This window comes from Vombatus ursinus, unplaced genomic scaffold (assembly GCF_900497805.2).
Source record: "Vombatus ursinus unplaced genomic scaffold, bare-nosed wombat genome assembly UNPS02014818.1, whole genome shotgun sequence".
NCBI classification, from domain to species: Eukaryota; Metazoa; Chordata; class Mammalia; order Diprotodontia; family Vombatidae; genus Vombatus; species Vombatus ursinus.
The window spans coordinates 70470306-70542394 of record NW_020954596.1 but is presented as its reverse complement, the minus strand read 5'-3'; positions in this window follow the sequence as shown (position 1 = coordinate 70542394).

Sequence of the window (72089 nt, the reverse complement as noted above, 5' to 3'; positions counted from 1 at the left end):
CTGTGAACATAATTAAAAGGTTGCAAATCCTGTTTGTACACTAATAAGTTTAATTATGATAACGGAGAAATGACAGTGTTCTTCATTTTTTAAAAATTGGCATGTGTCTGTTTAAATACAGTGTATGTGGTATTTTTGTACATGCCAGAATAACAAGTTTTTTTTTAATGAGTGATATATTTCAAAAGAAATGGCTACTTAAAATATATGTATAATGTCATAATCCTTCAAAACCAGTATTACGGTGTTGTCAGTTATAATGATGGAAATCATGTTGTTAGTAGTTCCACATGAGATGCCTACAGTGAAATCCTCTTGCAGGGGATTTTATAGGTTTAGATGGAATGGGATGCTATAAAAGGGTTTTGTTATCTTCAAATACATGACTTGGAGCTTTTCAGAAAGGGCAGGAGTACTATGGAATATATTCAAAGAGTTTCAAGTTATCACTGTGATTTGAAATCTAAGACCTTCACATTTTTCTTATATTAGGGATACTTCATAGCATCAGAGATGGAGCACTGGACTTAGATGCAGGAATAATAGGCTTCAAATCTGCCTTTGGCAGATTGTGTGATGATGGGCAAGTTACTTAACCAGCATAAGCATCAATTTCTTCTTCTGAAATATATGCATGATAATATTACTTCCAAATATAAACAGAGTATTTTGTGAATTTTAGATGAGATGATGAATATAAAGTGCTTTGAAAATTTTTTTTGTTTTAAAAATGTATTTATTTATTTTTACTTTTCAACATTCACTTTTATAAGATTTTGAGTTCTAAATTTCCCCCACTCCCTCCCTTCCCCCCCTCCCCAAGACAGTATGCAATCTAATGCAGGCACGTACAATCATATTAAACATATTTCCACATTGATTGGTTGTTGTCTTTTGTTTTTGAAGAGGACCAAAATAACATCACTATGCTGGAGTCAAGTTTTAGTGTGTCCGAGTGTGACTGATCAGACCAATACAAGCGTGGAATGTTCTACTGCGGGTTGTGCACAAATAGTCCGTGTGAACCTTTGGGGTGGATTCTCTAAGTTTGCATATCTTGAGTTTTTCTTGAACTATTTTAATTCTGCTTTGCTCATAGAGCACAGCACCTTTTCTGATGTGGGCACACCATGCTGAGCAGTAGCACGCCAGTGTCTGTCATGTCACACAATCCCCAAATTCTTAAGAGAGACCTTGAGAGCGTCTTTGTATCTCTTCTTCTGAACACCGTGTGAACGCTTGTCCTGTGTGAGTTCTCCATAAAATAGTCTTTTTTCGCAAGTGCAAGTTTTACATTCGAATAACTTGGCTAGACAATTGGAGTTGCACTTTCTGAAGCAGAATTTGAATGCTTGGCAGTTTAGCTCGAGAAAGGACCTCAGTGTCTGGTATCTTATCCTGCCAGGTGATCTTCGGTATTGTCCTAAGACAATTCATATGGAAGCGATTCAGTTTCCTGGTATGGTGCTGGTATACTGTACAGGTTTCACAGGCATACAACAATGAAGTCAACACAATAGCTCTGCAGAACCTTCAATTTGGTAGTCAGTCTAATACCTCTTCTCTCTCATACTTTCCTTCGGATCCTCCCAAACACTGAGCTAACTCTAGCGATGTGTGTATCAACCTCATTATCAATGTGTACATCACTGGAAAGTACAATACCAAAGTAAGTGAACTTATCTACAGCATTCAAAACTTCTCCACTTGCTGTAACTGATGGTTCCACATATAGATGGTGTGGTGGTGGCTGATGGAGCACCTGTGTTTTCTTGGTGTTAATTATTAGGCAAAAATTAGCACAAGCAGCAGAGAATTGATGCATACTTTTTTGCATCTCAGTTTCAGAGGCTGCATTGAGTGCACAATCATCTGCAAATAGAAAATCATGCACCAATACTCCCTCCACTTCGGTCTTGGCTTGTAGTCTTTTCAAGTTGAAAAATTTATCATCAGTGCTATAGCTGACCTTGATGCTGTGCTCATCCATACTGAAAGCATTTGACGACATGGCTGAAAACATCATGCTAAAAAGCATGGGAGCAAGATTTTGAGTTCTAAATTTCTCCCACTCCCTCCTTTTTCTCTTCCCCAAGACAGCATGCAAACCAATATAGGCATGTATAATCATATTAAACAGATTTCCACATTAATCTTGTTGTGAAAGAAGAATCAGTGCAAAAGAGAAAAAAACATAAAAAAACAAAAAACAAAAAAAAAAGAGAGAGAGAGAGAAATTAGTATGCTTCAATCTGCATTCAGACTCCATAGTTCTTCCTCTGGATGTGGATAGCATTTTCCATTATGAGTCTTTTGGAATTGCCTTAGGTCATTGTATTGTTGAGAAGAATTATATCTAACAAAGTCAGTCATCATGCAATGTTGTTACTATGTACAACATTCTCCTGGTTCTGCTCACTTCATTAAGCACCAGTTCATCCAAATCTTTCCAGGTTTTTCTGGAATCTGCCTGCTCACCATTTCCTATGGAACAATAGTGTTGAGGTTTAGAGGTTCTGGGGTACTGGGACCCCAATATCACAACACACAGGTCATACCCAAAAGAATTCAACCCAAGCCTTCTTTCAGCCAAAGACAAGGTTTATTAGAACATCCATCATATTGGGCAGACTTTTAAAGAGTCTGAACATTAGTAAGCTATTGGGTAAATTTTAAGAATCTAAGCAATGGCTAGATTATAAGAATCTAAGCACCTTAATGAAGACAAGATGAAACTTACATACAGAAAGACTATGGGAGGAATCTAGGAACAGCCAAGTAGTCTATGAGGTAATAGAACTCCAGGGACCTGGACCACTAGGCCAAAGGAGAATGGAGCTTAGATAGGATAAAGGGTGGGAAGTGACCTGGGGCCATAGGGAGATAGGGCTAGGCTAGGTTAAGGGTAACAGAGAATTAGGAGATTGGGTTTAGCCACAATGAAAGGCCAGTTGATGGGATTATATCTTTAGAGGAATACCACAGATTTGGCCATGTGGGAAAGTCCAGGATTTTTCCTTTTTTGAGGTCTAGATTCCATCCTCACCATTCCTCCCTCAAACAAATGGGAACCAAATTCTTTTGGGGTAAGGGGCAAAGTTCTCAGCTTCTGAAACTGCTTCCTGCTGGCGAGGGTCATAGAACTATCCCTGCCTCAAGGGTGTCCCAAAAAGGAGGTTGACTGAAACTGAGCACAGGCTGCATCCAGGGAAGAATGGGGGGACATTGGCTGGCACCTGCTGTTTGCTACCAACTGTAGGTGAATGACCTATAGTCTGGGAGACACAAATCTGACAGAAAAAAACTGCAGGGCCCATATATAAATCAGGGTCCAGATTTAGGGCCCAACTTTGACAGGATAAAACATCCTTAGTTCTGTTTGGATTCAGATAATTCAGTTTTCCAACCATGCAGTGTCAAATCCACATCATAGCCAGACTCAGGAATAGCCAGGTGGGTAACATTCCCTTTCAAAGAAACATAATGGGGAAACTGAGCCAGGAGGCTCCCATCTTAGACTGAGGGTAAAATTGTCCTCTCAGCTTTTCCCAATGCAAACTTCCCACCAGTATCCCCTTCTCTGAGTAGCTTGTGGCATTTCCCTCAGATGGTGGATTGTTGATTATCAATGGATTATGATCCATCAGACAACTCAAAATAAAATCCAACAAGCTTTTAACTCAAACAGCAAATTTCACTAATCACAGTTTAGGAAAAATTTTTCCAGGATTTACATCTCAAATTTAAATTTGTCCTGGTGTAAAAAGCCAATCATTAGAGATTTCTTTACACTTGCAAATCCTCAGCAAGCCATAACTCAAATGAGCTTACACAGTTTACCTATTAAAAAAATAACCAATGGCCAAATTATTTTAGAGGTAACCAAATTACGAAAAGTTGCTTGACATAATTGATACAAAAAGTTCACCAATCTGAAACGTGAAACAAACCCATTAGCAATCAGGTGACTTCAGTTTTGTTAAGTTCATTTCCAAATTATTTTACACAGAGAATTGACATCTCATTATTAACAGTTAAAAGTAAAAATTTAAAAGAGCATACTTACCCAAGTTCAGAGGCTAGCTTCTTTACCTTGAGCAGGATGTGCTGAACCTGGGTGATGCTTCCAGGCAAAGGTTGCCCTAGGGCCCATGGCCATTGCCAAGGGAGCCCATGCTGTAGCTGCTGACCCTCCTCCCTCCTTCCTTTCCCAGGTGGGGGAGGGGAAAATCAAAAGTGAGGGGGAAAGAGTGAAACTCTCTTCTCCTATGAGAGGGGTTAACAGATATCCTCTTGACTCAAGGGAAGGTAGTGAGAGGAAGAGTGACCAGGGTTGTAAGAAGGAGTTTCAAAACTCTTAATGATCAATCATAAAACCTCCAAAATCTGCCAAGATAGTTTTAGCTGTTCTAACTTTTCCCTCTAACCTCCATGAAGGAGGATTCAGGGGTGTAGAGGGAAGGGAGTAAATAAGCCTCAGGGAACCAGAAAGCAACTGCAGTTTTCCCCAATTCCCTAGCTCTGAGAGAACTGACAGAATTGGATATACTCATCCAGATAGAGAGTCTGTCCTTGTCCTCTATGCTATAGAAGATGTACCCAGGTCCATGACCTCCAACTGACCCAGTGGACCAAGAGCTTGAGAGTGTCAGGCCGAGTGTGAGACAGCCTCATAACTGTCTGCCTGAAAATTACCTCCAAAGCCTTGGCGCTTGGAGAGCAATTCCAACTGCAGAGTAAGAAAGGGGCGGGGAGAGGGTGACACACCTTCCAGTCTTGGCTAGAGAAGGACTTGGGTTTAGGCAGTTTTCTCATACAGGCCAGAAAGCCTAGCCCTGGTGGGTGGAGTATGGATCTTACTATTTAAAAGTTGATTCTACCACTGAACCAGTGCCCACATGCTACTAAAGTGTGGTGTGCATGCTTCTCAAGAGAAGCATAATAAAGGCTGTCCTTCACTCAAAAAAGAAAAAGAAAAAGAAAAAAAGGAAAAAAAGAAAAAAATATAAAAAAACCTGAAACTTGAGACAGAGTACCTCTCCTTTCCCCCCCCCCCCCCCCCAACTGCTGGGAACAGAGTCCAATGTAAACATAAAATTCCAAATCAAGAAATAGAGTGGGAAAATTTGCAAACAATCAAAAAAGAACTTGACCATAAAAAAAAAAAAAACTACTATGGTGACAGGGAAGATCAAGATGCAAACTCAGAAAAAGAGAATGAAGTCAAAACAGCTATAAGCAAAGCATCAAAGAAAAATGTGATTTGGACACAAGAATATAAAGAATTCCTGGAAAAGTTAAAAGATGATTTTTGAAACAAATAAAAGTGGTAGAGGAAAAATTAAATGAAGAAATGAAACAAAGGGAAAGAAAAGTATGAAAAGACAATAAATAGCTTGATAAAAAGAGGCACAAAAATACCTTAAAAACCAGAATTGTTCAAATTGGATGGAGGGAAAGAAAGTACAAAAAGTCACTGATGAAAAAAATCCTCAAAAGTTAGAATTAGGCAAGTGGAAGCCAATGACTTCATGAGACATCAAAAAACAAAACAGTGTCAAAAGAATGAAAAAAAATAAGAAAATGTGAAATATCTCTTTGAAAAACAACAGGCCTGTAAAATAGATTAAGGATAGATAAGAATTATTGGATTACCTGAAAACTATGATCAAAGAAAGAGTCTAGACATAATATTTCAAGAATTTACTAAGTAAAACTAAACCAATGTCCTAATGCCAGAGGGTAAAATAAAACAAAATAATTAAATCAAAATAATTCACTAATCACAACCTAAAAGAGATCCCAAAACAAAAACTCTCATAAATATCATAGCAAAATTCCAAAACTCCCAGGTCAAAGAGAAAATTATTCAAGCAGCAAGAAAGAAACCATTTAAATACTGTATAACAACAGTTGGGATCACACAAGATAGAGCAGCTACCACATTAAAAAAGGGGAAGAGCACTTGGAAATTTAATATTCTAGAATGCAAAAGAGATAAGATTGCAGTCAAGAATAACCTATCCAACAAAAAGGAGTACAATCCTTTAAGGGAAATTAGATATTTAATGAAATAGAGGACTTTTAAGCATTCCTAATGAGAAGACCAGAATTGAATAGAAAATTACTTTCAAATACAAGACTCAAAAGGATCATAAAAAGGTGAATATGAATGAGAAATCGCAAGGGATTCAGTAAAGTTAAACTGTGTACCTTTCTATGTGGAAGATGAAAAGTATCTTTTAAGAACTTTATCATTATTAATTTTATCATTAAATAACTTTTCTAGATAGAAAGAGGATATATAACTGAGTTAATTATGCTGAGATATTATAAAAAAAAATGAATAGGCAAGAAAGAGATGCCTTGGGAGAAGGAGGAAGATAGAAGAGGAATGGGGAAAAAATATGTCACATAAAAGAGACTCACAAGGAAGAACTTTTACAATGCAGGGGAAATATTGGGGGAAGGGTGCAATGTTTGAACCTCACTCACATCAACATTGGCTCAAAAAGGGAATAGCTATCAATCTATCTATCTAGATGTATGTGTGTGTGTGTGTGTATGTGTGTGTTTCCTGAGGAGAAAGTAAGGCTGATGACTTTTCACAGCCTTCCCTCACTTAAATCCAATTCATTTGCATGTCATGGCATCATCTCCCTGATGTCGTGGTCCTCTTCAAGAATGAAAGACAAAGAACAACCTCTGTGAGGTGTAGTAGGAACTGTCCCACTGGGGACCCAATAGGAACTGACCATTTCAACAATACAGTTCCTTCCTTCCTTCCTTCCTTCTTTCCTTCCTTCCTTCCTTCCTTCCTTCCTTCCTTCCTTCCTTCCTTCCTTCTTTCCTTCCTTCCTTCTTTCCTTCCTTCCTTCCTTCCTTTCTTCCTTCCTTCCTTTCTTTCTTTCTTAGTTCCATCCACATAGTGTATCTTACTCTTATCTTAGGGTGCTCTGCCCAAAGCAATGTAAATTTTGATTGCTGAAACCTAGCAAGGTATCTTAAGGTTTACAGGCTAGATTTTTTTTTCTTAAGGGCCATGCCTTAAACCCATATCACTCTGACTCTCATTGATTGACCAACAATACATCCTAAGGAAAGCCCCACTTGTTCATTGTTTGGGCCATGATTGGCTTAGAGTGAATGTAAATAGCAATTCTTTCTGTTTTGGTCAGAAACCTTGAGGGTCTTCCCCTCCCAGATTGATTTTTTTTTGACTAAGTAGAAGGAGGCCATTCTCTGTCTCATTTCTCATCTAGCCTTAATTACTGAATGGGGGGGGGGGGGGGTTGCTTCAGTAAAATTGAAACCTCTTACAGACCTTAGCTTAATAGAGCCAAGGTCTACCACTGCATCCAGGACCATCTCCAGTCATCCTGATCTATATCTTGCCACTGGACCCAGATGGCTTTGGGGGAGAAAATAAGGCTGGAGACTTTGCACAGTCCTCCCTCACTTAAATCCAATTCACTTGTATGTCATTACATCACCTCCCTGATTTCATGGTCCTCCTGGAGAACAAAGGATAAACAACAACTTCTTTTTAAATGACTCATAAGGCTCCTAAAATACTACTTTGCCAGTAAGATACTCTGAATTAATCTATCAGATAAGAGAGCTTTCATGCTATATCATTAAAAGAATGCTAAGAAAATTCATTTGGAGTTATTTTTCTCTTCCTTGTTACAATTTTAAGAAGCATCAACTTCAACATTGAAGTCCTAGTTTCAAGGTGAAAGCCCTTTAAAATGTAAAAACTAGAAGGCAATTTAAACTATACTCAGAGATTTTGTGAAGCTCAAGTGAGATAGTAGATTTAAAAACTTATTGCAAACTTCACAATGCTATGTACATTATTTTCATTTATTGTTATAATCATCATCATCATCATCATCATCATCATCATCATAATTATTATTAGCCTCCAATAACCAGGCTTCACATCTGTTGATGAATTCATTCCCTGAGCATTCTATTGCACTCTTGGTGAGTTCAAGTTTAGAGAACTTTACAAGGATGTTCCCATAAATGTTTACCATCTAGACTCTCTGAAAGAAAGAAATACGCATAAATTTAAGAGGTTAGGTCCAAGGAAATGCAGATATTTTTTTTAGCCATAAAGTAGAGTTTATTTTTTGTTTCATATGTACTTCAGTTCGGTCATTGCAGTTGACAGAGGTGACTTTGACTATGATCATTCTTATAGCTTCTATAATATTGAAATTTTGGAATCTATTTAAATATTTAAATATGTTTTTGTACTATTTCTTACACTGTGACAATTTTAGACCCATAAGGATCCTCAAAATAGTAATTTATCCATAAAATACCTTGAATATATTTATATCAGGTAACAGTGCTTTCACACCATAACCTCCAAAGAATATTAAGAACATTCATTGGAAGACCTTTTCTCTTCTATACAGCAAAAATAATAATTCAGAGAGAATTTATGGTTATTTTATGTAAAATGATTGATTTTATTAGCTTTAGCTGTTTCATTTAGGAAAATTAATAATTTGTCTTTCTAAGCAGCTCATTGACTGTCTTCCCTGGAACTATTCATTTTCTGAACAAGAAGAGTTTAGGATGTTAGAATGTTGAAGTGTTGAAATAGATGGTGCTAAAAAAAAACAGTAGGAACAGCAATTTATGACTATGATTTTAAATATCAATAAATTCCCATTATTTTAATAAAACACATATATTCTATCATTCAAAAAAATCTAAACCTCATTTAAAAAAAAGACACATAACTATAAAGCTGTTTGATTATTCCAAGTTATTCTTTATCAAGAATTTATTGCCCACATTATTGGGTGTTTTAGTGGCCCACAGACTCATTAAGAGTCAGTAGAGTTATGTGGCAGCCCAGTATTTTGATATAATCATAGATTGCATTAATAGAACTGCCACATTAAAATAAGACAATAGACTTTTTGTATCTTGCATTTATTAAATTAGATCTGAATCATATGTATCATTTTTGGATCATATTTTTATTTCTTGATTCAGTTCTGAAGACAAGCTGGGATGAGTTTGTAGAAGGATGATCAGGGTAATGAAGAAGACATAAAATCTATCCATGTGAAGTGCTATTGAAGAGTTAGAGATGTTCAATCTGGATAAGAGAAAACTTAGAGACCCTGATAAATGTCTCAAAATATCTCAAAATATTCATATAAAAGAAATATATCTTTGTTATTACAGAGAGCAGAACTAAATAGAAAGGGTTAGAAGTTAAAAGGATAAAGATTCACCTGAACATAAGGAAGAATCTCCTAAAATCAGAGCTGTCTGAAAAATGGAATGAGATACTTTATTAGGGTAGTTAGCTCCCTTTCACATTAAGTCTTTAGATAGGCTTTATGACACATATTAGGCATTTTGTAGGGTATTTGGGAGTTCTTAATTCTTGTAGGGACAAAAGGCCTCAGGCATCTTATGCCTTTAAGAGAAAATGAGTCCGTATTTTAAGTAAATTTCAAAGATTTTAGTACTGCTCTTTCAATGTTAAAAATAAGCTTCAGTAATTAGGGCAATTTAATTTTCTAATTTTTCCCACCAGAAGTTTAAGCACTTTCCTTTTGTGACCAGGAGGCAGTCACCATATATGAAACAAATGTTCTTCGGAGAAGTAAACACCCATTCATTTTCCATTTTTTTATCCTGATTATAGTGTTTATGTACTACTTACATGAAAATCCCCCCAGCCTTGCAATGTCAACTCTGGCAACAAAGGACAAATAGAGTCATAGGCTGTATAGAATATGTTGCAAATACCAATGGTTATAGCAATTGAGTTTAGGAATGACAGAACCAGTTAGATTTCTTAAAAGTGTGTTTTCAATTGTTATGCAAATCAAGAATAATAAAATGAAATCATTCTAACAGCATGTTGTCTCTTCCTGTTCTCAAAATCATCAAGGGTTTTGTCCTTTAACATGTCATTACTCTCCTAATTTTTGTTGTATGTATTGTTTGCACAACTTGGTAGTGCGTTATTGAAAGCAACCCCTTGCAGAGTTTGTGTGCCTTCAAACCAAGGGGGTCCATCTGCTGAGTTAAGGCCAGTTATCATGCTGATTGCCTCTCTGGATATATACAGGCAATTCTAGGTTCTCTTACATTTCTAGAAATATTGTCTTTTACAAAGTGACTTTTTTTAGGCTGCGTCTTTCTGCTTCCAAAAATTGTGATTGACTGAAAAGATATCAAATATGATCTTGAAATTGATGTATAGGACTAGTCTCTGGCAAAACCAAGGAGCTGCAACATTTATATTCAGAAGTTGTAGGCTCTGTTTTGTGAATCCTTTCTCTCTCTCCCCTCCAAACCTTGCCCCACAACTCAGAAGTTTTATGTGCTTTCCCTATCCCTTCTATTTTATTAAAATTTGTTTTTGAGAAAATACATTGAATTTTACTTCATTCTGAATTTGTCCATATTACTCATTTCTGGATTATTCATAATTTGCCTTTTGTCTCCAACTGTGAAAATGTTATGAAAAGATAATATGGAGGAGAGTATAGATGAGTTAGTCCCTTAAAGCAGGGAGGGGATTTCTGCTGTGTTTGAGTCAAAAGGATCTACTGACTTCAGAAGCCATGTTGTTAAACCCATACTTGAAAATCAATCTCTTTTACAGAATCCCTGATAAGTGTCCATTTAACTTCCACTTGAAGCCCTACAGTGAGAAAGAACTCACTACCTTTGAAGGAAAACATATACACTATTGGAAAATTCTTAATACATTTGAGCATTTTTTTCTTTCTTTTGAGCAGAAAACTGCCTCTTTGCTTCTTCAATCTGTTACTACTAGTCCAGCCCATTAGATCAAAAGAAAAGAAGTCCATTTTACACATAATATCCCTCTGAATATTTGAAGATCACTGCAATACCACTGCCTTTCCTTTCTCCTTCTTCTCTTATTCAGATTTATTATGTTATTTCTTTCAACACATTCTTAAATGACAGGTTTTCCAGTTACTTCACCATTACCCATACCCTCCTTTGGACATTCTGTAACTTGTCAATATCCTCCCAAAAATAAAGTTTTCTAATAGAATAAAATACTTTGGATGTGAACTCACTGGGACACAATATTATTATTGCACAGTTATGGCCCTTATCCTGAATTCTATGTTTCTGTTAATGCAATCTAAGCAGTTATTGATTTTTTTGTGGTTACCATGTCTTATTGTTAATTGACTATTGGGGCATTCTGTAAGAAGAACTAGAATCCTTTCTTTTAAAAAAAAATTAGAGAGGTGAAGCCAAGATGACATAGTAGAAGCAAGGACTTGCCTGAGCTCTCCCCCCAACTCCTTCAAATACCTTTAAAAAGTGACTCTAAATGAATTCTAAAGTGGCAGAACTCACAAAGAGACAAAGTGAGGCAGATTTCCAGCCCAAGACAACCTGAAAGGCAGACAGGAAAGGTCTGTTGCACAGGCCTGAGAGAAGAATGTCCAGCAACTGGCCCTAGAAATGCTGGAGCAGGCCTCGGGGGACTGAATCACTGGCAGCAATGGAGATTTACAGTCTTCCCAGCCCACAGATGCCAGAGACAACTTAGGTCAGAGATAGGGGTCTGTCAGAACTGAGAGAGAAGCACAGTCCAGCACAGAGGTAAAGAGCATGCCAATACAGCCCAGGCCCCAGCAAACCAGGAGCAGACCTTGGAAGTGACTGAATCAGCAGCAGTAGCAGCAGTAGCAGTGGCAGCATAGCTCCTGGAACTATTAACTCACAGACTGAATGTTTGAAAGTCATCTATTTTGACTTCTAGGACCCTAGATGGTGGAGTAAGCAGTAAGAAGCTCTCACCCTCCCTTATCGACCTTGGAAAACCCAGAGAATATTGTCCCAGGAAAAATCCTGAAATAGTAGAGTCAGCAGAAAGACTAGATACAACAGTCTTTTAGCTTGGGAGGCTAGGGGAATTAACAGGAGAGGTCTGTCTTGCTCTGGCTGAAGGGGACCAATAAAAAAGGGAGGTTTCCCAGCAAGTCAGTGGCAAACCCCACCTCAGCAAACCAGTAACCAGGCCCTTAGCCTCCAGCACAACAAGCCTAGGACAGTGCCCCCTGGGCCCTAGAAGCAGAGATCAACTTTAAAAGTCAGAAAAAAGGCAAACAACATGAGCAAAAAGCAATATAGAAAAAAAATGACCATAGGGAAGTATCTTGGTGACAGGTAAAATCAAAACACAAATTCAAGTGAGGACAATGTTGCCAATATGCACACATCTGAAACTTTAGAGGGGAATATGAACTGGTCTCAAGCCCAAAAAGCCTTCTTGGGAAAGCTCAAGAAGAATTTTAAAAGTAAAATAAGAGAGGTAGAAGAAAAATTGAACAATTCCTTTAAAAACACAGTTGACAAAATGGGGAAAAAAAGTACATTGAAGAAAACAACTCCTTAAAAAGTAGAATTGGCCAAATGAAAAAGGAGGCACAAAAAAAATCTCATTGAAGAGAAGAACTCCCTAAAAAGTAAAATGGGCCAAATGGAAAAGGAGGTACAAAAACTCTCTGAAGAAAACAATTCATTAAAAATCACAATTGGACAATTGGAAGCTGATGACTCTATGAGACATCAAGAATCAGTCAAACAAAATCAAAAGAATGAAAAAACAAAAGAAAATGTGAAATACCTCATTGGAAAAACAACTTACCTAGAGAACAGATCCAGAAGAGATAATTTAAGAATTATTGGTCTAGGGGCAGCTAGGTGGTGCAGTGGATAGAGCATCAACCCTGGAGTCAGGAAGATCTGAGTTCAAATCCAGCTTCAGACACTTGACGCTAACTGTGTGACCCTGGGGGGAAAACATTATTGCTCTACCTGAAAGCCATGATCAAAAAAGAGCCTGAACAGCACCTTTCAGATCATCAAGGAAAACTGCCCTGAAGCCCTAGAACCAGAGGGTAAAATAGTCACTGAAAGAATTTATCAATCACCTTCTGAAAGAGATCCCAAATCGAAAACATCAAGGAATATTGTAGTCAAATTCCAGAATTATCAGGTCAAGGAAAAAGTCCTGCAAACAGCCAGAAAGAAACAATTCAGATATTGTGGAACCACAGTCAGGATTATGCAGGACCTCGCAGCTTTTACATTAAAAGATCAGAGGTCTTGAAATATGATATTCCACAAGGCAAAGGAGCTTGGATTACAACCAAGGATCAACTACCCAGTGAAACTGAACATAATCTTTTAGGGGAGGAGATGGACATTCAATGAAATAGGGGACTTCCAGACTTTCCTGATGAAAAAACCAGAGCTCAATGCAAAATTTGGTCTTCAAATACAAGACTTAAGAAAGGCATACAAAGGTAAACACGAAAGGGGAAAAACATTTTAAAAAATAAAATTTTAGTTTTTATTCTGAAGTTAATAAGAAAGAACATTTCTACATATACATTTTATATATAGTGTGTATTTTATATATATACATATACATTATGTATGTATATGTATATTTATTTATTCATTTGTTTGTTTGTTTGTTTGTTTATTTATTTGGTGAGGGCAATTGCAGTTAAGTGGCTTGCCCAGAGTCACACAGATAGTGAGTGTTATGTATCTGAGGCCAGATTTGAAGTCAGATCCTCTTGACTCCAGGGTCAGTGCTCTATCCACTGTGCCACCTAGCTGCCCCTCAACATATACATAATGTTAAAAAGGATTTTATATGAAATTGTGACTCCCCATTTCATGCCTTTTTGAAGTTATATACTAAATACAAATGTAACTTTAAAAACCATTTTGCTCATCTTTGTTTAGCTTTTGAATTTCATTCTGTTCCATTAAAAAATTTCAATGGCCACCTTTTTTAGAACTGCTATTGTTATCCCTTTTTGATATTCACCCCCATTAAACACCATATAAACAAAAAAATCCATACAATGATTACGTTTTTTAAAAAAAGTATGTATTTTTTTTTGCCCCTTGAGTCTATGACTGTTCAATTAGGAGGTGAATAACATGCTTCTTCAGTGGAACTTTGGAATCATAGCTGGTACTTCATTGCATGGATCAAAATTGCTAAATCTTTCAAAGTTTCTTTGCAGTGTTGTACTTCTACAGATTGTTTACCTAGTTCTACTCATTTCCCTTGGCATCAGTTAATACCATTCAGGATTGTCTGAAATAATCCCCACCATTTTTTACAATATATACATATAAAAAGTTTATTTCAGCCATGCCTCAATTAATCAGCACCTTTATATTTTAATTTTTCTCTTCCTTTTTTTCCTTATTAATTAATCCATCCTTTCAGCATTAGAAAGCTTGTTTTGCTTATGACTTTTCCTTCCCCAGTATTGCCTCTTAAATCTACCCCAATCCTTTTTATTTCTCATTTGTATTTGGTATATATGTATAATTAGCCTTAATTTGACCAATTCAAACAAGTGAGGTTCATCTCTTGCCCACTACACTCTATTCTTTCCTCTAAGTTCATATACTTTTACTTAACAAACCTAATTTTAAGAAATAGAAAGTTCCATCCCCTTCTTCCTCCTTTGTGCTCAATGTCCCTGACTCATACCTTTCCATACTCCATCCTATACTCCATTCATCTGTCAAAATTATCTGCTTTAAGCACATTTATAAGGCATGTCACCTCCTTATTCAATAAACTCCCATGATTCCTTACTACCTCCAGAAGCCAATATAAAGTCCTCTGTCTTTTAAAGCTCTTCATAAATGATCTCTTCCTATCTTTCCACTCTTGAACTTCACTCCCCTTAATGCACTCTGCAATATATCACTGACTCATTTGGAGTTTTTTGTTTGTTTTTATTTTTATTTTTGATTTAATCCTTTTCATTTTTACTTTAACAGTATTTTATTTTCCCCCAAATACATATCAGGACATTTTTAGCATTCATTTTTGCAACTTTTTGAGTTCTAAATTTTTCTCCCTCTCTCCTCTTCCATCTTCCTAAAATGGGACTGACCTCTTTGTTATCATTTGCATACAACACTCCATTTTCCAATTTTGCTCCTTTTTGCTACTTGTCTCCCAGAGGGGACTCTCTCTTTTCTGACTTCTTTGACTTATTTTAACATTTAACTAAGGTCTTGCTTTCTGTAAGAAGCCTTTCTCATTCTTTAGTAATCTTAATACTTTTCCTCTATGATGACCTCCAATTTATCCTGTAAATATCATTTGTTCATATTTGTTTGCATAATGTTTCTCCATTGTGGACTCCTTGAGAGCAAGAATTTTTTAACTTAGTATAATGCCAAGCACATAAAAAATGCTTAATAAATGCTTGATGAGTTGACTTTCTACACTAGTGTATTTCTCTTATCCTCCCTTCTCTTTCCTTTCTTAATACTTTCAGAATAGAACTAATCTTACTTCCAAACCCTGTTCTTATTTTTTTAAATTTTACTGCCTCAATACTCTTTGTAAATATTGTTCCTGAAGTGACACAATTTTTCTCCCTCTATTAGAATATTAACACTTCATAATCATGCAGTCTCTTTGAACTGATCAAATCAGTTTACTCTACTACCTCTTATTTCCTTCTCATGTCTGCTTTTGTCATTAGAAATATTTTAAAGTCCTTTATTCTATTAATGATTATTTTCCCCCTATGAAATTAAAATACTAACTTTTGCAGGGTAAGTTATTTTTGGTTTTAAGCCTATATCTTTTGTCTTTTAGAAAACTGCATTCCAGAGTCTTCTCTTGTTTATAGTAGATGTCAGGTTCTTCTTATGATATTATAATATGCTTGTAGCACTTTTGTTTCTATGATGTTTGAGCTCAGGATTTTGGTTCTGATACCCCTGCAATGTATCCCTCTGTTTCTTTTTTTCAGGAAATTATTGGTGGTTTTTTTAGCTTTTCTTTGTTCTCTGGTTCTAATATATACAAGCTATTCCAAAAGTCTTAGGACACATTTAAATTTTAGTAGCTTAAAATTGCTCTAAGACTTTTGAGACATTAAATAAGGACTATTCATATTATATGAAATATTTTTCTAAGCTTTTAAAAAATAAATCATGTTTTTCAATGATTCTTAAATTATTTCTCTATTACAGGTTTTACAGGTCATTGGGGTTTTTATATCTAATACATTACATTATCTTCTTTTTAAAAAATTACTTAAATTTTTGTTCTATTTCTTACTGGCTCAAAAAGTAATCAATTTCTATTTGGCCTATTTTAATTGTCAAGGAATTAGTAACTTTACTAAGGTTTATAAATTTCTTTTATAAACTATTTTTTGTCTTTTTAATTCCCTTTTCTGGCACTTCTTTTAATTCTTTTTTTTTTTACCTCTCTTTTTCTAAATATTCATGTACTCCTTGTTAAAAATAGCTTTATTTCTTTTGGTATTGCTTACAGCTGATAACTCCCTCCTTCACAAACATTCTAGATATACAATTTTTAATAATGCTTGGGCTTTTCTTTGACTTATTCATCTCTATTTTTATTTCCTGAATTGAGGCTTTGTGGTAGGGTCAGGCTCTTTCTTCTGTTATGCTTTTGAGTGATTTTGTAGGCCCTGCTTGGTCTCCCTGGAGGTTCCTGTATTGAACTAGCTTCCCAAGATTAGCCTTCCTTCACCCTAGATCAATAGGGCTTTATCTGACAAATTGTGGCAGAGTATTAGGGATCTTAGAGCCCCTAGTCCTAGTCTGAGTACTGCTTTTCTAATTTAGTCACTGTCATTCCTATAGTTTTCTGAGTATCCTGTAGATTTCTGATATTCCTGTGTATTTCTTAGGAGACTTGGGGAGGGAATGAGGGGGGAGGGTTGGAGTTGAGTGGGTGGTATCCACTGTTGCTGCCTCCCAGCACAGAGAATTAGAGATAACTGCAGCCTACATGTCTCTGGCCCAAATTTAGTATTTCTCAGAGGCTGCTTTCATTGACGCTAATCGTGCTAGCATCTAATTTTTACTGCACATGCTCTTTTGACTGACTTTTTGTGTAGTTCTGGGGTCACATATTTTCTCTTTATATTTTTGGTCATTATCCATTTTACTGTGAATTTCAAGTTTTTAATGGAATATTTGGAAACTGAGAGGCCTTTGTCTGCTTAGGAAGCCATTTTGGCTTTTTTTCCCCCATGGAATCTGTTGTCTAGCTGTTCTCTTTTGTTGTTGTTGTTCTATAATTTTATCTATTAAATTTCATCTTATGTTAAATTCATGGATATCATCCTAGTCTGTTAAACCTTTTTGGATCCAAATTCTGTCCTCTAGTGTTAGTTTCTGGTCCAGATCACACATAAGTTTAATAAGCACACAATTTTTCAGTCACACAAGTCAATGAGAAATATATTGAACAAAACATGACCAAGAACAGGTTGCTGGTATATCATATTAGAAACCTCTCAAAATGATGGCATCAGTGTTATTAATGACAGCTCTTTAGATCTAGTCATTTCACCAGAAACAAACCCACTTAACAATACCAATATTAAGCCCATCTCTATTCATAATTCCACAAGATTTTTTCAAATGCTTTCCTGAAATACATATATATGTATGTATGTATGCATATATATACATATATACATATATGTGTGTGATGTATGTGTGTGACATTATATCATTTACATTCCTATGACTTACCATCCTAATAATTGTTCACAAAAGGAAATGCAGTTTTTAAGGAAAGAAAAAAAATTGATTGTCCATGTTGATTCTTAGTGAACACTGTATTCCTGTCTATGTGCTCAATGATCATCCCTTTAGTAATAAATTTTAGGATTGCAGACAATTGAAATTCAGCTCACTATCCTATAGTTTGAGGTAGCTCAGGTGAAATGTTTCATTAAAGTTTCATGGGCTACTGTTCATGAACATCTTATTTACCTGATAACTGACAACCTCTTTGAGTGAGGCTTATGTTTCTCATCCTTACCATAAAGACAATAACATATAACAACTACTCCACAAAGTTATTTTGAGTACTTTGTGATCTTTACAAGGTTATGGAAATGTGAGCTATGGTTAAAACTTTAATTATTGAGGGACAAAGAGTACCTAAATATCAAAAGTCCCTCACCCAGTGAAATTGCTCAGGAAGACTAGAGGTTCTCAGTTATTTGGTATTTTACCTGCTAGTAATCTTAATATCACTAAAAGACACTGTTGGGGAGGGGGAGTATAGCTTTTTCACTATAATTTTTAAAATGGAGTTCTTATGACTTGCCAGGCTTTCCAGTCAAAAAATGTGATTGTTCAACAACTATACTATGAACTGGATACATAAAAATTGGTAAAATATAATTTTTATTGTGATGTTAGAAGATAGAGCATTAGGTTTAGAGTCAAGAAGATCTAGTTTTAAATCATCTTTCTGATATCAGTTGTCTGATTCTAGGCAAGTTATTAACTTTTGCATGCACTAGGCAACTTTTCTACTAAGGAATTGGTTGATCAATTCCCACACATGGATAAAATTATGGATTCTTCATAGCCATACTCTCTGTGAAAAGTGCAGTGTTGCCCCAAAAATGTCATCAAGGAAGTTGCCCCCAATTTATGTCATTATAAAGTCCCATACCTCTTTTCTAGATGCAGACTTTTGGGAAATAATTAAGGAACTGGTCATCATCACATTTAATTCTAACTGGATATTTTTCCTTTCATGCTTAGGGCTCTAAAAAGTGCAAACCTTGTCTGCTGAGAAGCTGAAATTGGCTAGTTCAAAGCTGATCCCCTTTCTAGCCTTAAAGCAATAGAATCTATTTTTACATTCTTGTTGCATATTATAATATAAGACTCCAAATTGAACCATTACTGTCCTAAAACTGGTTGCCTGTATGATTGTGAACTCAGTAAAAAAAAAAAAAAATGAACTAGAAAGAATGAAATACAAAGTGCTGTCTATTAAGCTTATTCTAGCCTATATCGCTGTCACTGTCCAAAAGGAGCAGAATGAAATCAAATTATATTTCACTATTATGTTGTTATATTGTCCCTTTTTACAGTTTAAAATTTTACTGCAACTCCTTCACATAGATTAGTTTTCACCGCCTTTTCAATCTATCTCTATTTCATCTGAGCAACAAGAAAAATGAGGTAGTGATCAAGATTTGACAACACTGTAGTCCATTTCCTCATACCTTCTTTTACAATTCATCTTCACTTGCTTGTTATAATTCACTCTGATAGAGTGCTTGCTCCTAAATGGGAGACCTAGACTTGATAGGGAAATAACTAAAGGCAGAATAGAGGAATATACTTGATACAAAATTCTTACATCTCATCAACTCATCTCCTACCTAATTTATAGACAGTGGAGGAGATAGAAAAAGGTAGCAATGACTTCTTACAAATAAATATTCCTTTTCAGCTTGATTATTTCAAAGTACTGTAAGTAACATTAGAAATAATAATAATAATAAATTATCTATGTAGAGTTGCTTATACACATATAGAAATCACAGGCATTTAGCATTGAAATAATCTGGTGCAGTGATGGGAAACTTTAAAAACTTTTCAAGGGGAGGTGGTGATTAATTGCTATTAAACCACAGAAAACAACTAATTGCAACTTAATCCAAATTACTATGTGCAAATTCATGTAGTATTTTATGACTATATATAAATCCCACAATAAAAATGATATTTTTTAATGAAAGAGAGAAGAGGAGAAAGAGAGGGAGAACAGGGACAGAGAGAGAGAGAGAAGAGAGAGAGACAGAAAGAGAGAGAGAGAGAAGAGAGATTAGGAAGAAAGAGGGAAGAAAGAAGTAGATTGTGCTGTTATCTTTTGACCTTCCATTTTATAGCTTACCTATTCTGGGGCTTGAGAAAATATATGGTGTATACCTGATTGAATATACATTGCTGAAAGCTCAGTACCACTTCAAGGGATAAAGAGGGTTCCAAAGACCAGGAAATTTTCATAGAATGGTCTGGACAAATGAATAGCACTTTCTCTTTTACCCTATGCACCCAACCACCAACTTACATGGGTGGGTGGATGATCTAGACAACAGGGGAGTTATAATTGGCGATCACAATGCCTGATGACACCTTCTGTGAACAATGAGGAAATACATGAAAGCCATGACAAAGCAAAGTATAGAAACAACATGATACTTGAATACACAGTTATCAAAGAAAAGAGATAATGTTTTAGTTGAATTTTGATGCTACCAAATCAAGCAATATTATCATATTACATATATAAGTTAATGTGCATAATGTTCCGGTGGATGGGGGCTATCCTGTGCTACTGTCTGGAAACTCTTGGATGATTCTATGAACAAATAAAAAATATTCTCAGACTATAGTAATAATACTGTCTAGTCTAGCCTAGTTCACAGGACTGCTACTATGGATTCCTTTTATATCTCTTTAATTTCTTTTTCATCAATTTCGTCATGTGAACTAACAAAATTAGAAAAGGAAATCTGAAATGAACATCTGGATCCCACAAAGTTAACAATCTAGTTCAAAAGACATAATGTTGTTATTGTCTTTTGTGTCTTTCAGGGGAAATGCATTAATTGATTTAGTGTTGGATAAATGTTATATTGTTGAGTTCTTTGCACAATAAAAGAACTGAGCTTAGTCTACCTGTAAATGCTAGGAACGGAAAATGCACCCCTAATTAACTAGTCTACCTGAGGTAAAGGCTAGCTAAATTTTGACCGTTTTTTTTAGCTTGCAATATATAAGCTTTTTTATGTGTCATTGATCAAGGTAATCAATTAATTCATTGCCAATCATTTAATTCATTCAAAAAATTTCCAAAAATCTGACCAAAATTTAGTATTTATTAAGTACACAGGCAGAGTATAATGTCTGTATAAGTAGGATTTTCCCCATTCCACCCTAAGGTTACTACTTTATGTTACTTGGTAATAATCTACTCTACTGTGCAGTGATTTGTTTACAGAAGATCACTTACTCCAAGACCAAGATGCTGACAATTGTATATAGTCTATGACAGAGTAGGAATTGAGGGTTTCAGGGATACTTCATTGTTTCAGATTGTAAATTGTTGGATTTTATGTTCACAGTAGGTGGTTCTTCATTTAAAAGTTAAATTAAATGAAACAGATATTGCAGTTTAGGGCTCATTTCAGAATTAGCAGTTCAGTTAATGAAATATGCTGGCAAGGGTTAAGGATCAATGATTTTGTATTATTCATTTATGTATTTATTATGTATTTCCTGCCACAGTACATTACTCTGAATCCATCTGTTATAAATAAGGATTGGGACCTTGTAAAACACTGAATACTAATGTATATTTTCTACATAGACAGATGCATTAGAAAGAGAATTTTAGAACAGGAAGGTATCAGCTGGTTCAACTCTCACCTTTTACTGATGAACAAATTGAGGTAAATAATTGTTACAGGGACATACAGAGAGCCTGTGATTTACCAAAGAGCATGCAATTAGTTATTGATAGGGAGAAAACTAGAACTTGGGTCTTTTGACACAGTTCCATCCTTTTGCCAAAGCATCATACCAATGCTTTGAAAAAGATGGTGATATTTAAAATGGTGTGTACATGTGTATAAATTTCACAGAACTTTAACAACATACAATGCAAATTAATTTTGAAATGATATTTAAAAAAAACAACTATTATCTAGTACCTGAAAATACACATAATTCCTGCTTTTATTTCATTTATTTACTAGCACTTCCAGCAGCATTCTATTTCATAACAGAGGTCAAATCCTTCAGATTCTGCCTTTTAAAGCTTTTTAAGCTATTTTACATTCCATCACTTTGATCTCCCTAGTGTAAGCATTTTTTTCCAGGAAGTAATTAATTTGGATAATATCTGACCCAATTTTCATAGCGAATGAGTATTGTTTTGCTGTTCCTAGATAAAGGTAGATGGTGGGTATTTTAAATTTGGCACTTTGCTATCTAAAATTAATTGTGATGGATTCTAAATGTAATGACAAAAAATTAATATAATGTGGTCAGAATAAGTTTCCTATTTGAGTGTTGGTAGAACATTACTCCAGAGTTTTCATTTTTTTAACTGAAAGAACTAAAAAAAATCTAAAAAGTAACATTTGATCCCATTTTATTCAAGAACATTCATTAAAATCATATTTTATACAATGCTCTATTCTTTGTTCTGAGGATACAACAACAACAACAAAAATCCCTTCCCTCAAGAAACCTATATTTGTCTGGAGAATACAATATGTAAATAGACAAGGACAGTATTTTATGCAATTAGAAGGCTTGAGGAGGCAATTAGAGGCACGAGGAAAGCTTCTCTAAGAAGATATGTGAGAGGAGCCTTGGAAGAAAATGAGAATTCTAAGAGACAAAAGTAAACAAGGAGTGACTTGATCCAAGTTGTTCATAAACCTTCATTTTATAAGTGCTACTATGTGGTGAAGTGGAAAGTAGACTTTACAGGGAAAGATTTGGAATTTAGGTCTGGCTGGGACATTTATTAGCTACTTAACCAAAAAATGGTCCTACACATCACTGAGTCTCTGTTTTCTAATCTGTAGAATGAATGAATGAATGAAAAAATCACTTACTAAGCACTCACTAAGTGTCAAACACTATGCTAAGTGCTGGAGATGAGAAAGTTAAACAGTTCAGATTCTCCAAGAAGCTCAAACTCTGCATGAGAGAGATACCAAATATAAAATAGTTTAGGTTTCAGTAATATGGAAAGACCCAGAAGACTTAAACAAACAGCCCAATACAAATGGCAAGTTCCAGTTATCCTTGGAGTAAATAGGTAGGGTAGATGGCATTGCCCAGGGGTCTGGAGAGTGTAGCAGTAAGGTATATGGTAAGTCCAGGGGATCCTTATCCTACCCAAAAGATTACAGTTGGTTTCTAATATCTCATCTAAAATATATAAGCAACCATGTTGCTCTTACCTTTAGGGTGCCTCATGGTCTCTAACTGGTCTAGAGGTTGGAGGAGGAAAGAAAGGAAGGGGAGAAAGCACTCTATATTGACTCTTTTGATCATCCTGGATAAGGACAATAATATCAGGCTATCTTAACACTAACTCAGAAATGTTTGGAAAATACCAAAGTTCTTTATAATGAAACAAAATAGTAACGCAAGTCAGATTTTTTGAGGAAGAGATATTCACAAAATGTAAAGGAAGAAGAAAAGAAAGTGGTCAGGCTCACTCTGGCTGAGACAGAATTGGGTAGAAATGGGTCACCCTCTTCCTCCAAATCCAGAGCAATCAAATCTAGAAGGTTTTTATAAGGTTCTTTTCTGGTTCTAGCAGGACCAAGTATTGAAGAAGGGAGCAAGGAACTTGGACCTGAGATGTGATGCTGATTCATGCTAGTAAGAAGGGAAAGATTCCTGGGAAATTAGAGATGAGTTAATATTCAAATTCCCTGTCTGCCAGAAAAGAGGCTATACATCTGGAAGAAAAAAAAATACAAGAATGTCAAGAGAAATTATCTATATATATTTCAAATGTAGTAAAGAAAGGGGCCTAGACAATACTTAATCTCAAGCCATATTAAAAAGCAGCAATCATCCTAACTATAGCAGTGGTTAAAAATAGAAAAGTTGATCAGTTAGATTAGATAGTAGACCCAGAAGCAATAAAACAGTATTCAATAAACAGAAAGACACAAACAACTGAGGTAAGGACCCACTTTTCAACATCAAACACAATAACAAACAACATCAAAAATAGCAAATCCTACTAAAAGAAAGTGAAAATTCTGAGAGAAATTAGGTTTTGTCACACTATCTTCCACAATGAGCTCCAAATAAATATATGGTCTAGGTCTAAAAGATCACATCAAAAATGAAATTAAAGAAGAAAGGAAGGAGTTAATCTTCATGGCTATGAAATGGGGAATATTTTGAAGCAAACAACAAAGAAATTATCAAAAAAAGATACAATAGACAATTTTGAGTACATAATATTTTAAGTAGTTTTTGCAAGGACAAAATAAAAAATAAGAATTAAAATTGGAAAAATAAATGGAGGAAAGTCTTTGCAGGAAATGTCCTTTAAAAACATCTGGTATCTAAGATAAATTAGGAATTGATACAAATATAAAAGGAAAATAACAATTCCCCCAAATGATGAAAGTGAAAGGATATGAACAGGAAGTTCTCAAAAGAAAAAAAGCTATCAACAACCACATCAAAAATGCTCCAAAACATTAATAAAACAAATTCAAATTAAAACAAGTCTGAAATTCCACATCATTCTCCTGCTATGGGCAAAGATAACAAAAGAAGAAAATGACAATTGTTGAAGGGGTTAAGGAAAGAAAGGCACACTAATTTATTGTTGATAGACCTGCGAATTCACCCAAATGTGTTTGAAACCAACTTCAAACTGTACCCCCAAGTCACTAAGCTGTCTCTACCTTTTGATCAGGTGACATCATTACCAGATACTTGAATTAAATGGAAAGACTTCTGTGTAAAAAAAATTTATAGAAGTACTTGGTACACCAAAGAAAAACAAACAAAATGGGTACTCATCAATTGGGGAATCATTGAACAAACTATGGTATATGAATGTGATTGGATATTATTGCATTAGAAGAAACTCAAAACTTGCCTAAAATTGTATGAAGTGAGAAGAACTAGGAGTGAAATTTACACAATGATACGTGATATTGTAATGGAAAACAACTTTTAAAGACTTTGATTAGTACAATGATTAATCATATCTCTTCAATAATGATGATGAAGCATGCTTCCCACCTTTCGATAGAAATGGAATAGTCCCTAGTCTAATGAGCTGTATTTGTTTTCAAAAATAACCAATTTATGATTTTGTTTTACTTGACCATGCTTATTTACTACAAAAGAAGGGTTTTTTGAAAGGGAAAGAGTAGGAAACAAGTGATACTGATACCAAAAAATGTAGAAAATATAGAAGAATGTCAATTAAATATTTAAAAATATGCAAAGAGAGCAAAAGGCTGTTCAAAAATGATGCAGTTATGAAGAGCATTGATGGTACTATCAACTCAAATTTATATGTTTTTTTTAAAAGTTGTACTTAATAGAGATGCATGCTCTTATCTAGAGCTTTTTCTGTTTGTATGTAGACATGTTCATTTTTATGTGTGTCAGGTTTATAATAAAAAACAAAAAAAAAAGTAGAAAATGCCTACAGTAAAGAGGTGAAATATTCCCTGAGGCATTGAAGTAAACTCTTATTGGATACTAAATAGGAACAGGAACAAGACTCCATTATTCCATGGCCTGAGCAAGTAGAAAAATGTGTAGCCATGGTCTAAGGCAGGCCTGTACAACATCTAACCTGGTGGCTGCTTGCCACCCACCAAATGATTTCACATGGCCTCCAACAAATGTAGGGTTGCCACTGTGCACTCTCCTGTTTGTCACATGATCTGTGACAATCAACCATCATCAGTCTGTCTCTAGTCTAACCTATCTGTGGCCTGAAGAAGTTTAGCCTATTTAAATTTTGGCCCCTACCTACTGCCAAGTTCTGCAGGTCTGGTCTAAAGGATACTGTTGGATGTTCATGTTCTTGCTTTCATTTTGTTCTGACTGTGATTTTCTCAGTGTATGGAACTCTTTGTGAAGAACTTCCACTACCAATGCAGATCAGCAACACTTCTGCAACTTCAAATGTTTGAATTGTCTTGAGCACAGAAAAGTTAAATGACTCGTCCATTGTTACTCAGCCAACATGTGTCAGAGGCAGAACTTTAAAAGAACTTTAAATCCCTACTCTGTGATTGGCACTTTACCAATACTACCATACAGTCTCTGGAAATAATAAAAATAAAATGTGGCAAACCAATGTAAATATCGATGTTATGTTTGTTGTTGTTTATTAGTTTCAGTCATATACAACTCTTCATGACCTCTTTTTGGGAATTTTCTTGGCAAAGGTACAGGAGTGGTTTACTATTTCATTTTCCAGATCATTTCATAGATAAGGAACTGAGGCAAATAGGGTTAAGTGACTTGCCCAGGATCACAAAGGTAGTAAGTGTCTGAGGCCAGATTTGAACTCTGGAAGATGTCTTCCTGACTCCAGGATGGCATTTTATCCACTGCTCCACCTAGCTATCATAGCTGTATGTACATATATACATAGATACAAATAGTTTATACGCATATGCACAAATTTCATATGTATGATACAAATATGTAAAATTTATGTTTCATATTAAAATAAAATAAATATCAAAAGTTCTCCCTTTTCAAATTAGATGTGGTATACTTTTTCTGAATGATGTTTTCATTGATGAAAACAGTTTTTGAGCTTCTTTTTCAAAATTTCTTTCAGGGTCAATTATGTCTGACAAAGGAAAGCTATCCCATTCAATTATAATTACAGAATCAGGGGGAAATCATTTTTAAAGATGTGGCTACTGAGTCATTCTAAGAATATGATTGTCTACAAGGTGCCAAAATAACTGGTCATTTAGTACATTTAGTTTTTTAAAGGGGTTCAATTAATGTATTTCTAGAATTAAGAAAAAAACTTATTTGCTTGAATTTTTGACTGAATGTTTCAGAACTACATAGACCTAGCCTTGGTTCAAAATTTAGAGGTACAGAAAGGAAATGGAGAGAGTCAGTCAACCTTAGAGAAAGAAAGGTAGCAAGTTTGACAAACTAAATATATGTGAAAATAGCATTACCTCTGTAAAAAAGGGAGAAAAATGAAAAGGTGAGAACATTGGGTAAATATCTCCCATATTTATCTTTTTAAAAGTAGATTTTTTTCTCTTCCCTTTTAAATATACAAGCCTTTTCTTGTACAGCCACAGTAAGGACAAACCTACTACCATCCTGTACAACCAATTCTACTTTGCATCTTTACAACTCCTACCTGTGGCTCCAATTGTTCTCCATTACCAAATAGAACAATGCTGGTGCCTCTTCTATATGACATCCTTTTAAAAACATGAAGACAAATATCATATTCTTCACTTCCCCCACAACCAAGTCTTTTCTCTGCCTTTCTAATTATTATTGCTCCTAGATTTTTTCCCCATATATCTTTGTGTTTGATTTTAAAGGAAATCAGTTAGGACAAACTGTGCATGCCTTCAATGAATAGAGGAGACAGTCTTTCACAAAGGATATTCTATAGCAAATTGCATCTTGACATTCACATAATTAAATAAAGTCAAAAAGAATACAAGGCTTCACTGTTTGCTGACTTCAAGCAAATCAATATGTGTTTGGCATTCTTCCAACAAGGTGACTCCCACGTATATATCAGAATCATATGAGATTATTTAATAATATAACAACATAAGTAACTATGTTCAAAACCCCTCTAATTATAATTAAACAATGCATAAAACAGAAAAGCATATAGTCACCAGTAATGTTTTTACTTTTTTGGAGCATGTTCTGCAATAGGTCCAAATTGAATATGCATGTTCTCTATGTAAACAAGTTAATAAATATTTTAAATACCTACTATGTTCCAGGAATGCTAAATCCTTCATTTGCCATTTAGATATTATATGGTGACTATTTTAAGCCATGAAATAACATAGAATTTCCTAAATGAGCTACATGATTACTCAAAGGAATTTGACTTCAGTGCTCCCAGAGGCAAAACAAAAATTTATAAAGTGGGTCTATTGTCTTCTATGACAAATAGTGCGATGGACAGCACAAAGGGCTTGTCCAGCAGTATATGTGGCTGGGAAATATACTACTTATGGGCCTAGAATTAAATAGGAAGAAGAGAGCAGAATGGATTACATTTAGGAAATAGTGCAGTGCTTTTAATGTCCCCAAGTTGCTCTCTGCCACAAAGTCCCATCATTATTCTTTTGTCAAAGAGATTTTATTCATATCTTTTGTTTTCACATTGCCCATATTTCTATCTTTATCCTTTCCCCCCAAAAGAAAGTCTTTTGTCTAATCAAGAAAACCCATCATTCTAACACTGATATTCTTCCAGTGAAGTTACAAGCCTGTAAATCATGGAATCCTAAGAGCTTTGAAGAATTAAGGTTTTGTATCATCCAAAGGGCAATGTGAAAACCAATGGTGAGCATTAGTCCTCTGCAAACTAGTCTCAAGAAAGTATTTTACAGTACAAGTGATGTAAGGGGGATAGGGCAAGAGAGATATGAAGGATGCCATAAACAATATGATCCAAAAAATGAAAATATTACCAAGTGATAAAAGGATAACTAAAGTGTAACCTATATGGTCTATTGGTATATTCACAACATAAAGAGAAAACAAAGTCCACAATACTTGAGTGACCTCTCTATTGAATATGTGGAAGGACGTGGATGAGACAGGCATGTATGGGTTACATTCTGCATTTTTGGAGGGGATATGATTAGATGACAGATCCATTTAGAGTATTAGAATATAGAAAATATTTTAACTATGTTTCTTTCAAATCATAAAGGTGGATATAATAATGAACACTGAAACTATCTTCAATCTCCCCCACCATATGCACAAACACACACACACACACACACACATTCACATAAACAATGGTGTCACTGAAAAGAAGAAGCAAGGGACTTGAATAAATCTCTACCTGTATAATTAGCTACTTAATAAATAAATGAATTATATCTTTCAGTCTAAGAGAAATCTACATGTAACTCCTTTTTAAGCTAATCACTAGCACACAGGCTCATATACAATAAAATATTGTGACAATATTCTACCTATCCATAATTTAGGCAATCAAAATAAATGTGCCCTTTTTTTCTCCATCAATAAAAGAATCTGAGGATTTTCTTCTTGATTTTGCCTAGTTTTTCTTTAATGACATAATACTAAAAAAGGAAAGAAATCTAAGAACTGGGGTGAAACACTGAATACTTAAAATCAAATGAGAGAAAGATTGTTATTTTAAAGGTATTTTTCCTCTCTAAAGTATATTACAAAATTGAAATATAATTCTTTGATCTTATCCAGTTTTTAGACTGTTCTTAAAATGTTTTCTGAAAAGCATTGTAACAAATAGAAATGTCAGATCTTCTCTACATCTTCACTTACCCAGGAAATAATAATAAATGTAATGGCTACCATTTAACAAGCAAAATAGCACTTTAATTTTTATAAACTGCTTAACATACATTACTTCACTTGGTCTTCATAATAGCCTTCTGAATTAAGTAATACAGGTTTAATTTTCTCCATTTTATGGATGAGGAAACTAAGACTCAAAGACATTAGGTTACTTGGCCTGATTCCATCGATACCTGGTAAGTGAAGGAAGAAAGCTTCGAAGTTGTTTCCTCTGAACCCAAGTTTAGCAATATTTCATTAGTATAAGGTGTCTTGTCCCTGCTGAAGAAGAGACTATTATTGAACTATTCAATTGGTAGTCACATGATAAAGGCAATCATGCATGAAATATACATTGATAGATCTACGTTTTCATTGTTGCAGGTACTACCTCCACCTATGAAGATTACTATTTGAGATTTTTTCCCCTAGCCTAAACTTAAATTTGCTTCTTCTTAACTTCTACCTGGTGGTCCTAGATCTGCACTCTGAGGCAAACAGAACAAATCTAGTTACTTTTCCTAATGAAAAAAATCTTCAAATATTTAAGGACAGCTAGGTTAAACATTCCCAGTTTTCTCACCCTACTCTCCATTGTATTCCAAGACTCAAAGACATTAACCATACTAGCTCTACATCTCTGGCTACAATCTAGCTCAGGGATGGAGAACATGTAGTCTTGAGGTCACATGTGGCGCTCTAGGTCCTCAAGTGGGGCTCTTTGACTGAATCCAAACTTCACAGAACAAATCACCTTAATGAAATGATTTGCTCTGTAAAACTTGGATTCAGTCAAAAGGCCTCACCCAAGGACCTAGAAAGCCATATATGGCCTTGAAACTGCAAGTTCCCCATCCCTGAATGCTTATCAAAATCCTCAAACCGTGGCAATTTAAACTGAAAACAATAATCAATTGTGGTCTGACTAGGGCAGAATAAAGAGGAATTGTCACTTTCTTTTTTAGTAGAAGCTATGCATCCCATTGCAATCCAAGATTGCCTAGTTTCCTTTTTTTTAATTGAAAAGTCACATTGCCGTGTTTTAGGCTACTAAAACAGTTTTTTTTTTAACTACCTCTTTAACAATGCCACTTAACTTTTCTAACCATCTGCTTCATTGTCTTAGAAATGAGAGCTGGACGAGATCATGAGATCAATCTCAGAAATCCTTAGAGATGGAAGGGGATTTAGAGACTAATTTATTCTACCTCTCATTTTACAGATGAAAATAGTAAGTCATAAGAAAGATAAGTAAGAGTAAGGGTAAGAAATGGAAGTCTCGACTAAGACACTGTTCCAGATGTGGGATTTGAACCCATAACTCTATATAGCCTCTAAGATTCCCTATAGTTCTAAGCCTTCATAGAAAGTTAGCTCATTAGACTGAAATTTCTACTTGATATTGTATTATAGTCAGGTTATCAATATGCCATTTGTGCTGCCCATTGTTGTTTGTCATTTCCCCTACCAGGCTATTTCTCATTAATATCATTCATGCTGCTTTTGTAGTACCATGCTGTAATATTTTTGCACTGAACATGTACCTTTCCATTAATCTGTAGGTTGTTTTTTTTTATTTAAATACTTCTGTGATGAAGGTCTCTCATGATTTTAATCTATTAACCAACCACTGCAAAATATCAAAGTTAAAGAGATGGGTTTTCTTATCTATGGGTTCTCTAGAAATCTTGGCATAGCCCAAGTATTTAGTGGCCTCCATGAAACTTTCCTTAGTGATACATATTGTTTGGACTTTGTCTATTCTTACTTTTCCTTGTAATGTATTTACATCCATGTTATAACCACAAGTAGAATATAAATTTTTTGAGAGCAGGAATTGTTTTTCTATATCTTTGTATTCAAAGCGCTTAGAACAATGCCTTGCATGAGAAGGTGTTAAATATAGATCGAAATGAATTTAGTCATACAAAAGTCTTTTGTTATCCTCTTTGAGTTTCTGGGATGAATGAATAGATCAGTTGCTTTTAACCTTTTATGTTCTCATTCTCTCTATCTCTCTCTCTCTCTCTCTCTGTCTCTCTCTCCTTCCTTCTCTCTGGCATGGAATTGCATATAATTACAAAGGAAACAAATGATATTGAATTATAATTATTAAAATATCTTACAATAGGTTCATGGCCATCTAATTAAGAACTCCAGGTTAGACTAACCTCTTATGCAATACTATGATTTTCAGCGAAGAGCCTTTACTATGCAGTCAATCAGTCAACAAGGATGTGTTAAGTGCCAGCAATGTCCCAATCATTGTGCTAAGCACTGGAGTTAGTAGAGATTGAGTGAGGCCAGAGCCATTTGTTTCAAAAAAGTTTGGAGAATTTCAAAATCAATAGAAAACTTTTGTTTTATCTGGGCCTTAAGCCATCTTCCATTATTCTGGTAAACATATTTGACAAACAAGTTGAATACCTCAAATGATGTTAAAATTCATGATATAGACATTGAGGATTTGTGGGACATGTATGATTTTGATGTACATAAAAGAGCTATTTTGTCTGAGGAGAACTTTAAAGTCTACATTTTGTATTACTAAGTAAAATACTTTATTTAAATCAAGAAAAATTAAAATATAGTATTATCTTAAATTTTTATGTCTCTCAGCCAATTGTATTTAAATAATGGCACAGTCTTTTTAATGACTATAAAAACTTCACTGTTCCATTTTCAAATTTCCATTGAGTGTAGCATTGATGTTAAAATACAATATTTTCATATATGTTTCAAAGAGATAAGAAAATGTGTATGTAGCATTTCTATTTATTTAGGAATGGAATAATTTGTGCTTGTTTCCATTCTCTGGGACTCTTCCCTTCTTTGAAATATTTTTCATGTCTTGATATTTTTTTCTCTCTGCTGCTGTTCTTCCTACAAAATTAACTACCAGAGATAATAAGCAAGAGAACACAAATCATACACCTTTGAACTACCTGGGACCATGATACTTCATCTTCACCCTGGCTATTTTCTAGCCTCCTGCTGCAAATTGGAACTTTAGTGACTAAGCCCAAGAAGAACTAAGCCAATGAGCTTTGAAATTTCTGAGGATATGTATTTCAATACATATATCCCCCACCCCAACCTTTATTTCTTCATGTTTGAAGAATTATATTCAAATCAACTTTAACAATATCTATGGAAAGAGCATCTCAACGGACTATCATATTGTTCCATTCACTATCTCATTAACTTTCCAGGACAAAACATACTTCCCTAGCCACCACTCTTCTATGTGTGGTATATCCCTCATTACAATTTAAGTTTCTTCAAGGCTTAGGCTATCTCACTTTTCTATTTGAATTTCTAGGGCTTCACAAAGTGCTTGGTGCAGAGTAATCACTTTATTTCTATAAATCCTTAATTTATTCATTTCTTCATCCATTCATCTATCCTTGAATGGCCTTGAAACCATGAGACCTCCATCATGAGTTTCTTCTCTAAGTATTTGGCTACATTTATTCACTTTTTCTAACTTTAAAGTAGATATAATAGCTACTAAGAAGAACTAAAAATAACTAGTAATCTTGATTTAAGAAAATATGAAGGGCACAGAGAATTTCATAGTAAGTTGAATAAATTTTGTGACATCTGTCTTTTCAGGCAAAATTGAATACCTAATATTAATGCTTAAAATGTAATAAAAGGAAGGTGATTAAAGACTTAGAAGTAAGTAAAATGCCATGAAGCTTTCCCAAAGAGAATGGAGTTGAAACCTCTAAGGAAGAAATAGCTGACTTCTTTACAAGTAATATTAAATGTTCACAACTGCAATGAGGTAGAAGATAATCTAGTAAGTGCTAGCTTAAGAAGAAATAAGTAGTGATTACTGAGGGATGCTGAGAAAGATATTTAAAATTGTAACCATAACAATAGAAAGCTTTCTCTCTCCTTAGAAGACATATTTAGATGTTACAGAGAACTCTCCAAATCTTGTTAAATTTAATAACTGCTGCCACTTTTGTTAGTATAATAAAATAAAAAGGAATCTAGATTTTCCAAAAATCATCAGATCATAATCAAGAAATTGAAGACCATAGGGGGTCATGGGGTCTTTTTATTTCAGCTTTTTTAAAAATGCAAATACACTAGAAGAGATGGGCAAATTTAAGAACTGATCAGTTAGTTAAGAAGATGATATCTTCTGGGGAAAAGCCAAGATGGGGTAGAGAAGCCAGGAAGTTGCCTGAGCTATATCAAGTTTCCCTTAGAAAGAACATTAAATCAAGTCTAAACAGATCCTGTAGCAACAGGACCCATAAAATGATGGAGTGAAACAATTTTCCAGCTTGAGATAACTTAGAAGGACTTCAGGAAAGTTCTGTCTCACTTGGGTAAAAGAGGAGCACAGCCCAGAACAGATGGTGTCTAGGTAAGACAGAGGGAAGCTCTTAGCCACAACACAGATCAGCAACTGAGGTCCTTGGTCCTAGCTCAGGAGCCCAGCCACAAGGCCTCTAGCATCAGCACAGAAGGTAAACTGTGAACTCTGGAGCCCCAACAAAATAGGAATGACTAAGCCAAGCCACACCCACATAGTAGGCAAGCTTCAAGCACCTGAGGCCCCAGCTTGGAAAGACAGTAACAAGACCCCCTGGCCCCCAGCATAAGAAGCTTGGGATAATACCCCTTCTACCCCAGGAACAGAACTTCACTTTGAAAATCATGAAATAGATCAAAAAGATAAGTAAGAAACAGAAGAGAGCCCTGACTATAGAAAGTTACTATGGCAACAAGGAAGATCAAAACAAAATCAGAAGAAGACAACAAGTTAAGCCTCAAAGAAGAATATGAATTAATTTCAAGCCAAAAAGTCCTCTCTAAAGAGCTCAAAAATAATCTTAAAAATCAATTAAGAGAGGTGGAAGAAAAATTAGGAAAAGAAATGAGACTTATGCAGGAGAATTATAAAAAAAAGTCAATAGCTTGGAAAAGGAAGCACAAAAATTGAATGAAGAAAATAAGTCCCAAAAAAATACAAATCACCAAATGGGAGAAAAATCCATGGAAGAAAACAACCCCTTCAAAAGTAGTATTGGCCAAATGGAAAAAGAAGTACAAAAGCTAACTGAAGAAAATAATTCCTCAAAAATTAGAGTTGGGGAAGTGGAAGCTAATGATTCTATAAGCCTTCAAGAATCATTCAATCAAAATCAAAAGAATGAAAACATAGAAGAAAATATAAAATAACCCATTGGAAAAATAACAGACCTGGAAAATAGATGCAGGAGAGATAATTTAAGAATTATTGGACTATTTGAAAGCCATGATTAAAATAAAGAGCCTGGACAGCATCTTTCAAGAAATTATCAAGGAAAATTGTCCTGATATCTTAGAACCAGAGGGTAAAATAGTCATTGAAAGAATCTGGCAATCACTTCCTGAAAGAGATCCCAAAATGAAAACTCCAAGGAGTATTGTACCCAATTCAGGAATTATCAGGTCAAGGAGAAAATACTGCAAGAAGCCAGAAAAAAAAACAAAACATTTTAAATATCAAGGAGCCACAGTCCGGATCATGTGGAACATAGCAGCTTATAACTTAAAAGACTGGAGGGCTTGGACTATGATATTTGAGAAAGCAAAGGAGCTTAGACTACAACAAAGAACCAACTACCCAGTAAAACTAAGCATAATCTTTCATAAGAAAAGATGGTCATTCAATGAAATAGGGGACTTTCCTTAAAAAATATATATTATATATATTATATATATATAATATGTATATATATAGATATTTCATTTTCAACATTCACTTCCATAAGATTATGAGTTTTAGATTTTCTCCTCCTCCCTCTCTTTTCTCCTCCCCAAGATGGCATGCAATCTGATATAGGTTCTACTTATGCCTTCATACTAAGCATATTTTCACATTAGTCATGATGTAAAGAAACATTAGAACTAATGGAAGGAACCACAAGAAAGAAGAAACAAAATAAAACAACAACAAAAAAAGGAGAGCAAATAGTATGCTTCCATCTGCACTCACACTTCATAGTTCTTTCTTTAGATGTGGATAGCATTTTACATCATGAGACTTTTGGAGTTGTCTTAGATCATTGTATTGCTGAGAAAAGCTAAGTCTATCAAAATCAGTCATCCCACAATGTGACTGTTACTGTGTACAATTTTCTCCTGGTTCTGCTCATTTCACTCAGCATTAGTTCATACAGGTCTTTCTAGGTTTTTCTGAAGTCTGCTTGCTCACTATTTCTTATAGAATAGTATTCCATTGCATCCATATACCACAATTTGTTCAGCTTTCCCCAATTGATGGACATACCCTCAATTTTCAATCCTTGGCCATCACAAAAAAAGCTTCTCTAAATATATTCATACATGTGGGTCCTTTTCCCCATTTTTATAATCTCTTTGGGATACAGACCTAGAAATGCTACTGCTGAGTCAGAGGGTATGCACAGTTTTGTAGCCCTTTGTGCATAGTTCCAAATTGCTGTCCAGAATAGTTGGATCAGTTCAGAACTCCACCAACAATGCATTAGTGTTCCAATTTTCCCACATCTTCTCCAACAGGTATCATTTTCCTGTTTTGTCATGTTAGGCAATCTGATAGGTATGATGTTGTCCCTCAGTTATTTTGATTTGCATGAAATAGGAGTCTTTCAAACTTTCCTGATGAAAAGACTAGAACAGAAAAGAAAATTTTATCTTCAGATACAAGACTCAAGAGAAAAATAAAAAGGTAAACAGAAAATAAAGAAAGCAAACAAACATATTATTCAATAAGATTTAACTGTTTTCCTTGCATGGGAAGATGATACTTGTAACTCTTCAGAACTACATCTCTATTAGGTCAATTAAAGGAAGTAGAAATAGACAAAGGGTATGGATATAAATTGATTTTGATCTGATATTTTAAAAATAAGGTGTAAAAAATGATTGTACTGTGAGAAGAGAAAAAGAAAGGCAGAATAAGATAAAGTATATCACAAGAAGAGGGGCAAAAGACCTATTACAATACAGAGAAAGAAGGGAAGGGATGAGAATTGTTTGAATCTTACTCTCATTAGACTTGACTCAAAGAGGGACTAACATATACACTCATTTGGGTATAGAAATTTATCCTACCATATATGGAAGTAGCAGGTGAAAGGGGAAAGAAAAAGGAGGTGGACTGATAGAAGGGCAGGCAGATTGAGGAAGGTAGTTGTCAGAAGCAAAATGTTGGTGAGGAGGGACAGAGCAAAAAGGGAAAAAATAGGATAGAGAGAAATACACAGTTAATAATCATACCTGTGAATGCTAATGGGATGAATTCTCCCATAAAACAGAAGCAGATAACAAAGTGGATCAAAAAACAGAATCCTATAATACATTGTTTACAAGAAACACATTTGACACAGAGAGATACACACAGAGTAAAGGTAAAAAAGGCAGGAGCAGAATCTATTAAGCTTCATCTGAGGTTAAAAAACAAAACAAAACAAAACAAAACAAAAAAACAGAGGTAGCAATCCTGACCTCAGACAAAGCAAAAGCAAAAAAATAGATCTAATTAAAAGAGATAAGGAAGGAAACACATCTTGATATAAGGTGCCATAGACAATGAAATAACTAATATCAATACTAAATATATATGCACCAAGTGGTACAGCATCCAGATTTTTAGATGAGAAGTTCAGGGAGTTACAGGAAGAAATAGACAGCAAAACTATACTAGTGGGGGACCTCAACTTTCCCCTCTTTGAAGTAGATAAATCTAAGTACAAAATAAACAAGAAAGAAATTAAGGAGATCAATAGAATCTTAGAAAAATTAAATATGGTTGACCTCTAGAGAAAACTGAATGGGGACAGAAAGAAATATATCTTTTTCTTTGCAGTACATGGCACCTACACAAAAACTGACATGTACTGGGGCGTAAAAACCTCACAATCCAATGCAGAAAGGCAGAAATATTAAATGCATCCTTTTCACATCATGATACAATAAAAATTATATGTAATAAAGGGCTATGGAAATATAGACTAAAAGTTAAATGGAAACTAAATAATCTAATCCTAACAAATGAGTAAGTCAAACAACAAATCATAAAAATAATCCATTATTTCATCAAAGAGAATGTCAACCATGAGACAACATACGGAAACTTATGGGAAGAAGACAAAGCAGTTCTTAAGGGGAAATTATATAGCTTTAAATGCTTGCATTAATAGAACAGAGAAAAAAGAGATCAATGAATTGGGCAGGTAACTAAAAAAGCTAGAAAAAGATCAAATTAAAATTCTCCAATTCAATATCGTATTAGAAATTTTTAAAATCAAAGGAAAGATTATTAACTTTGAAAGTAAGAAAACTATTAAACTAATAAATAAAACTAAGAGCTGGTTTTATGAAAAAAACCAATAAAACAAATAAACCTTTGGTTGATTTGAATTTAAAAATTACCAACATAATAAATAAATAAATAAATGAATAAATAAATAAATAAATAAATAAAATTCCAGTATAATAAATAAATAAAATACCATTATACTAAATAAATATATAAATAAAAAGGATAGATTCACCACCAATGAAGAGGAAATTAAAGCAATAATTAATAGCTATTTTGCCCAACTGTATGCCAATAAATTTGATAATCTAAGTGAAATAGATTAATGTTTATAAAAATATAAATTACCCAGATTAACAGAAGAGGAAATAAAATACTTAAATAACTCCATTTCAGAAAATGAAATTGAACACACCATCAGTGAGCTCCCTAAGAAAAAATCTCCAAGACCAGAGGAAGTTGCAAGTGAATTCTACCAAATATTTAAATAACAATTAATTCCAATACTCCATAAACTATTTGGAAAAATAGGCAAAAAACAAAAAGGAGTCCTATGAAATTCTTTTCGTGGTATAAATATGGTGCTGTTACCTGAACTGGGAAAAGCCAAAACAGAGAAAGAAAATTATAGAGCAATTTTTGTAATGAACATTGATGAAAAAGCTTAAATAAAATATTAGCAAAGAGATAACAGCAACTTATAATGAGTATAATACACTATGACCAGGTGGGATATATATCAGGAATGCAGGTATGGTTCAGTATTAAGAAAACTATCACCATAATTGAAAATATCAATAATAAAACTAATAGAAATCATATGATAGTCTCAAGAGAAGTAGAAAAAGCTTTTGACAAAATACAGCACCCATTCCCATTAAAAAAGAAAACTAGAGGGCATAAAAAGAAATAAAGTTTTCCTTAAAATGCTAAGCATTATCCAACCATCAGTAAGCAATATATGTAATGGGGATTAACTAGAAACATTCCCAATAAGAGCAGGGGTTAAACAAGGATGCCCATTATCATCACTATTATTCAATATCATATTAGAAATGTTTGCCTTAGTAATAAGAGAAGAAAAAGAAATTGAAGGAATTAGAATAGGCAATGAGGAAACAAAACTATCACTCTTTACAGATGATATGATGGTATACTTAGAGAATTCTAGGGAATCAACTAAAAAACTATGTGAAACAATTAACAAATTTTGCAAAGTTGCAGGAAATAAAAGAAACCTACACAAATCATCATATTACCAACAAAACCCTGTAGCAAGAGATAGAAAGAGAGATTCCTTTTAAAATAACTGGAGATACCTTATTAGCTCTGTGAACCTGGGCAAGTCACTTAACCCCAATTGCCTAAACAAAATAAAATAAAATAACTGGAGGTAATGTAAAATATTTGGAAGTTTACCTGCCAAGACAAAGCCAGGAACTATATGAAGACAATTACAAAACACTTCTCATACAAATAAACTCATATCTAAATAATTAAAAAAATATATATCAGATCCTCATGTGTAGGCCAAGCTAATACAGTAAAAAATGACAATTCTACCTAAATTTACTTATTCAGTGTCATATCAATCAAACTTCCCAAAATTATTTTACGGCACTAGAAAAAAATAACAAAATTTATCTGGAAGAACAAAAAGTTAAGAATATCAAGGGAATTAATGAAAAAATGCAAAAGAAGGTGGCCTAACAATACTAGATCTAAAATTACATCATAAAACAACAATCATCAAAACTACTTGGTACTGGCTAAGAAACAGAGTGGTGTGTCAGTGGAATTGGTTAGTACACAAGACACAGTAGTCAATGACTATAATAATTGACTGTTTAGGATAAGAACTCACTATTTGACAAAAGCTGCTGAGAAAACTGGAAAATAGTATAGCAGAAACTAGACATAAACCAACATCTCACGTACTATACAAAGGAAGCTTGAAATGGGCACATGATTTAGACATAAGGGATGATGCCATAAGCAAATTAGGAGAGCAAGGAATAGTTTACCTGTCAGATCTCTGGAGAACAGAAGAATTTAAGACCAAACAAGAGAGAGAGAACATTATGAAATTCAAAATGGATAATTTTGATTACATTAAAATTGAAAAGATTTTGCAGAAACAAAACCAATGCAACCAAGATTAGAAGGAAAGCAAAAAGATGGGCAACAATTTTTACAGCCAGTGTTTCTGGTAAAGGCCTCATTTCTCAAATATATAGAGAATGGGCTCAAATTTATAAGAGTATTCCAATTCCCCAGTTGATAAATGGTCAAAGGATATGAATAAGCAGTTTTTAGAAGAAGAAATGAAAGCTATCTATAATCTTATGAAAGCTGCTCTAAATCTCTGTTGATTGGAGAAATACAAATTAAAACAACTCTAAGGTACCACCTCACACCTACCCAATTGACAATCAGAAAAGGAAAATGATAAATGTTAGAAAAGATTTGAGAAAATTGCAACACTAATGTGTTGTTGGTGGAGTTGTGAATTGATCCAACCATTCTGGAGAACAATTTGGAATTATGTCCAAAGTGCTGTAAAAAATGTGCATACTCTTTGATCCAGCAGTACCACTACTAGGTCTGTATCCCAAAGAGATCATTAGAAAAGGGAAAAGGACACAGATATTTATAGAAGTTCTTTGTGTGGTGGCAAAGAATTGGAAATTGAGGGGATGCCTATCAGTTGGGGAATGACTGAACAAGTTGTGGTATATGAATGTAATGGAATACCATTGTTCTATAAGAAATGATGAGCTAGCAGATTTCATTAAAAAAAAAAAACCTGGAAAAAACTTACACAAACTGATGCTGAGTAAAGTGAGCAGAGCCAGGAGCATATTGTACACAGTAACAGCAGCATTGTGCAGTGATTAACTGTGGTGGACTTGACTCTTCTCAGCAACGCAGTGATCCAAAATAATTCCAAAAGACTCATGATGGAAAATGCAGACCACATCCAGAGAAAAAACTATGGAGTCTGAATGCAAATTGAAGCATACTTCAGCTTTTTCTTGTTTTTTTCTTTTTTTCTTTCTCACAGTTTTCCCTTTTTGTTCTGATTCTTCTTTCACAATATGACTCATGTAGAAATATATTTAACATGATTGTACATGTATAACCTATATCAGATTGCTTACTGTCTTAGGGAGGTAGAAATGGAGAGAGAGTGGGCAAAAAAAAATTAAAACTCAAAATTTTACAAAAAAAAAGAATACTGAAAGCTATCTTTACATGTAATTGGAAAACAATAAAATACTAGCAAAAAAGATGATATTTGAACAAGGGATTTAACTTTCTGGATTACAGTTTGAAGTATAAAAATGAAAAGTCTTTATCCAGAGATGAAGTACATATAAGAAAGACAATGACAAATATATTTGACTGGAATCTTGCAAATCTTTTCAAGAGGGCCTTGAGTTTCAAAGTAGAGGGGAAAGAGAAAACTGACCAGTATATGTCTCTAGCTCAAAACTATTGAGAGTAGCTTCAGTGTGAGAAAAATGGAAGTGTAAACACCAATAAATTCATAAGGGACAAAACCAAGAAAAGAGCTAGTAATAAAATCAATGACCCCAGATAACTATAGAAAAATTTACAAAACCTGGGAGCAGGAAAGAGAAATTAGTCATGCTAATGCAAAAAAACAAATTTGACTTTATATGCATCACTGAAATTTAGTGCAGCTGTAACCATGGCTTAAACTTTAGACAGTGTAATAAAGCAGAAAACAGGTAGGGTCTTTTTCATCTTCAAAGAACCCAAGTGTAGAACTAGCACCTGTGGTCTTTCTGGTACATAAATGTGGTAATTTTCACTAGCATCTTTTTTTCTGAGATGTTGATATTATTATTAACATGGTAAGGATTGCCCCTCCCCAGTATTCCTAATTTTATTCAATAATCTATGCTACTAATAATGATATCTAAAATTTCATGAAAAGTTTTGGGGAACTTAGATTTTACTTTGGCAGAAATTATTCATTCCATGATTTTGCTACTTTCTGTGTAAATCAGAATGGTCTACTTTATTTGACAATTCTCTACATTTATTGAATATTAACATTTTATGTTCATAATGATGGTCCTGGTGTACTAGAAAGATTATAAATGACTTTTGAATAATACATCTAAAGAATTTTTTGTTTTTAAATATTTTAATTCCTCCTAAACTCATAGTTTGTCAGTGTTCTATATGCTAACATTTTATTATCTGACCAAAACATTCTCAGATAATCTCAGAGAACAATGTGTGTATGTGTGTATATACACACTCACACATAGACACATATATACACACATATACATATATACATATAGATGTATGTATATATATAGAAATGTGTGTGTGTTTGTGTATGTGTGTACATGTGTGTGTGTGTAATTTCTTTGACAGCCTGGGCTTCAGAACTTCAAAATAGGCATTAGGACTACTCATAACAATGTCAAATGCATGAAATTACATATATAATATTATAAATGAAATTGATCCTATTGAAATACAATTTCAAGCTTTCTGCAAAATTTCCCTTGCCTGGAGTGCCCTGAGCTACCTCTCAGTTTGAAGCATATATCAAATTATTTAAAGTCCAAAACTCAAGAAAAAGAAACCTGATTTCCATGATAAACATGGCATCCACATGTGTCTAAGTGGAACCACTTTCTATTTTGTTACTTGGGCATACACTTTGAAACACCTGTCCCTGATTGGTAGAGTCAAGACAAAGGAATGGAAAAGTCAGTGAAGGACAGACCTCCTTTTTCAACACAGTTGGTGTCATTCATTTTGAATTATTCCAAAATTAACTTTGACGTATACCAAGTAAAGATAGCCTGTTATAAGCTATAATATGGTGTCATTAATGTAATGAATACATTTGAAATATATACACATATCCACATGAGTGTATATATTTATACATATACACATATATGTCTGTATATATTATATATTTATTTAAGGTAATTTTGGGGAAAATGAAGAAAATTGTTTGCGGAACAATTTGAATGGACTAAACAAAGCAAGATTTTATGGGAAGAACAAATACCTGGAGCACAAAAGGCACATATATAGTTCTCATTAAGATATAAAAAATATGCTTTATTACATCTATAATATTGAACATCAGTATAACTAAAGCTACTTAATAACATTAAAAAATATAACTTCAAAATACTTAAAACAAACACAAAACAAAAACAACACTGGAAGTCTGGAGGGGTAGTATATATCTGCCACTTAACCAGGAGGACATACTGAATTCAAATGAGGAAGTAGGATTGGGAGGCCTCTAAGTTCTCCTCCAGCTCTATACTTACAATCCTATCATCCTATTACTTCTCTCTATGTGCTCCATATGATCCTTAAAAACAGTATATTCAAAACCAAGAATATTACCTTTCCCCTTAAATCTTATGATATCTGACCACTATTTCTGTCTATGCCACCACTAATCTACCTTTGATGTCCACACTCTTTTGTTTTTCTTCTTTGCTCTTTACCTTACTTCTAATCAGTTATAAATTCCTGTTAAGGTTATTTCAGCAGTAGCTATCACAATCATTCCATTCTCTCCTCTTCCTCTGCTGGTATTAAAATGAACTACTTGAAAATGAAAAAGCCATTTGCTGAGATTTTTTCATTAGTTTCATATGTTTCTTTCCACTTCTGTTCCCTTCCTGCTTAAGTGAATAGAGAGCTGGCCTAGCATACATACATACATACATGTTATTGTTGTTCAGTCATTTCTATGTAGTGTCTGACTCTTCATGAACTCTCTTAGAGTTTTCACACAAAGATAATGGAGTGTTTTGCCATTTTGTTCTCCAGTTCATTTTACAGTTGAGGAACTGAGGCAAACAGGATTAAGTGACTTGCCCAGGGTCACATAGCTAGGAAGTGTCTGAGGGTAGATTTGAACTCATGAAGATGTCTTCCTGTTTTGAAGCTCAGTGCTCTATCCACTGTGTCATTTAGCTGATACACACACACATACACACACACACACACAAATGTATTATATATGTGTACACATGTATATATGTGTGTACATATTTACAATACATATATAGCAAGTCTTAGAAATAAGTTGGGTCCAAACTTAAAAAATAAGAGATTTTCTGGATCATGCTAAGTCAACTATGCACTATAATAAATGATTCTAACTCCTCATTACCTCAACAATTCATCCCTTTAATTCTAATATTTTATTCTTAATGTTATATGATTACAAATCATGGAAACCAAAATATCATAACAGATAAACTTGTAAGTAGCCCAGATGTTAATAGAAAGTCATGTAGTAGGTTTTGATAGGCTTTCTGGAAATTACCAGTAATTTTTGGACAAATAGATAAGTATTATTAATAACATGTATAACTGGAAAGAAAGAAGATCAGTCAGGTAACATGAACAAGTTAACTACCACAGTGTTTTACTGAAACATCAAGGTATGCAAAAAGGAAGGGAATCTAATTACTATTTTTAGTATACCATACAAACTTTCTAGGGAATATTTATGGAAAGAAGAATTAAGCAGGTTCATGGTATTCATAAAACATGGAAGAGTTGGTATATACATTGATAAAAGGTAAACCTATACTGTTGAGATCACTGGTTCAACTAAGTAAACACAAGGATAATATAAATACTTCATATACATATTCATATATGTGCATCTGTATATTATAATGTTTAAATTTCTCATTGTAACTAACAAAAAAAACAAAACATTTCTCAGCTACAGCTACTGTGCCATTTTTCTCTGAAGTTTCATGGTAGACATTTTAGAAAATCACTATTGAATGTAAGCTAATCTAAAAAAAGTTGGCATTTTCTTGATATCAACATAGTTAAAATGGTTCACTATTCACTTTAATACTATAATGGTCATGGATTTCATTTGAAAGACAGGCCATTACCCTAATATGGCTTAGTGCACTTTTTTCTTGAATTGATGCAGGTTATTTTAAAGAAACAAATTGGTTAGTGACATGTTAGAGCCTTTAAAAATTTAGTAAATCTAATCCTCACACAAGATACATGTGATCTGTGAAATGCTTGTACTTGAAATTTTTGAACTTTCTATATGATTTTCCTGAGTTTCTTTTCTTTAGGTAGAACTTTTGAAAACCCAGAGTCACTTCCATTCTCAATATCATAGAGTTTTAGTTGATGATATAATGGAATGTACATTACAGGAACATGTAATGTAAAGAATATTTTTCTCTACAAAATGTATGTATGTGTATAATAAATATGTGTGTATATGTCATGAATTCATATCATAGAATGAAAAAAATGGTTGTACATTTACAAATGACATTTGCAAAATCACTTACAAAGATTCCTAAACTTATTTGAAAACTCAACTTTTTTGTGGAAACTTTGGTATTTGAAGAAATTCATCTGTTTCTCCCCTATGCTCAATGAAAAAAAAAATTCCAAAACATTAGAAAATGCAAAGTAGACAGTTAGCAACTGTCAGGGGAGGAGATTTTTGTTGCCAGTCACCATTATCAAAAGTCCTTCTAAAGACTTGTCAAATTTGTATGTAACTGGGAGATCATTTCTGCATTATAAGCATGAAAATGGTTGTAATTAACTTCTCAAGCCCAATAGCACATTGAGAGGGATAATTATAAAAGAATTCAAACCAATCTCAGCTTAATTATTCACTAGATGAACTGGGTGGGGGCATTCCCAATAGCCTCCTGTTGTGCTATTGCTACCCAAGTAAGCTTTATTAGAGCAGATTAGCTTACTCTGGGCTCCTCTTTACCAGATAAATTCTATTTGATTTAAATATAAAATGAAGACTGCAGCCTTTCCCATCTTACAAAACTAGTGCAGAGTACTGGGCTCTAGCTTAAAGGGAAATTTCTAAGTCTTTGAGGGACAAGAGGTCAGGAGTGCAGTTAGCTCTGAGGTCACCTCACCTTTGAGAATAAAGCAACTCAGACAAGGGATGGAAATCTGGCTTGACAACAATAGCAACAAATTAAAACCTGTCAGTGCTTTTGACAGGTTTGATACTAAAAGGCCCCTTTTATTTGATTTGTGCCTTTATAATCTCTATTATGAAGGGAAGCTCTACAATTGTAGTTAAGAAAAGTACTACGCAGGTGCTAAGTATTATTATTGTTCTTATCATTAACTAGAGTTGTCAAGGCATCACCTCTTCTTTAGTTTTTTTATACATTTATAAAAATAGTCAAAATGTGTATTTTCTTTCCATTTTCTCAACCCCACCCCTCATGAACAGGAAGTTAGACTTGTATTCCATAATGCAAATGACTAGAACATCAGATGTGCCATTCTATAGAATTCGAGATATGTGCCACTTAAGGGGAAAGAGTAAAAAAAAGTCAATCATTCAGACAATAGGCATTTAGTAAATGCCTGTTACATGGCAGGCAGTGTATTAAGTGCTTAGGATATGTAGAAAGGAAAAGGGAGTCCTTACACTCAAGAACCTCACAATCTCATAGAACAGACAATGTGAAAACAACTTTGAACAAACAAATAAGTACAGGATAAATTGGAAATGCTATTGTTGTTGTTCAGTTATCAGCTATGTCTACATTGATCAACCCATGGATTTGTCCATAGAATTTTCTTTGCAAAGATACTGGAGTGGTTTACCATTTCCTTCTCCAGAATGGAGATGAGGGACTGAGGCAAATGTTACTGTTGTTTTAATATTTATTTATTTGCAGGCGAAAAACTGAGGCAAACAGGGGTTAAATGATTTGCTCAATTACTTTGTTAATAAGTGACCACAACTGGATTTGAACTCAGATCTTCCTGACTTCAGGCCCAGTACTCTAAACACTGTACCACTTAGCTGTCCTTAAATTGGAAATGCAGGGAGTCAAAAGAAGGAATGAACTGGTATTAATAAGGAAAGGTTTCTTATACAGGTGGAATTTTTGGTTGGAACTTGAAATAAGACAATGGAAGCAAGGGGATGGAGAGCAGGAAGGATATTTGAGGATATTCAAGGGATGGGAATAGTCAGTAAAAATGGCCAGTTTGGCTATTCAATGTCTTTTGAGAGGAATATCAAAGAGTTGGTGTCACTGAATCCAAGAGTTCTGGTGTAGATGGAAGAAGACTGGAAAGGTAGAAGAGAACCAAGTTGAGAAGAGCTAAAACAGAAGATATCATATTGGATCCTGGAAGTGATAAGGAGCCACTGGAGTTTACTGAATGGGAAGGTTTGGTAATTCTGGTGACAGGGTCAAATCTCCATTTTGAGAAGGTTAATTTGCAGATTATCAAGATTATATTTCTTACAAAATGCTCAATGTCATATTTTAGGAACATCATTTTCCTGCTTCATTTTGTTTTATTCCCTTAAAAATTACTATCTTTACATTTTAAGTTAATCAGTTGATGTTTAATGTGCCTTCTAGCTCTAAATCATATTTGTAATTATTTATGTTTTGGTGAAATATAGTACATAACACTTAAACAATCTTTGCTTTCCCTTTTGGCTAGGCTTTTGAAGGTCTATCTATGTAGACTTTGGACTATAATGCTTTGTGTAGGTGTTACTAGAATTAGAGAATTTTTCAACCTTTTTTTCCTGGATAACCCAGGGAGAATCACATCTGCTAGCTAAATCTTTGATAGGGAGTCAAATAACCTTAGTGACCATATCAAAAAGAAAAAAAAATTATCAGTGCACTAAGGAAGACTATTCACTGATAGCAGCTTCAGGTTCTTATGGCACAGATTAAGTTTTTACAATCTTTCTGGTCTATATAGCCAGTCAGCAACATTCTGTAGCTATTAATGACAGTTAAGTAATGCTATTCATGGGACGGGGAGGACTAAAAAAGGAGATAGGATTATTTAAAAGAAAATGCTGAGTATCTGGGGGAATATTTTCCATGCAGCTAGTAGGGTTTCTTAAAAAAATGAGAAAACTTTCTCTGTTCAGGGGCAGGAAAGGTGAGCTGACCAAAAATACTTTTGCAATTGTAAAAGAAGTCCATTTGATCTAAGACTGGTGGGTTAAGATAACCATTTAGATAACACTTCAGTTGTCTCTTATCTAAGGACAACAAAGCAATTTTATGGTAGAGGATGAGACCATTTACTTTACCATATCATTACATAGTTTGTTATCTTTTTATTTCTCCTTCAATGATCATTAAAAAGCATTGATTACATTTATTCACCATTAAGCACCAACTGAACAGGCAACATATTGCTATGAATAAAGAAATGAATTTTAATTCAGGAATACTTGTTCTCTGGTCCTGCTTATGATACATACTCTCATTGCCCTCAGTGATCTCTCTAAAATATAAGTTGCAGATGAATAGTACATCTGATGCAATAAAGTTTCTGCAATGAGAGTCCCCTTAGTACAGGTCCACACTGCTAGGTACCAAATGATGAAACTTGAACACTCTTAAACCTGAAAAATCAGAGACTATCAGATATGTTCTTTTCAATTTGCTCTCGTTAAAAAAAAAAAACCTGTTTTTCTTCTTCCTGTGTATATTCCCATCCTGAAAACGTGCATAACTAGCTCCATATAGATTCAGCCTAGCATAAAAAAAGCACTTGGAACATCAGCTCTAAAAACTGCTTGATGCCACTTAGAGATAAAGTCTTTCAAGTGAACATAACTGAATTTCAAGAACATAACTAAATAGGAGAGAATTCTGGGAAAATGGCAGAATAAGTCAAAAAAGTTTTGGCTCTCCAAATTTCCTCCCCCAAAAAAGACAAAACATTGCTTCAGAGAAGCAGAAATCAACAAGGGTAAAGCAGTTGTCTTCCTTAGACAATTTGAGAAGACCCTAGGAAAGACCTCCAGGGCTGATTAAACATCAGCCTGAGTGACGTGCAAATACCTCCAGGCATACTCTGAAAAATCAACAAACAACAAGCCCTGGGAATAGCTGGGTTTAGAGGCAGCCTCAGTCTTAGAAACTTTCATCTCAAGAACAGCATGGGAGGAGGGGGTCTGACATCTGAGTAGGAGAAGATTAAAGGACCTTGCAGTGTTGAGGGACACCAGGCACAACTGTGCTGACCAGACTTGTCTTGGGCTGTGCCTGCAGGAGAACACACACCTGGAGAGTTCAGTAGTGAGGGGCAGGGACCCTGCTGGCTATGGGCACTTGCAGGAGGAAAGCAGTATCCCTGGTTTCAGTTCCAGGGAAGAGAGGCCAGCTGTAGTATGTGGCCACCAAAGGGACCACTGAGAGCAAGATCATTTTTGGGAATGTAGCTCAGGGCCCTAGCCATGGCTTAGGAGTGGAGAGGAGAGCCTGAGGTTGAGTGAGCCCTGAGACAGATCTCAGAAAATAACAGAAGGACCTAAGGCTTGGGGCATCATTCCCCACACCTCAGAACTACAACTTGATTACACTAATAGCTGTTAAAAACAAAATAAAAGAAAAATAAATAAATAAAAATGAGTAAGCAAAAGAGAAAGAACCCAACCATAGACAGTTATTCTGGAGATAGAGAAAATCTGGGTTTGTAGTCAGAGGAAGATAATGGAGTTAAAAAAAAAAAAGGCCACTTCTTTTTCAATGAAAAATGTCAAATGGTCCCAAGCACAAAAAGATTTCTTGGAAGAATTTAAAAAGGATTTTAAAAGTCAAATAAGAGAGATAGAGGAAAACATTAGGAAAAAAAGAGTAATTCAAAATATCAAGAAAATTATGAAAAGAAAGTCAACAAACTTGAAATAATCAAAAACTTAAGGAAGAAAATAGTTCCTTGAAAACTAGAATTGGGCAAATGGAAACCAATGACATTCTAAGACACCAAGAATTCATAAAACAAAATCAAAAGAATGAAAAAATAGAAGAGAAAGTGAAACATCTCATCAGAAAAACAACTGATCTGGAGAAAAAAAATTGAGAAGAAATAATATAAGAATAGTCAGAGTACCTGAAAATTACAATAAAAAAAAAGAATCTTGATACAATATTAAAAAAAATCAAGGAAAAATGCCCTGAAGTTCTAAAACAAAAAGATAAAGTAGAAATAGAAAAGAAAATCCACAGATTATCATCTGAAAGAGATCCCAGGAGGAAAACTTACAGGAATATCATAGCTGAGTTTCAAAGCTCCCAGGTTAAGGAGAAAATATTGGAAGCAACCAAAATAAATAAATAAATATTATGGAGCTATAATAAGGATTACACAAGACCTAGCAGCTACCAGGTTGAAGGACTGTGGATCTTGGAATACTATATTCCATAGAGCAAAAGAACTGGGATTGCAACAAAAGGTAATTTACCTAGAAAAGTTAAGTATAATCCTAAATGAAAAAAGAAATGGAAATTTAATGAACTCAATGTCTTTCAGATTTTTGTGACAAAAACTTCAGAACTTAAGGGACAATTCAACATATAACATCCAGGAGAAATATAAGGCAAACATTAAAGACTAATTTTAAGGGACTCAATAAGATCAAATTGTTTACCTCATATATGTGAAAATATTAACAGTACTCTTATAATTGATATTATTTAGGTAGTTTGAAAGAAAGGTTTGGGCTGAGCTGAGTATGGTGGGATGATTCTAAAAAAAATAAGAGTGTATAGGGAGAGGTAAAAAAGGAGTAATTATGTCATACAAATGAGGCATAAAAGGAAAAAAATGATACAGAAGCTACTGGGGTGTGGGTAAGTAGTGCTGGAACCTTACTTTCCTCAGCAATGGGTTAAAGAGGGAACAACATACATATCTAGAAGGGTGTAAAAGTCTTCTAAATTCAGAAAGAAATAAGAAAGCAAAGGGGTATGGTGGGGGGAGAGGATAAAGGAGGAACTTTTAGAAGGGTGGGTAGACTAAAGAATAGGAGAGCAAGGTAGCGGGTAGAAGTAAAGTGGAGGAGTGAGGAGGGGTAGGGTAAATAAATTGAGATGGATACTGAGGAAAAATAGGAAGAAGGAAAATAAACAATTGTAGCTTAGAATGTGAATGTTGATGAAATTACCCATAAAACAGAAACAGATAGCAGATTAAAAAAAAGTAACAATATGTTACTTTCAGGAAACATAAAAATGAGAAATATACACAAAGATAAAATAAAGGGCAGGAGTAAAATTTAGCATGTAATAAAAGCTGTGGTAGTAATCATGATCTCAGACAAAGATGAAGTTAAAATAGATTTAATCAAAAGTGAAAAATAGAGAAACTATATTATATCAATAATATTATTCAAGGTTGTTTTAGACCATTTAAAATACCTAGACAGTATAAAATGCCTGAGCAAATACCTGCCAAAATAGATGCAGGAACTATATGAACAGAAACATAAAGTACTTTTAAAACAAATAAGCTCAGATCAAAATAATCGAAGTAATATTTATGGTTTGTGAGTAGTAAAGTCAATATAATATTTAAAATGACAATTTTGCTACCTAATCTATTTATTCAATGTCATTCTGATTAAGTTACTAAAAAAAGTTAACTGAGATGGAAAAAATATTAAAGCTCTTTTGGAACAACAAAAAGTCAGGAACTTCAAAGAAACCAGCGGAAAAAATGTAAAGGAAGTAGATTCAGTAGTATCAGACCTTAAAGTATATTATAAGACAGAACATTGTTGATGCATAAAAAGGATAATTTAAATCATGTTACATTAAAATTTTCTTGTATAAATGAAACCTATGTACCCAAGAATAGAAGGAATGCAGAAAATTGGGGGAAAAAACTTTCATAGACAATCTCTTAGATAGGATATAATTGGGTTGGAATATTGCTGTGATGTAGGAAATGATGACATGGTTGACTTAGAAAATCATGGAAAGATTTGGACTTACAAAGGAAAATGCTATCCACCTTCAGAGAAACAGATGAGAGAAGGAAATAAGCATAGTACAGTCATTATATATGTATATATATATGTATATATGTGTATATATGCATGTGAGTGCATGTATATGTTTTTGTTTATAGATATATGTGTACATATATACATATATATAATGTGTGAGTGTGTATATATAATATGTACACATATATACATACAAATATATACATATAATTGTAGCCTTCTTTAGGGTGGTGGAGGTATGGAGGGGGAAAAATAAAGTAAAAAATGCATAGCAGAGAACAAAAGAAAACCAACAAGGAAGCAAAGAAAAACTAGGCAGCTTTGAAAATAATGTGTAGTCTTTGTTATGTAGGCTTTCTTGAAATGGAAATTTATTTTTTTATATTTAATCCTCTCTTATGGTCTGCTGTATACATGGTAATTTTTTTCTTTTCTTATTTTGTATTTAAGTTTAAAATAAAAAATTACAAAAAAGAACATAACTGAATAATAAAAACATAGTTTGTAACAAATATGGTCAAATGTAAAGACACAGGAGCTCTTGGAAGAAAAATCACAGAAACTTGACATATGTACTTCATGATGTGCCATAATAATTTTCATCTCTGTGTCTGAAAAAGCCTGGATTCAAATCACAATCTCTATGACTAGACCTCTTTTGGCCTCAGTCTCCTTATCTATAAAATAAAGTTCTGATCTCTAACTTCTCTTCTAGGTCTAAATTTATGATCCTTGGAACCAATAAATTATATGGCTTAATAATGGATAGAGACCTATTCATGAATGAGAAACAGCATCAGTAACAGTATTCAAAATCTGGACATAATCTATCTGCATGGCCTTGGTATCTGATTTAGCCCCCAGTTAAATAATATTGATAATATTTTTAAAACTTTGCTCCAGGAGGATAAAAGAGAGCTATATAATCTGATAGAATTCCAATCAATGATATTGCACCTGAGAAATCAGAAGGTCCCTGAATAGTTGAAATTATAATAATCATTACAACAATATTTGGAAGTTGCCTATGTTTGTGAACAGAACATGAATCTAATAATAGATCCTGGTTTGTTTCATTTGGGGGGGTTAGGGGATGTTGAATAAGTAATTAAAAGAAAATAAGAAAACTATTATTGCAAAGAATTCATTAGCTTTCAAATAAATAAGTACTGTATTCCTGCTCCCAGAGAAAAGTGATAGTTAAAAACAGTGTATCAGCATATATGAATAAGCTAATTTTGACTTGAAAGAGTTCTGGTTTAAGGCATAAAGAGATGTCATATGCTACTTCATCTGATGTAAATGTATTCTTTCAGGTTGCTCCCTTCTTTCTTGTACCTCTTACACACCCACATACATAAAGGGATAAATATCAAAAATATAACTAAAACACGTAATTTCTTTGTTATCAACTTCCAGAGAATTGAGGACCTTGATATTTTGAGTTTGTGAAATGTTTGTATTAAAGAGTAATATTTTAAAAAATAGAACAAAAAGGGCACCTATATGACAATCCATCATGAAATCTTTTTTTCTACGACTTTTTTCTGTCTCCTTTTTGTCCAACAAAAAGAAGACAAAATATTTTCTTTCCATATGCTTGTGTTGCCTAGAACTGGTTCATATTTAAAGTTTTATTCTTTCACCTTGGACAATCTGACCTTGACAAATGAATCACATATCAGGAAATACCCTGAACTAGGAGGTTAGGCTATATCATACTTTGTGTACATAGTGTCCTACAGAGGTGACTATAATGACTGTAATACATCAACAGGAAATGGGGCTGCAGAAAATGGGGTGATTCCAAATCCCAGGAACAAAGGTTATTTATTTCTCCTATTTTGATGGGAGCTGCTAGAAGCATTTTTCTAATAGTCCTAATGAGTCTCTGAAGACCTTGCTTCTTGTCTTATTTCTTTAAGCACCTAAAAATAGAAGTCAGTATTTGTGCAACAACAGAGCAAGATAAATGGATTTTTGTGCAGTCAATAAACCGCTTTAAAACACTTATTTCTCTTTTAATGCTTGAGAGTGAAGCTTAAGGTTCTTTGTGAAATTATCTTTAGTCTTTTTAAGCAAGAGTAGCTAGTTAGTGTAAAATATATGTACCATATGCTGAAATGATTTTAATCCTTTGGGCCTAGATTGTTAACAGTTGTGTTTTGTTTTTATTTTTTTTTTAAATCAGTTAAAGGTTGCCCTACCTATTTCTATCTCTCTGGTAAACTGCACAGTATATACAAAATCTTGGTATCTGAAATCTGCAACAGATTTCAAAGAATATTGATGATCCTTCAAGGCAGTCCATTCCTTCAATACAAAAAATGTTGCCTGTCTCTCATATTAAGCCAGCTTTCAAAACTTTCATTTTTTTATGGCAAAAATATCTGAGTTAGTGAAGCAATTCACTTTAATATGGCTCCACATTTCACAAAATTATCACTTTCAGAGTCTTAGATTCTTATGTATTTGTAGAAAGTAATATCCACAGGATTGTGTACATGACCATAGGACAATATTTAGAAGGCCTTTAAGAAATAATCTAGTCTTTTTTCTCTAAACATTTTCACTAAATTTTTAGTTGATTCTCTAGGATTCTCTAAGTATTCCATCATATCATCTGCAAAGAGTGATAGTTTTGCTTTCTCATTGTGTATTATAATACGTTCGATTTTTTTCTCTTCTGACTGCTACAGCTAGCATTTCTAGGACATTACTGAATGATAATGGCAATAATGGGCATCCTTGCTTCACCTTTTATTTCACTGGGAAGGCTTTTAGCTTATTCCTGTTACAGATAATGTTTGCTGATGGTTTTAGATAGATACTATTTATGATTTTGAGGAAAGCTCCATTTATCCATATGCTTTCTAGTGTTTTTAATAGGAATGAGCGTTTTACTGTGTCAAAAAGCTTTTTCAGCATCTATTGAGATAATCATATGATTTTTCTTGGTTTCGTTATTGATATGGTCAATTATGCTGATAATTTTCTTAATATTGAACAAGCACAGTATTCCTGCTATAAATCCCACCTGGTTATAGTAGATGACTATGATATATTGCCATAATCTCCTTGTTGGTATTTTTTTTTTTGCATCAATATTCATTAGGGAAATCAGTCTATAGTTTTCTTTCTCTGTTTTAACTCTACCTGGTTTAGGTATCAGCACAATATTTGTTCTATTAATTTTTAAAATAGGTTTCCATGGTCATTTATTTAATGTACTTTTTATTTCACTATGATCTGATGCTTTCCTGCATTTGGTTGTGATTTTTTTATGCCCTAATATATGGTCTGGTCAGTTTTTGTGGAGATGACATTTACCACTGAGAAAAAAATATATATTCTCTCATATTCCCATTCAATTTTCTCCAGAGATCTATCCTATCTAACTTTTTCTAAAATTCTATTCATCTCCTTAAATTATTTCTTGTTTATTTGTTCTTCATTAGATTCATCTGGTTCTGAGAGAGGAAAAGTAGAAATCCTCTACTAGTATAGTTTTACTATTTCCTCCTATAAATCATTTAACATTTTCTTGAAAAATTTGGATGCTATATCATTTGGTGCTTATAAATTTAGTATTGATATAACTTCATTGTCTATGATACATTTTACCAAAATGTAATTTCCCTGGTTATCTCTTTTAATTAGATCTATTTTTTAAAATTTTGCTTTATCTGAGATTACGATTGCTACATCAGCTTTTTTTTTGCTATACTTTCCCCCTTCTTCTGATGCATCCCCCTTCATGACCCCTTATTTTTATTATCCCATCATAGTCAACTCACACCCATCCCCTCTATGTGTACTACTTCTAACTTCCCTAATAATGAGAAAGTCATTGGAAGTTAAAAGTATCATCTTCCTATATATAAATGTAAACAGTTTAGCCTTACTGAATCCCTTATGATTTGTCTTTCCTATTTACCTTTTGATGTTTCTCCTAAGTCTTATATTTGAAAGTCAAATTTTTTATTCAGCTCTAGTCTCTTCTTCAGGAATGCTTGAAAGGTTTTAGTGTACTACAAGCTCAATATTGTCAATCATCTAATGTAACAACAACAATTAAAAAAGTAATCTAGGAGGCCAAAGACAAGATAATGAGAAAAGGCAAAGTCACCTGAGCTTTCCCCAAAATCCCTCAAAAAAACTTTAAATAATGACTCAGAACAAATTCTGGAGTGACAGAATACACCAAAAGATGGAATGAAACAATTTTCCAGGCCAAGAAAACTTAAAAGGTCAGTAGGAAAGTTCTGTTGCACCAGGATGAAAGTGGAACACAACCCAGTGAAGGCCACATGCCAGAAAACCAGTAGTAGGCCTCGGGAACAGCTGAATTAGTAGAAGCAGTGGTGGTTTCTGGACCTCTCAGCCACAGATGGCAGTGGGGTCAAACAACTGGTCAGAAGGATATTACAAGGGTCCTTTTGCTGGTACCAGGTACAGGACTCTGTTACATTGCTCACACTTGGATCTGAATCATAGTCCTGGCTCTCATTTCCAGGGTGAGGAGAAACAATAGCATGTCACAGCATGAGCCTCAGGAGAGCTAGGACCCTGACCACACTTCCAGGGTGGAAAAGAGTGCTTCTGGTTGCTCACAGATCACAGGCCAAGAAAAAAGTAAACACACCTCTCCATAGATCATACCACCTTGGAAAAAAACAAAAACTTATAGGTCCCCACAATTGTATCTGAACAAAAAAAAAACCTGAAGCTTAGGACAGTGTCCCCTCTACTCAATAAGCAAAGTCTCATTTTAGCATGAAGTTAAAAGTCAAGAAATAGGCTGGGAAAAAGAGTAAACAACAGGAAAACACCCGACTACAGAAAGTTACTAAGGTGACAGGGAAGATCAACATGCAAATTCAGAAGAAGACAATAAAGGCAACACTCTTACATCCAAAGCCTCCAAAGAAAAATATGAATTGGTCTCAAGTCATTGAGGCATTTAAAAAGGATTTTAAAAATCAGTTGAGAGAGTTAGAGGAAAATATGGAACAGAAATGAGTGATGAAAGAAAATCATGAAAAAAAGAGTCAACAGATTGGTAAAGGCAGCACAAAAAAAAAATACTGAAGAAAATAATAGTTTAAAAAGTAGACTAGGCCATATGGTAAAAAGGTACAAAAATCCAATGAAGAAAAAAATGCCTTGGAAGGGAGAATTGGTCAAATGGAAAAAGAAGTACAAAAATCCATTGAAGGAAAGAATTTCTAAAGAAGTAGAATTGGACAAGTGCAAGCTAATAACTTAAGGAGACATTAAGAAAACAACAACAACAAAAAAGAATGGAAAAAGAACAAGAAAATGTGAAAGAAATCCCAAAATGAACACTTCCAAGACTATCATAGCCAAATTCCATACTTCACTGGTTCAAAGAGAAAATATTGCAAGCAGCCAGAAAAAAAAAAAAAAACAATTAAAATGTCATGGAGCTACAGTCAGGATTACATAAGTTTTAGCAGATTCTGCATTAAAGGATCGGAGGGCTTGGGGTATGATACTCTGGAGAGCAAAGAAGCTAAAATTACAACCAAGAATCACCTACCTGTCAAAACTGAGTATAAGCCTTCAGGGGGAAAAATGGACATGCAATGAAATAGAGGGTTTTCAAACATTCCTGATGAAAAGACCAGAGCTGAATAGAAAATTTGACTTTAAAATACAAGATAAGCATAAAATAGTAAACAAGAAAGAGAAATCATAAGGGATTCAATAAGTTTAAACTGTTTACATTTCTACATGGGAAGATGATCTTTGTAATTCATAAGACCTTTGTCATTATTAGGGTAATTAGAAGGAGTTTGTATAGACAGCAGGCATGAGTGTGAGTTGAATATAATGTGAGAAATATCTAAAAAAAAATTAGGTAGTGAGAAAGAAGATTCAATGCACTAGGATTAAAGGAAGGAAGAGGTAGAATAGGGTAAATTATCTGACATAAAAGTGGCACAAAATAACTTTTTTCAGTGGAAGGGAAGATGAGAGAAGTGTGTGTGCCAGGGGGGGTGGTTAGTGTGTGAACCTTACTGTCATCTGAATTGGCTTGAAGAGGGAATAACATACACACTCAGTTAGTATAGAAATCTGTCCTACCATAGAGGAAAATAGGGAAAGAGACAAAAGAAGGCAAAATTGATAGAAAGGAGGTTGGATTGGGGGAGGTAAAAGTCAGAAATAAAACACTTTTGAGAAGGATGGGGTGGAAGGAGAGAGAGTAGGATAAATAGGGAAAATTAATGGAAGAAAATACATGGTAATTACAACTGTGAAAAAAAATCTACAGCAAATTTCTCTGATAAAGACAATTTCTCAAATATATAGTGAAATGGGTCAAATTCATAGAAATAAGAACCATTTCTCAATTGATAAATGGTCAAAAAATATGGACAGACAGTTTTCAGATGAAGAAATTAAAGCTATCTATAGTCATATGAAAAAATGTTCTAAATCCTTACTGATTAGAGAAATACAAATTAACACAACTCTCAGCTACTACTGCACACCTATCATATTAACTAATATGACAGAAAAGGAAAATGATAAATGTTGGAGGGGTTGTGGTGAAATTGAGACACTAGTGCAATGTTGGTGAAATTGTATAGCAATTCAATCATTCTGGAGAACAATTTGAAAGTATGCACAAAAGGCTATAAAACCATGCATTATCTTTGACCAAGGAATACCACTCCTAAGTCTGTAACTCAAAGATTTTTTTCAAATAAAGGAAAAGGACCTATGTGTACAAAAATGTTAATAGTAGCTCTTTTGTTGTGGCAAGGAATTGAAATTGAGAGGATAGGGAATGGCTGAACAAGTTATTTTTTATGATTGTGATAGAATACTATCGTGGTATAAGAAATAATTAGCAGGACATTCTCAGAAACACCTGGAAAGACTTCCATGAACTAATGCAAAGTGAAATGAGCAGAACCAGGAGAACTTTGTGTACAGTAGCAGCAATATTGCATGCTGATAGCTGTGAATGATTTAGTTGTTCTCAGCAATACAATGGTCAAAGACAATTCTGAAGGATTTATGATGAAAAATGCTATCCATCTCCAGAAAAAGAACCGATGGATGGAATCTGAATGTAGATTGAAGCTTGCTTTTTCTTTACTTTATTTTATTTTTTTCTGTGTTTTCTTTCACAACATGACAAACATTAAAATGTTTTCTGTGACTGCACATGTATTACCTATGGCAAATGGCTTGCCTTCAAATTGGGGGTGGAGGGAAGTGAAGGAGGGAGAGAATTTGGAACTCAAAACTTTAAAAAATGTTAAATTTTTTTTACATTGAATTGAGGAAAAATAAAATATTGAACTTCAAAAATCCAATGCACTTGTAGGTGACTTTAAGAGAAATTTAGAGCCCAGAATAAGGAAAATTATAATCTCTCCTCAGATCAACTTATGCCTGAATTCTTCCATATAGTTTTGGAAAATATAATTGATCAAAACGCAGGAAATACAGATATCAAAGGATATCAAAGGACTTGAAGTCATATCATATAAAGGTCACTTGAAAGAATTGGAGGTATTTGGCATCAAGGTTTGGAGGGGAAAGGGAAGATGATTGCTTATATTCAAAAATTTGAAAGGGATTCCTGTGGAAGAACTAATGGACTTGTATTCCTTAGCCCTTTAAGGTAGAATCATTACCAAAATGTGTAATTTAGACACAGAGTTTCATCTTAATATAAGGAAAATCCTGGATTGAAATGGGTTATGTCATGAGATACTGAGTGCCCCAATAGACATGAATCTTCAGGTGAATGTTGAATGATCCCTGATAAGAAAATTCATACTGTGACATTATAGAGAACATTCTATTATTCTGTGAGGTACTAACACATTTTTATTGGTAAATAATTGATTAGTGAAATTTCCTGTTCAGTTTGCTTAGCTTACAAAATAGTGAAGCTTTTTTTTTCTTTTTTGCTTCTGAAAGCATCTCCCTATGAAAGGTGAAGAGTCATGTCCAATTTGCACCTTATGATGAGGGCTAAAGGTAGGTTTTGAGTAAATTATTGACTGAGGCTGCCCTCAAGATAAATTTAGTTGTCAGGAACCTCCTCTTTGTACCTGCTATAGGTTAGGTATCACTTACTGGGCCTGTTCATAAGACAAATTGCTGGATAATGAGATGGAGCTGTTTAAGATGAGCTACCCTTTTGTGGTGGTCTGATAGAGGAGCCTATAGACCCATTTTGTCTCATTATACCTTCTGCCATTCCCCTAGGGGGTTCCTGAGGAAACATATGAATGCTTAAGCTTGGAGTGATATTTCTACTTAGAAGCTATTAATTACAGTCTCAGAATGAAAGCAAATTGTAGATATTTGTTCTCATCCACCCTATACGATGTCCCAGGCTATCTTCCCATACTTGTACTCCATGATTCTCTTTTCCATGTTCTCTAATTTATATAAACTGCTTTTCTCTCTCTTTCTTACATATATTACCTCTCCTGTTCAATGCCTTTGAAGAACTCACCAATGGGAGAAGGACCACAGAAGTGAAAACAGTAGACAGTTGAGGCATTGTGAAAAAATATGGAGAGTCATGGATGGAGGTTCTAAGTCACTTCCCCAAAATAGAAGTGTTGGAAAGAATGTAGTATAAGGCTTAGAACATAGTAGATGCTTAATAAAGGCAAATTCACTGACAGACTGAGTGAATGCAGATAGGGCAATATGCTTGTGTTACTTGCAGGCATTAATATTTCTAAGAATGAGGTAGAAGAAGGAAAAAAAAATAAGGTACCAATTTTAGATAGTTTGCAGAGCAAGGTCTACAAGGTAATAGAGGTAATAACAGAATTCCAAATAGATACCTGAAAAAGTTTTAATTCTATGAGTAATACAGAGAATTTTTTAAAAAGAATAAATAAGTATAAGAACCATTAATCAAAGAAGAAAAGTCTAGAATAAATAAATCTGTAATGGAGAAAATAATGGGGGAATATGTGTGTGTACATATACATAAATATATATATGCATATATATATATATATATTAAAAAAGGTACAGAAAATGAAAGGAAAAACTAATGAACAAAATATGTTGAAGGGGAAGAGAGGACAGGGAATGTATTTCACTAACTGTCAGAGAGAAAAAAATAGAGGGAAGAAATATGAAAATAGATAAAAACAATAAAGGAAAGGAACTAAAAAGAACTCTAAAACTAAATAGAATTCTATCAAATTTAAAGAATGAGTACCACTACTACTCAAATTAATCTCAAAATGTGAGAAAACTTTCTACAAAATTCTTTTTATGAGACAAATATAGTCCTAATATCTAAGCCAGATCAAGATAAAGGATAGGAGAAATATAAACCAATGTGATTAATGAGTATTTATTAAGAATTTGAAATAAAAATCCTGTTACATATTAAAGCAATTTATTCAAGAGATTATGCATCACAACAAAGATGAATTTATACCAGAAAGGTAATGATAGTTCATCATAGTGAAGTAATCAACTTAATCAACTATATTAAAAATGAAATCATCCAAAATCACAAGATTATCTCAAAAGATGTGGGAAAAACCCTTGAAAAATTGCAACACACATTTGTATTAAAAACTCTTCAAACTATAGGAATAAAAGGAATTTTTAAATTTTCTAATAAAAAAGCACATCATGTTATAGGGATATAGTAAAAACCTTTTCTAAGAAATATGAGAGCTTCTTACTATTATTCAATACACTTCTAGAAATGTTAGCAAAAACAAATAAGACAAGAAAAATAAAAATACATAAGGAGATAAAACTATTCCTATTTGTTGAAACAAAGATAGTTTACTTAGAAAATCCTAAAGAATTAACAAAAATACTAATTGAGACAGAGGTTTCAGCAAAGTTTTAGGGTACAAACTAATACTCAAAAATCAATTTCACATTTATGTCATAACAATCAAATTCAAGAGGAGATGTTAGAAAGGTAAATCTCATTCCTAATAATGCCAAAATGCATAAAGTATCTGGGGATCAAGCTACCAAAGTATAGTATTATATAATTTCAACCCAAATTTTACAATAATGTATTATAAACACCCCATAAAAGAAAAAGAAAAAAAAAACAGACTTCTTCTCTGGCTTGAAGGTAAGGCCACAAAATTTTACGTAGATTTTCCTGATTGCCTCAGTAACCCCTGAAAGGTGGAAGGGATAACTGTATTGTTTCAATTGTTCTTAGAAAGGTTTTGGAATTATGCCAGAAAAAATTATTTATGTTTTTAAATGGGTCCATATAATTCAGTATTGTGCCTATTCCAACAAGGCTATTGACAGTAAGAAAAGCATAAAAATATTTGTGATATTATTTGATGTAACAAAACAGAAGAAAATAAATTTCTGCGCCCAATATTTGGGGAATAGCTGGATAAATCATAGAATAAAAAATATATTAAAATGTAAACTTGTAATTTTGCTTCACTTTCCCAATCTTATTGAATGGGCCCTGAATGATAGATTAGGAACCAAGATTGATCAGATTTTGAAATTGCCATGGGAATTCTACTAATGCCTCATAACAGAGAGCCCTCTAAAAGAAGTATGACTATAATTTATGCATTTTAGGTTCTTCTGGGCAAGTCAGACTTTCACCAGCATGACATGGGTAAAGGGCACATTCAGGTTTGTATCAGACTGAATCACAACAGAAGATCTCTGCAATGATTAGCTGTCTCTCCAAACCATTTACTGATGCTGAGTTGCTGTGAACTGTGGTTAGTGAAGGATGATGTTTTCTTCTTCATTTTCATTTTTCTCTAAGGAATGGTGCAAAAGTCTTTTCTTGCCTCAAAATATCTATTAACTTAAAAATTGCGTGGGGAATTCTTAAGCACAAAAAAATGGGTGGGGGGCAGAGCCAAGATGGTGGAGGGTAAGCAGTGACTTGCTTGAGCCGTCCCCCAAACCCCTCCAAATACCTATAAAAAATGGCTGTAAACAAATTCTAAAGCAGCAGAACTCACAAAAAGACAGTGAAACAAATTTCCAGTCAAAGACAGCCTGGATGGTTGATCAGAAAAGTATATCACTCTGGGCGGGGAGAAGAGCGCAGTTTGGCATGGGTGCACAGGCCTTAGAGAACCTGGAGCAGGCTTCAGATGACTGAATAACAGACAGCTGTGGTGGTTTCCAGACTTCTCAACCCAGGAATTCCAAAACAACTTAGAAGGTCAGTGGGAAAAGTCTGTGGCTGTGGTGAGAGAAAAAGCTAGGTCTCAGCCGCCCTGGGGCTACAGCTGTTTCCTGAGCTTCTAGCCCACAGACTGAGTGGGAATCAAGTGGCTGATCAGAGGGGGATCGCAGAGTTCTCTTTGCCAGTGCTGAGGCAGGAATCTCTTGCTTTACCAGTGCTTGGATCTGGGTCACAGTTCTGGGGGGGCAGTCCGGGGGCAAGGAAGAATGCTGGTGTGGTGAAGCTTGTTATGGCGGTGGAGAGAAAACACCTCGCCTCTTATCATAGCACCTTGGAAGAAATGAAAATTTTCAGGTCCCTAGAATTATCTCTGAAAACAGCTGTACAAACCCCCAAAGCTTGAGACAGTACATTCTCCACATTGGAAGCAAACTTTTACCTTAACAAAGAGTTTAAAACTCAAATAATTGGCCAGGATCATGAGTAAGCAGCGCAAAAAGAGTCAGTCTATATTGTCTTACTTTGGTGACAAAGAAGATCAAAACATACAATCAGAAAAAGACAATGAAGCCAAAGGTCCTACATCCAAAGTCTCCAAGAAGAATATGAATCAGTCCCAGGCCTTGGAAGAGCTCAAAATGAATTTTGAGAAGCAAGTAAGAGAAGTAGAAGAAAAACTGAGAGTGATGCAAGAAAATCATGAAAAACAAGTCAACAGCTTGCTAAAGGAGACCCAAAAAAATACTGAAGAAAATAACACCTTAAAAAATAGCCTAACCCAAATGGCAAAAGAGGTACAAAAAGCCAATGAGGACAAGAATGTCCTAAAAAGCAAAATTGGACAAATGGAAAAGGAAGTCCAAAAGATTACTGAAGAAAATGCTTCCTTAAAAATTAGAATAGAACAATTGGAAGCTAGTGACTTTATGAGAAATCAAGACACTGTAAAACAAATCCAAAAGAATAAAATTAGAAAACAATGTGAAATATCTCATTGGAAAAACAACTGACCTGGAAAATAGATCCAGGAGGGAGAATTTAAAAATTATTGGACTATCTGAAAGCCATGATCAAAAAAAGAGCCTAGACATCATCTTTCAAGAAATGATCAAGGAAAACTGCCCTGATATTTTAGAACCAGAGGGCAAAATAGAAATTGAAAGAATCCACTGATCTCCTCCTCAAAGAGATCCCCAAAGGAAAAGTCCTAGGAATATTGTAGCCAAATTCCAGAGTTCCCAGGTCAAGGAGAAAATATTACAAACAGCCAGAAAAAAACAATTCAAGTATTGTGGAAACACAATCAGGATAACACAAGATTTAGCTATTTCTACATTAAGGGTCCGGAGGGCATGGAGTATGATATTCCAGAGAGCAAAGGAGGTAGGATTACAACCAAGAATCACCTACTCAGCAAAACTAAATGTAATCCTGCAGGGGGAAAAATGGTAATTCAGTGAAATAGAGGACTTTCAAGCATTCTTGATGAAAAGACTAGAGCTGAATAGAAAATTTGATTTTCAAATACAAAACTCAAGTGGAACATGAAGAGGTAAACAGGAAAGAGAAAATCATATGTGACTTATTATGGTTGAACTTCTTACATTCTTGCATGGAAAGGTGATATTTGTAACTCATGAGACCTTTGTCAGTGTTGGGGTAGTTGGAGGGGAAAAAATTATATGTACATATGTATAGATATAGATAGATAGAGGGTACAGGATGAGTTGAAAATGAAGGGGTCATATCTGGAGAATCAAATTAAGAGGTGAGAGAGGATTATACTAGTAGAAGAAGAAAAGGAGAGATAGAACAGGGTAAATTATCTCACAAAAATAAAATGGAAAAGAAAAGGCTCTTACAGTGGAGGGGAAATGGGGAAGGTGAGAAGGAATGAGTGAATCTTATTCTCATAGGATTTGACTTAAGGAAGGAATAACATACACACTCAAATGGGTATGGAAATCTGTCTTACTTATAGGAAAATAGGGGGAGAAGGGGACAAGAGAGTATGGGGATGATAGAGAGGAGGGCAGATTGGGCAAGGGAGTAATCAGAAGCAAATACTTCTGAGGAGTGACAGGGTCAAAAGAAAGAATAGAATAAATGGGTGGGATAGGATTAAGGGAAATAGAGTTAGTTTTTCACAGCATGTCTCCTATGGAAGTGTTTTGCATAACTGCATATATATAACCTATATTGAGTTGCTTGCCTTTTCAATGAGGGTGGGTGGGGAGGGAGGAAGGGAAAAAATTTGGAACCCAAAGTTTTAAAAACACATGTTTAAAAAAAAATGTTTTCAGATGCAACTGGGAAATAAGAAATACAGGAAAGGGGGTACAGAAATCCATCCTGCCCTACAGGAAAATTGAAGGGGAAGGGGATAAGAGAAGGGGGGGAGAGATAGAAGGGAAGGCAGACTAGGGGAAGGGGTATTCAGAATGCATGCCATCTTGGGGTGGCGGGAGGGGCAAGGTGGGGTGAAAATTTGCAACTCAAAATCTTGTGGAAGTAAATGTTGAAAACAAAAAATAAATTAAAATTACCATTAAAAAAACAAAAAAAAATTGGTAACGGTTGGAAGAATGAAAGTAATGAAAATATCTATTTTTACTGAGAGTAAAATAGTCTGTTTTATTTTACCTTAAATTTCAAGTGTATAAAACCTATAGTGTTATATAATCTGTATACTTAAATCCATTGGGTACATGGGAAAGAGAAGCTGAGAAGGCAAAGGGAGAATCAAAATTATTGTAGCAATTACTGCATTAAAAAATAAAATTCTATTGATAGCCTTTGTATTCATATAGTCTAAATTTCCCCATGTATCATTCATCTTAACCCTTCCTGCAGTGCCATCACTTATAATAATTTTAATAAAGGAAAAAATTAGCAAATCAAATATATACATACATATATATTGATTTTTTTAAAGCAATATTCCTCACCAATGGACTGTTGCCTAACTATAAGGTAGTACAAGGAAATTTTTATCTCTTCTTTGGGGCCATGCCTTTTCTTTGCAAATTAACAACATTCATTTTCTCTTATTCTATGGTTGTTAGTCTTTCAATTTGTAACCATTGTGTATATTATTTTCTGGGGCCTATTTTCTTTTCTTTTCATCAATTCTTGTAAGTTTACCCATCCTCTTTATTCATTGTATTCATATTTCTTACATCACAGTATTATTCCATTATATTGAGGTATCACTATTTGTTTACCTACATGTTAATCTATGGTTTTTATGTTGTTTCCAATTCTTTAATACCACAAAAAGTTCTTTTATAAATATTGAGATCTATGTAGAACTTTCTTTTAGTAAATTATCTACAAAGTGAAGTTTGAGTTTCTTAAAGTGATTTCATTATTTGTCACTTACCCTCTTTAATTAGTAATATGTAAATCTCCCCACTCAAATGAGTCCATAGTGAGCCCTCTAAATATAATTTAATCTGTAACCTGTTAAGTTTACCTATAGACTCCATTTAATGAGATTTATTTCTCTAAGGCATGTATGAGATTATGACTCTTTAACCATTTGGTCAATGCTTATGACATTGAAGAAAGCATGAGATTATGATTTTTTGTGATATGGTGACAATACATTGTTTCTTATTTATGTTTAAGTTTGCTGACTTACAGCCCCTGAGACTTACTCAAACTGATCCCACTGACTATGAGACATTATTACCAATCTGACCTCAGCCTCAAGATGAGACAGGTAGTAAAGAGGATGTCATTGCTTCAGATTGTTGGTATGAACTCCCTTTGAAATTGTAACTCAGTTTTCTGCTTCTGTAATTAGCCCTTTCAGTAGCATAAGAATATTGGGCTGTAATAAGCCCAATAGACAGAAATTGTGGGAAATTATTTGTTTAGAAAACTTATTATTATGCTGTTTAAATCCATTTTTTATGATTAGAAATTATTTGTACCTATATTGTTGTTCTGACCTCAATAACTCACCAGGAGAGTTAATCCAATAACCCAGTAACTCTCCAGGAATGGCAAAAATGGCTACAAGGAATTTTTGGTTCCCTCAGGTTATTGTTGTTATTTTTTAGTTCCCTTTGTGCTTTGACTTTGCCAAAATTTTAGTGAATGTTTACATTTATTAATATCTATATCAATCAAAAGGAAATTAGAGTTAGAAACAAAATAATTTGTTTACAAGTGATAATTGAAACCATGGGATTATGTAGAATCACAAATCAGAACTCACTGAAGATAGATTCTTGGGACGCTAAGATGCACATTTGAATGAAAGAAGACAATGACCAATGAAGCAAACCAAGAAGAAAGTCAGTCAGGTAGGAGTAATTAGAGGTATTAGAGAACAGGTCCATGGAAATCAAGGCCAGAGAGAGTATTTAGAAGAAGGTGGGGGACAGAAATGGTCAACAATATTATGTGCTGTAGAAAGGTAAAGAAATGTAAAAATTAAGAATGAGCTACCTTTTTTTTCTCTTTTCTTTTTAGAAAATTGGGGTTAAGTGACTTGCTCAGGGTCACACAGCTAGTAAGTGTCAAGTGTTTGATCCGAGGTCAGATTTGAACTCAAGTCCTCCTGATTTCAGGGCCGGTGTTCTACACACTGCACCACCTACCTCCCCCCCCCCTTTTTTTTTCAATTAGAAGGTGATTACTAATTTTGAAGCAAGCAGTTTCAGAAGAAAGGTGGAGTCAGCAATCAGATTTCATGATGTTGAAAAGTGAGTAGGGAGGGAAGAAGCAAAGCAAAGAATAGGTTATTTTTTTTCTAGGAGTTTAAAAGAGATATCTGATGATAAACTGATGGCATATTTTCATTTTTAGGGTAAACATTAGAAGAAATAAGAGAGATTATATATTAGAAAGATAGAAATAATTACTGATAGAGAAAAATTCCAGAGAGACAGGAGGAAGCAGAACTTGAGGGATTAGCCTTGAAAAAGCAATGAGCTACTTCTTTGAGGAGAGAATGGGTGAGGACTAACTAGGATATTGAAGGTTAGATGGCAGGGGATAAAGAAATTCACACTGGATTGTCTCAGTCTTCTCAGCAAAATAGGAGTCAATTTAATTTAGCTAAATTCAACAAGGGTTTAACAAAGCACATAGTAGCTGTCAGGTACTGGAGATATAAAAAGAAAAACCAAAGAGTCCCTGCTCTAAAGCAAGTTCATGTGCTAAGACAGAATGTTTTGAACAAATGGTCTCAGCAATTCTGGATTACCATATATAAGATTTTGAGAATTTTTTTTCAAAAATATTCAAACATATATATGTATGAAAGCAGAAACCATAACACTTTGTTATAGTTTTTTTTTAATTGTTGAAACAAAATTCTGATTTTGTTTCATCCCCCAAGAAATACATTGATTATTATTTTGAATAACTGTTGGGCCTGTTTGCATTCTATGTTACTGTAATGGAATTTCCCCATTAAGGTAAAATACAATGAGAAAATGGCCCTATGTACCTTTTCATGAAATGTGCCCTAATGCATTTATTATACACAAATAAATAAATGGGAAAATCAATGCTGGCAGGCCTGCATTTAGAAAGCAGGCAAGCATCTGTGATGGAGGGGAAAACACTGTGTCTGAAAATAGATTTCACTGACAGAATTTCAAGGGGTTATTAATCTAAACAGTAGAGATAAAATAAAATGATTCTTTAAAATGATGAAAAATACCTTGACAGTGTCCTTTTAATATGGTTTGCTCACCATTGGTGAATATAAGGATGCAATTATAATGCACAGCTTGCCATATACTTGCTTCTCTTTTATTTAAAGTACGCCTTCACATTCCTTCTTTTTGACAAAGTGATATATGATATAATGAGTAGCTGCATTCGGCTTCTCTGATAATAAGTACCGTATCCCTTCAACCTAATTGCAAATAAAGCCGTCTTTGTAACTCTTTGTAGGGGACATAGCCAGGAACTTTGTAAGATTAAATAGAGAAGGGAAATGAATTGTTTAGAGTGGCCCAAGGGTGTATTACTAAGAGCAATGGCATGCAATGAAGCAAAAGGAAATCTAGGTTCATTTTCAAGACCCATGTGCTAACTGAAGTTTATTAGGCTACCAACTCTCTCCCAAGGGAAATGGTGAAAGCTCCATTATTTGAACCATTTAAAAACTCACCCAACAAAATATTCTTGGATATAATGTAGAAAATAACCCTGTATTGTCAAGAGGAGATGAACTAGATGAGCTAAAAGATCTTTTTTTTTTTACATCATTCATTTCTACAATTCTATTAATGAGTGATTGTGGTTGTAATTAGGGTTGGAGTTAAATAAAAGAGCATTTTTAAGATTATAACAAGCTTCCCTGGAGCTAATAAGCATGGACCTAATTAAACATAAAAACAAGGGGAGGTGGGAACTGCAGCCAAACTGAAGCGAAATAAATAAACTTAGTAGAGAAAGAAAGGAAGGAATTCTGGTGTTGTTATTGCTACTGTGCCTGCTTTTTTAGCAACTTTTCCTCTTACAAAAAAAACTTTGGTGGTAGTCCCCAGTAAGGTTGATTTTTACCTGTACAGCTTTCTGACTCATTTATTTATTTTTAATATAGAGAATAATAGACATTTATTTGGGGGGATGGTATTGAATTTGCTTTCTCGTTAATCACTTAAAATACTTTCTTGCCTTTTGAATACTTAATCATCCCTACTGATATATCACATTACTAAACAAATTTCAACCTATATACAAAAAAAAATGCAAAGTCAATTCAGTTATTTCATTGCATTCATCTTACTTAGTACTATAAAGGAGAAAAAAATTCACATTGAAAATCTAATGCAAATTTTTACTAAATAAGCTTTTAAACATTTGCAGACTTTTAAACTTGGTTTCAGATACTTATGATCAACTTACTTTTGTTTACTATGCATTATTTAATATAAAAACAAATAAATGATTGAGAAAACAGAAAAGACAAGTAAAATATTAATAACTTCTAATTGCTTTTTTAAAATTTCAAATTGGGGTGAGATAAGACTGCAAGGGATATTAAAGGAATTGTATCAATAGAATATGAACTCTTTGAGAGGAAAGACTAGTTTTTTAACTCTCCTTTTTCTTTTCTTTTTTAATATCTCCTGTGCTTAGCACAGTTCCTAGCACATAGTAAGTATTCAATAAATACTTGTTGACTGATTAACAAATTGATAAAAACAAAGGCAAGTACTACAGAGGAAGCAATAATGACTGTGAATGCAATGACTGCTGCTGCATAATATTCACACATCTGGACATGTCAGTAAAAATGCAGTCTTTCTGAAAGTCTGGCTCTATGTAGACAAAATATGTAGATGACAGATCACATTCTTGACTTTGTATACTAACATGACCAAATGTTTCAGTATACACAAGTAACAAAAAAAATTTTTTCCAATGCAATTAAATTTGCAGGTTTATCTGTCTATTGTTCTATCTGGACAGAACCTTTGATTTCACAGAGAAATTCTAGTGTGGAAATTCCCCTTTCCAATGAAACTCACCATCTCTCAGAATTTATAGTCTTTGAGAGTTCTTTGGGTAACCAAAGATTTAATGAATTTACTTTTACCTTTGCTCACACAAATAGTATATTTCTAAGGAGAGTTAAAGCCTTAACTTCTTCATTCCAAAGAATGATGTTTTATCCACTAAACCACATTGCCAGTCATCAAAGATATGTCAGGTAATAATGATGATAATAATAATAAATTTGTAGGACCTTCATGATATGAGAAGAAAAATACATATATATATATGTGTATGCATATATACAAAGATACACACATATATATTATACATGTATACATAGTGTGTAGGTATGTGTGTCTATAAGTATGTATGTGTGTATACACACATACACACAAATATATATATATACACATTCCATTCTCTTACCACACTGCTTGAGAGCATGCTTTCAAGGCTCTTCTTTTCCTAACTTTTTTTAATATAATAAAGAAGAGTAACTGAATAAATTAGAGCAGAGAATGATAAAAAAAATTTCATCCATCTCATGTCTTGCTAAGCCTAACAGTACAATTGCCATGGCAGTATAAGGTACATAGAGCTGCAAGTGGTGAACTTATTGTGAAGTAACCTTTGAAATGAAAACAAATGGAAGCAGAAACCACACTGCAATCTAAGTCAGTAAGTAAAAAATTGGCCTGAGGAAAGGTAGCCACCGTTGCTAATTTATTTAATAGGGAAGGGGCTAGTATCCACTGCCATCTCTCTGCTAATAGTGCCTTCAGGAAAGAAAGGGGCCTAGCAATGTAGGCCACAGGGGCAGGCTTTTATTGAATGTAACTTCATTCAAGTATCAAAGAAGAGGCAACTTAAGTTTCTCAAAGAAATACTGTTCAAGGGGAAAAGGTAGTTTGTATGAGCCTTTTAAGAGGCCACTTTCCTTCATCTTATTTATTCAGTTGGCAAGAACATATCTACTCTCAAAGGTCACAAGATGCCCTGTATCTCTGGGTATTTCTAATGGGACAGTAATTTCCAATCCATCTCTCTCAGGCCTTGGTTTTGGTTCTATTAATTTTCTTCTTTAGAAACATACCTGAAATTGTGAACCGTTAGTTGTCCCATTCACAAGCTACGCAATAGTTTATTTCCAAATCCTTTTCTTAATACTATTTTATTTTTTCTCCCTGTTACATGTCACAAAAATATTTAGTATTAATTTTTACAAGAATTTAGTTTCAAATTTTTCTTCCTCCCTCCCTCCTTCCCCTCTCCTCTTCTGAAAATGATAGGCAGTTTGATATAGTCTATACATGTGCTATCATGCAAAAAATATTTCTAGATTAGTCACAGTTGTGAAAGAAAAAACAGATCAAAATGAAAAAAAAATACAAGACAGAGTAAAGTACTTAAAAACATGCTTTGATCTGCACTTACAGTCCATCAGTTCTTTATCTGGATATGAATAGCATTTTCCTTTGTGAGTACTTTGTACTTGTCTTGGATCATTGTGTTTCTGAGGAGAGCCAAGTCATTCATAGTCATTTATCATATAATGTTCCTGATACTGTGTACAATATTCTTCCAGTTCTGCTCATTTCATTTTGCATCAGTTCATACAAATCTTACCAGGTTTTTCTGAAATCTGCCTGCTCATTATTTATCATTGCTCAATAGTATTCCGTTACATTCACGTACCATAGCTTGTTTAGCCATTCCCCAATTGATTGGCATCCTCTCAATTTCTAATATTTTGCCATCTCAAAAAGGGCTGTTATAAATATTTTTGCACATGTAGGTCCTTTTCCCTTTTCATGATCTTTTTGGGAAACAGACCTAGTAATGGTATTGTTGGATCAAAGGGTATGCACAGTTTGGTTGCCCTTTGGGCATAGCTCCAAATTGCTCTCCAGAAGAGTTGGATTAATTCACAACTCCACCAGCAGTGCATTACTGTCCCAATTTTCCTACATCTTCTCCAACATTTGTCATTTCCTCTTCTGTCATATTAGCCAATATGATAGGTGTGAAGTGGTACTTCAGAGTTGATTTAATTTGCATATCTAACCAAAAGTGATTTGGAGCACTTCTTCATATGCCTATAAATAGCTTTGATTTCTTCATCTGAAAACTACCTGCTCATATCTTTTGACCATTTGTCATTTGGGAAATGGCTTGTATTCTTGGAAATTTGACTCAGTTCTCTATATATTTGAGAAATGGAGCCTTTATCAGACACACTTGCTATAAAGATTGTTTCCCATCTTTCCACTTTCCTTCTCATCTTAGTTGCATTGGTATTGTTTGTACAAAAGCTTTTCAATTTA